Source organism: Myotis yumanensis, unplaced genomic scaffold (genome assembly GCF_028538775.1).
Source record: "Myotis yumanensis isolate MYYU_CA2020_CCGP unplaced genomic scaffold, mMyoYum1.0.hap1 SCAF_10, whole genome shotgun sequence".
In the NCBI taxonomy this organism is placed as follows: Eukaryota; Metazoa; Chordata; class Mammalia; order Chiroptera; family Vespertilionidae; genus Myotis; species Myotis yumanensis.
Window position 1 is genome coordinate 18,200,974 of NW_027223761.1, and position 72,089 is coordinate 18,273,062.

The 72,089-nt window shown below is 38.5% G+C and overlaps 7 protein-coding genes across 7 annotated transcripts in view; 5 read left to right on the forward strand and 2 right to left on the reverse strand.

Moving 5' to 3' along the window:
• LOC139017897 (olfactory receptor 5L2-like) overlaps positions 1-2,084 on the forward strand; it is a 3,307-nt gene extending 1,223 nt beyond the window's left edge. The window contains exon 2 of the mRNA XM_070426510.1: positions 2,060-2,084. Coding sequence (XP_070282611.1) covers positions 2,060-2,084 — 25 coding nt within the window. The remainder of the gene's footprint in view (positions 1-2,059) is intronic.
• A 4,983-nt stretch (positions 2,085-7,067) lies between these two features.
• Positions 7,068-8,027, forward strand: LOC139017695 (olfactory receptor 5L1-like). Its single transcript, XM_070426298.1, has one exon. The coding sequence runs from the start codon at positions 7,068-7,070 to the stop codon at positions 8,025-8,027; it is 960 nt and encodes a 319-aa protein (XP_070282399.1).
• A 6,874-nt stretch (positions 8,028-14,901) lies between these two features.
• LOC139017696 (olfactory receptor 5L1-like) lies at positions 14,902-15,873 on the forward strand. Its single transcript, XM_070426299.1, has one exon. The coding sequence runs from the start codon at positions 14,902-14,904 to the stop codon at positions 15,871-15,873; it is 972 nt and encodes a 323-aa protein (XP_070282400.1).
• Positions 15,874-24,709: 8,836 nt separating this feature from the next.
• LOC139017697 (olfactory receptor 5L2-like) lies at positions 24,710-25,645 on the forward strand. The gene has a single exon (XM_070426300.1). The coding sequence runs from the start codon at positions 24,710-24,712 to the stop codon at positions 25,643-25,645; it is 936 nt and encodes a 311-aa protein (XP_070282401.1).
• Positions 25,646-34,152: 8,507 nt separating this feature from the next.
• LOC139017898 (olfactory receptor 5I1-like) lies at positions 34,153-35,091 on the forward strand. The gene has a single exon (XM_070426511.1). It carries the CDS (start codon positions 34,156-34,158, stop codon positions 35,089-35,091), a length of 936 nt encoding a protein of 311 aa, XP_070282612.1. The 5' UTR covers positions 34,153-34,155.
• A 10,247-nt stretch (positions 35,092-45,338) lies between these two features.
• On the reverse strand, positions 45,339-46,277 carry LOC139017698 (olfactory receptor 5AP2-like). The gene has a single exon (XM_070426301.1). It carries the CDS (start codon positions 46,275-46,277, stop codon positions 45,339-45,341), a length of 939 nt encoding a protein of 312 aa, XP_070282402.1.
• Positions 46,278-55,746: 9,469 nt separating this feature from the next.
• Positions 55,747-56,685, reverse strand: LOC139017699 (olfactory receptor 5J3-like). Its single transcript, XM_070426302.1, has one exon. The coding sequence runs from the start codon at positions 56,683-56,685 to the stop codon at positions 55,747-55,749; it is 939 nt and encodes a 312-aa protein (XP_070282403.1).
• Positions 56,686-72,089: the final 15,404 nt, after the last annotated feature.

The window sequence follows — 72,089 nt, forward strand, 5'->3', positions numbered from 1 at the left end:
ATAAGGTAATTAAGAACTCTTGAATCACACTTTCTGATCCATTATCGAAAGTATTATTCATTTCAAAATTGAATTATTCTAATTTTACAATGAAGAATACACCTTTGCCAGTTTATGCATAGAGTGAGATTTCCATATGTGTATATATTCTGTTTGTTGTTCACTGTTTGCTTCATTTATTATATTTTTGTTGTTGTCATTACAATGTCTAATGTTTTTGGAACTTCAGGGACTAATATTTAAAAAATGGAGATGCTAGTAATAATTATGTCAGAGAAATCTTAGGGAAATTAGGAGACAGGTCATGCGTAAAAAATTTAGGATTATTCATGGCACTTAATTAGTCCTCTGTTTTTGTCTCTGGTGCTCTATCTGTCTCTGTGTGCATGTGTATATGTGTAGAAAATGTGTACGTGCATTTAATAACCATCTTTATGAGGGGCAGCATTTTTGTCTTTGACCTTTTTCATTAGTTTATCTTTTACTTCTTTTTTAAAAATATATTTTATTGATTTCAGAGAGAAAGGGAGAGGGAGAGAGAGATAGAAACATCAATGATGCAAAAAAAATCATTGATTGGCTCTCTCATGCACGCCCCCTACTAGAGATTGAACCAGCAACCTGGGCATGTGCCCTTGACCAGAATCGAACCTGAGACCCTTCAGTTTGCAGGTCGGTGTTCTATCCACTGAGCCAGACCGGCCAGGGGTATCTTCTACTTCTTATCATCATGCTTATTTTACATTTTGTGGATCAAATGTTTACTGTCATTAATAGGTGAAGTTGTAGCATCTGTTTATGTTCTTTGTTGTATTTTTACTTGTGATGAAATGACCTTTGTTTAACCTTCCTATATGTGTCTAAACCACATTTCTTCATTTAATCATGATTTATAAATACCATTGATAATTTATTTGTGCCTTCATTATGTTTATGTCAATTTCTACATTGCACTAAGTGAAATCATATGGTTTTTGTCTTTCTCTGACTGACTCATTTCACTAAGCGTAATACCATCTATATCCATTTATGTTGTAGCAAATGGAAATATTTCATTCTTTTTTATGCCCAAGTAATATTTTATTATATAAACTAGAGGTCTGGTGCACAAATCCATGCACATTGAAAGGAAATTAATTAGAAGAAATATTTTAATATCACTATTGGTACTTTCTCTAGAATAGAAATGTCAACCAAAATCACAGTCAACAATGACAGATGGAAGCACACACATGCAATTGGCGCCAATGAGAGTTTTATATGTAGTGCGAATGCGCGAGTCAATTTAGCCTTTTATAGATATAGAATAAACTTGATTAATGAGACCTGCTTTCTAATTTAGCTAAACTTTTTCCAGCCCAGTGAAGCACCTCAACTTCTCTTTTAGGTAATTGTCAGCAACATAGCAGTAAATATCAATATGAAGCAGATTATTATTGTAGATCATGCAGGGAGAACAAAGGGTAAAATATTTAACTGCAGCAGTGTTTGACTATATTCTGCGCAGTGAGAAAACCTGAAGTCACTTTCAAGGTCCACCATTTCTTATTTCTTTTCAGTTGGGTCAAGTTTCTAAATCTCCGTTTTCCAGCTAATGAAAAGAAAATACGATTCCACCAAGTCTCCTATTTACCTATTCCAGGACTTCTGTGAGGATCAAATGAGATGAGGCATGGGAAAATGCTTTGGTTAAAGTGTGAAATGTTTGCATCTGGCTCTAAAGCAAGTCATGTTCCTGGACAGAAGAAACTCCAAAGTGGCTAGTCGCTAGGGAGAGAAAGCTGGGCATTACTACATGATGTTATTACCTGGTGCCACAGGGACCATTTCCAGGCTGGGCTGGGCTGTGAGCCAAATTTTGCGCCATGGGGTCTTGGCTGTGATTTGGTGGGCTGTTGCTCTGGGGTGGTGGAAGGCCTGTATCCCACTTGGGGGAAGCTGAGTGTTGCTTTGTGGGCGCCAGGTCCGCAGAGCCATTTCTTGACACCGCAGCTCCTCTATTGAGCGTCTGCCCTCTGGTGGTCAGTGCATGTCATAGCGACTGGTCGGATGGTCGGACACTTAGCATATTAGCCTTTTACTAGTATATATATATATATATATATATACTCCTGTTTTTACTCACTTGTCTATTAACGCTCACTGGGGGGGGGGGGGGAGGGACATGTATTACTTTCAACAATAAAGATTTAATTAAAAAGAATATTTTAAGGGCACAACAGTAACTTCAACATATAGGAGGAAAGAATTAGTAATATTAAAGATAAAATGAATAATCTAAAGTTACACAGATAGAAAATAATGAATAAAACTAAACACTTAAGAACTTGGTAACAATATCAAATAATAAAAATAACTATAATTTAAAACTCAGAAGTAAAAGAGAAGGTCCCAGCAGAGGAAATATCTGTAGAGATAATAGCTAAAATTTTTCTGAAATTAACTAAAGACACCAAACCCAGATTCAAAAAGCTCAGATAACACAAAGCAGAAAGAAATTAAACACACACATACACACACACAGAAGAAAGGAAAGTAAAAGAAAATTGAATAGAAAACCATTATACAGTTGAACAATGTGCAATTAAGGGTGCCTACACCCATGCAGTGAAAAATTTGCATATCACTTTTGGCTCCCCCCAAACTTAACTATCCTCAGTATCTGCTGGTTCCAGGTCCCCTGTGGATATCACAATCTGGAGAGGCTCATGTTCTCTGCATAAAATGGCACATATCAATGCATATAGTTGTCTGTCTGTGTCCATAGACCTCCATGTTTTATTGGGGAAAAAATCTGTGCATAAGTGAACCTGCACTTTTGAAGTCCATGGTGTTCAAGGTCAAATGTATAATGAGCAGGTCTGTTCAACCTCAGCGTTGTTGATCTTTTGTACTGGATAGTTTCAGTTGTGAGTTACTATCCTGTGCAGTGCAGGCTGTTCAACAAAATAATAGTACTTAATACAAAAATTACAAAAAATGGTGTTTTTCTTGGTGTAAGGTACATGTATATAGCAATGTAAAACCATAGAAAATTAAAAACTAATCAGATTAATGTTTAATTTATTTTTGACAAAGCTACCAAAGCTATTCCTTTCAATAAACGATGAAGAATAACTGACTATTCCTATGTAAAAAGATGAACTGAAATCTATACTTCATGCCATTTACAAACACTAAAAATACATCATAGACATAAATTTGAGAGCCAAAGGCACAAGTTATTTATATCTGGTGGGAGGTTTATATCCATAATATATAAAGAACACTTACAACTAGAGCATAGGAAGTCAAACAGGCAAAATATTTGCATAGACATTTCACCAAAGAAGAATGGGTTTAAGGTGCCTTGATTGCAGAAAACCCAGAAAATTTGAAGACATCCTTCAAACCAACAACGTCCCCAGTTATTTCTATATTGACCCACACATATATGCCCATGGGGGTAATACATAAAATATGGACTGGTAAGAGATGTTTTCTTTTTTTTTAAATTGTGAAAGATTATGTGGGGATGAAGAACCAGAATGTTCCCTCACCTAGGATGTTGTCTCTGACACGTCAAGTCTAGGAAGATATTGTATGGTATTTTAGAATATAAAATTGATTTACTTGAAATTACCTTTTGACTATATACATTCCTTGAGAAGTTTATGTGCACACTCAGTATACACAGAGACCAGTAGTGGCCTACATTGACAGTAGACAGTGAGAAGAAGCCCACACCCAGAATAGATCACTGAAGGGGTCTCAGTTCATGGCTCCAGCATTGGACATGCATTAAGGAAATGCCAGCCTCAGCCCAGAGTTGCATGGGGCCTTTTCCTGCGATGTATTTAGAGATTATCCAACTTACAAGTCAGTGCTTGTGCCTCCATCATCTCCTTTGTAAGAGAGACCTAGAAACAGGATTGTTCTCTTGATTGGTTATCATGATCATGAAATGAGTCAATGTTATATAATATTTAGAATAGGTTCTAACATATAGCAAGTGCTCAAGAAGTGCAAACTTGGTCTTCTGACCAGTAGGTTATCTTCTTCCTAGCATTTTAAGCCTAGCATTCTGCTGTGGCTTCAGTTACTGTACTTTGTTGGAAATTGGGGGATTTTGTAATAGTATAAAAATGGGAATTAATGAGAAACATTCCTGTGATTTCATTATGGCAATGTGATCTGTGACCACGCATATGACATTGAGATGGAATGTCATACAACACTAGGAAATCTGGAAGGAGACACGTTTGATTTTAAACAACTGTTCATAAAGTAGGACATTTAAAATGTTCTGTATAATATTCCATAGAGATTAATTATGTGTCTTATACCACATGAAGTATTAGTTGAATTTTAATTTATTTTTATAGCATTAAAGGTTAGTAATTGATTGGGAACTTAAGGGGCCCATTCCCCAGGGGTAGCAGTATAAATTGCTGTGTTCAACACTTATTCTAACATCTCCAGCACCACAGAGGTACTGTGTCACTCAGGTTTTGTAGCCAGATCTAGGCTCTGGTTACTTGAAAATGGAAATGAATATATTTCTCCAGCAAACAATTATGTAAGGTAAGTTTAACTCATCTGTCTTCTATTTAGAGAATGATTTCATAGACATATACCTGTGCACTTACTTGCCAGAGACTAATTCCAGCATGACAGCAGGGCTGCATCTGGGAATGGCTGAAGGCATTTCTCCAAACCTGAATAGGAAACTGATTGCTTGCTGCCAGACAGCTAAAAGGCATCTTAATCTACATGTTATTGCCTCCTACTGGCCAAATACCTGAACAGCCATAGGCTACTTCCCCCATTCTGACAATGTTTCTGTATTACCCTTTGAAGTGTATATCTCTGCCTCGCCTCAGGACAAATTGTGTTAATAAAAAGCATGGGGTCCTGGGGACGGAGAGAACCTAAGACCTTAGAGTTAAGATCTTAGAACTTAGCTCCTTTAGCTAAGCTCCTCTGACTCCCAAAATGTCTTTCAAAATTATATCTCGTCTCTGGACTCTTTATTAGTCTCTGGATTCCTATTTAACATCTACGCACGGCCCCTTCTTGATGCTGGGACAAGAACCCCGGCATTTACTGATTCAAATGCTTTTCTCTTTTAGTATTGAGAGATCATTGATGGTGAAATTAGAACAATTTCCTTTGGAACACCAAACGTTGATGTATGTGAAAGAATACAGAGAACATAAATGGTATTCTCTCTCTCTCTCTCTCTCTCTCTCTCTCTCTTCCTCTCCCTCTCTCATTCTCTTTTTTACTTTCTTCACCCTAGTTTATCTCATGGAATTGAGAGATCCCTAATTGTCACCCTTAATATGAGGGTTGAATTTATGTGTTCCTGTGTTGGTCATGGGTAATCAGGAATGTAGACCATCTCTGCTCAGTAAATGAGGTGAATTCTTTTAGTTTTTTGTTTGTTTAGTTTCTTATTATCAGCCTAGAACATTAGGAAGAAGGATTTCCAAGTTGATTTTTCCATTTTTAACTCTGAAGTGGGCTAATAATTCAGATTCATTTTTTTTTTTGGCGGGGGGGGGGGGGGAGGAATGGGTGGGTCAAGTAATGAGAAAACCATGACTTCAGCAAGATTTTTTGTTTACACTTCTTTAAAACTAGATCAAGATATGGAGAAAATACCAGGTTATGTTCTCAGTCCAGAATCTCTTTTTCATTATATTTATGTGTATGAAGTCATGGGTATACTCCTCTAGGAAAGAGGACAGAGAATAAAATTCCTCATCTTTCATATGACTTATTGCTAAAGGACCGATCTGAATGTAAATCGGACCCATAGAACATACATTGCAATTACTTCCCCCAACCAACTGCTAGAGATAATTTAGGAGAGTTTTCACTTAACCTCTTTCTCAATGTGGGTAAAGGACTTATCTTTTATGGTTGTAGCCAAATTAAAGTGATAACATGTTATATCTACCATATGTACTCATATCTCAAAGTATACATTACATTTAAATTTACATATACACATCAAGTATACTAGATTTAAAAAATTAACCATCTCCACAAGATCATTTTAAATAACACAACTTTCTGCCTTAGATATGATATAGCATAGTTTAACAATTGGCACTATTTTGACAATATTTTTTCCCATTCTCAAAATAATAAACGATGCCTCAATAGAACTTTGGATATAGTTTTTAACAATTTTGACATGTAATTAAACATTTCTTATAACAGCTTACTAAGAATTGAATCTCTCATAAATATATCATGTCAGGGTTCTATGCTACCTAATTGCTTTCAAGATATATTTATACAAGTGTTATATCTTTCTGAGTCATTATTGGTATTGATCATTACAGTTATATTCAATTGAGTCACTTTGTTAAATTGACAAGTAAAAATCATGATGAATTTTAGTATATATTTTAAATCTCTTTTTTTTCATTCTCCTTAATTTCAAATTTCAAGAGTACTTATGCGTCACTAATCTCAAAGAGATTTGTCACATGTTTCCATCAAGGAATCCACATAGAACCTCACCTGCTGAAACCTTATGCTACTGATAGGCTCACCTTAAAAATTAGTGTATATTATGTAGGGGCACAATAGCTGCAATCTTACTTAAACAGAACTTATTATATTTTTCAGGACAGGAATTGGTCTCATGTGGCTTCAGAGTCTATCATTGAATCTATGTCCAAGTCCATCAAACACATAAGTAAATTCATCACCTCAATTTCTTGTGGTAGGTAACTGTTCGGAATCATACAGGTTTTTACTGATACTTTAGATTTGATCAGGGAGATCTGCTGTCACACTGAACATATAGAATTATCTGCCAATTATATTTCAAGTAATGCTATGTCTGATATCAATGTGATACTTTTATTCACTGCGTTTGACATCAATGTGATATTTTTCTCAATCTAATATAACAGTGAGGTGAAGGACTGGGGAAGGGGCTGGAGAGGGGCGGAGGGAGTTAATAGAAGAGAAAAAGAAGACATCATTAATATTTTCAACAATAAAGATAATTTAAAAACAAACAAAAACAATAAAAAACTTATCATTTGGTTTTCTAAACCTGACAGATGGTGGAAATCGGGGAGGGGAACTGCACCACTGTGACAGAGTTCATTCTTCTTGGATTGTCTGATGTCCCTGAGCTGAGAGTCTTTCTCTCCCTGCTGTTCCTTCTGATCTATGGAGTCACCGTTTTGGCCAATCTGGGCATGATCGCACTGATTCAGGTCAGCTCTCGCCTTCACAATCCTATGTACTTTTTCCTGAGTCACTTGTCCTTTGTGGACTTTTGCTACTCCACAATCATCGTGCCAAAGATGCTGTTCAACATGCTAACCAAGGATAAAACCATCTCCTTCCTGGGATGCATGGTGCAGTTTTATTTGTTTTGTGCCTATGGAATCACTGAGTTCTTCCTGCTGGCCGTGATGGCCTATGACCGCTTTGTGGCCATCTGCAACCCACTGCTGTACATGGTCACCATGTCCCGGGCTCTCTGTGTGGGGCTGGTGTCTTGCTGTTACCTCATTGGGACTGTGTGTTCTCTGATTCACTTGTGTTTAGCTCTTGAGATCCCATCCTTTAAATCAAATGAGATTAACCACTTCTTTTGTGACCTACCCCCAATCTTTAACCTTGCCTGCTATGATGTCTCTATAAATGAGCTCACGGTGTTCATTGTGGTCACTTTCATTGAGATCATCACCATCATGATCATCCTCACCTCCTACTTGTTTATTCTCATCACCATCCTCAGGATGCACTCTGCACAGGGAAGACGCAAAGCCTTTTCCACCTGTGCCTCCCACCTCACAGCCATCAGTGTCTTTCAGGGAACAATCCTTTTCACTTATTGCTGGCCTAGTTCTAGCAACAGTGTAGATACTGACAAGGTGGCCACAGTGCTCTACACAGTAGTGATTCCCGTGCTGAACCCCCTGATCTATAGTGTGAGGAACAAGGATGTGAAAGAAGCTCTCAGAAAAGTGGTGGGCTCCAAAATATTTTCCTGGAGAATATTTTCTTAGTCGGACCCAGGGTCCCATAATGGAGGCTGGTGTAGGGTGACTTGGTTAGCTGCTGTGTTATAGAGTGGAGGGAACAGCCAGGAAGTAGGTCTTCATGAGTGAATCTTTCACATTCAATTTTCTTTGTCTCTGCAATTGACCCGGGTCTGTCTGAACACATTTCAAAATTTGCAGCTTTGGTCTTTGCTTTTATTCAATCTAAAAAAAGATGGATCTCTTACCCTTTGAGCCAGCCTGGAGGGACCTGGAGAGTATTGTGCTGGAACAGACTGTGGAATCTCAGAGGGAAGGTGGGGGAGGGTGGACAGGAAGAGATCAACCAAAGAAATTGTATGCATATATAAATAACCCAGGGAAACAGACAATAGAGTGGTAAAGACCTAGGGTGAGGGGCTGGAAATGGCTAGAAAAGATCAAGGGGGGTAAAAGAAAAAATATGTAATACTTTCAACAATAAAGCTTTAAAAAAATAAAATGTTTTAAATGTTTTTGGGTATTGGACTGTTAAGACACACACATTTTGTTTGCTGTAAAACCTTCATAAGATTAATGGAAAACTCTTGAGAAACAACAGAGTTGCTGACCTATTATGGAAAGTATGATTCATTTCAAAATGGAATTCCTCCTATTTTACAATGAAGAATCACCTTTGCCAGTTTATGCATAGTGTGAGATTCCCATATGTGTGTATATTCTGTTTGCTGTTCACTGCTTTCTTCCTTTATTATATTTTTGTTGTCATTGCAGTGTCTAATGTCTTTGGAACTTTAGAGACTAATATTTTAAAAAAATAGAAACACTAATAATAATTATTTCTCAGAAATGTTGGGGGAAATTAAGTTACATGTCATGTGTAAAGCACCTAGAAAATTTATGGCAGTTAGTTTCCCGTTTCTGTCTCTATTGCTCTATCTGTCTCAGTGTGCACGTGTGTGTATATATGAATATAATATGTATACATGCATTTAATAACCATGGTCATGAGGGGTAGCATTTCTGACCTTGGCCTTTTTAATCACTTTATTTTTTACTTATCATCATGCTTATTTTACAATTTGTGGATCAAACACTTACTGTGACTTAAAGGTGGATGGATAACAGCCTTTGTTTATATTCTTTGTTTATTTATGCTGTTGATGAAATAAATGACCTTTGCTTACCCTTTTTTATGGGTCTAAACTATATTTCTTCATTCAATCCTAATTTATATGCACTGTTGATAACTTATTTATCCTTTCATTATGTTTATGTCAATTTCTACACTATATTTACTTATTCAATGAAGTATCTCTCCTTATATCTATAATAATGTTAGAAAGCACTAAGCTTAAGTTTAAAAAAATCAAAGTTTTGTGACTAGATTCTGAATTTTAAAATTTGACTAGTAATTTAAACTTTTTCATTCTTCAGTTTTAATCATTGAAAAATAGTGATAATCTCTCAACATTATTCTGACATTATTATTTTTAAATATATTTTTATTGATATCACAGAGGAAGGGAGAGGGAGAGGGAGGGAAACATCAATGATGAGAGACCTAAACCGCCCTCCTGTATGCCCCACACTGGGGATCTAGCCAAATGCCCATCAGCAGATGAGTGGTTAAAAAAAGCTGTGGTAGAGAGAACCAAGATAGCGGCATAGGTAAACAACTATACTTGCTGTCTGTCACAACTACATCAAAATAACAACTAAAAGGCAGAAAACTACCACCCAGAACCACGGGAAAGCTGGCTGAGTGGAAGTTCCACAACTAGAGAGGTGAAGAAGGCCTATTGAGACTGGTAAGAGGTGTGGAAAGTGCTGGCAAGTGGATTTGCTGCCCTTTTAATCAGGAGGGAGATACAAGCACCCGCTTACTCTGAACTCCACTTCCAGGCAAGACTCTGGGGGACCCAGACACACACGGGAGAAACTGGACTGTCTGGCATCAGGATAGGAACGCGAGGGCGGCTTTCTCACAGAGGTGCTCACAGCGATCATTGTTCCTGCACGGGGGGGGGGGGGGGGGGGGGGGGAAGGGGGGGGGGGACGGACGCAGAGACCTGAGGACCTCTCCAGTGCAGGGCTGACTGACAGCCATTGCTGTTTGCTTCACCCTGGTGATTCTCAGAGACCCCACCCCGCCCAATACACAACCTCAACCAAGCTGTGCACATTGGCTTTTGCATATGAATGGCCTGTCCTCTCTCTGCCTAAAACCTGGCAAACTGCAGCTGGGTCAGAGAGCCCCAGAGCATCCAAAAGAAGGCCCAAGGCCAGCAGCAGCAGCCTGCCTTGCTTCACAGCTTGGCCTCTTCTAGGCACTTCCAAACCCCATACAAAGAGGAGGAATCTGCAGATTTCTCTGAAGCTCCTGCTGGGTGACCCCAGACAGTGGCTGACCTTGCACCTCCTTGGAGATCCAAGAGCCAGTGTACCCAGTGGTCAGTGTCAGACCATACCAGATTACAACTCTTTACATCTATAAGAGAAACACTCACGGGGCAGACTCAGTGAGTACCAAAGCCCCACTGAAGCAAGTCCTGCCCCATAAAGGTGTCTCCTGTGCAACAGATCTTCTAGTGTAGACACAGATGGTCACCACAGCCAATTGGCCTGGAGGTCAATTCTTCCCAGTGACAACAACAGCAATCAAGGTTTAACTACAACAAGACTGTGCAAACAGCCCACAAAGGGGTGCACCAAGAGTGTCCATCTCAGGTGACTGGGGAGGCTGAGCCACTGGGCCCTATAGGACACCTACCACACAAGGCCATTCTGTCAACAAAGGAGACTAAACAGATACCCAGTACATAGAAACAAACACAGGGAAGTAGCCAAAGTGAAGAGACAAAGAAACAAGTCACAAATGAAAGAAATGAATGAAAGCAAAATACTGGATATAGAGTTCAAAACTATGGTTATAAGGTAACTCAAGAATCTTCTAGAAACCTCTGAGAAATTTAGTGAAACCCTCTATGATATGAAAAAGGACCAATCAGAAATTAAGCATACACTGACTGAAATAAAGAATAATATACAGAGATCCAACAGCAGACTAGAGGATCCCAAGAATCAAGGCAAAGACTTGAAATACAAAGAAGCAAAAAACACCCAACCAGAAAAGCAAAAAGAAAAAAGAATCCAAAAACATGAAGATAGTGTAAGGAGCCTCTGGGACAATTTCAGGTGTACCAACATCTGAATTATGGGGGTGCCAGAAGAAGAGAGAGAGTAAGATATTGAAAACCTATTTGAAGAAATGACAGAAAACTTTCCCTACCTGGTGAAAGAAATAGACTTACAAGTCCAGGAAGCGCAGAGAACCTCAAACAAGAGGAATCCAAAGAGGACCACACCAAGACACATCATAATTAAAATGCCAGGGGCAAAAGACAAAGAGAGAATCTTAAAAGCAGAAAGAGAAAAACAGTTACTTACAAGGGAGTACACATACGACTGTCAGCTGATATCTCAACAGAAACTATGCAGGCCAGAAGGGAGTGGCAAGAAATATACAAAGTGATGAATAGCAAGAACCTACAACCAAGATTACTCTGTCCACCAAAGCTATCATTTAGAATTGAAGGTCAGATAAAGAGCTTTACAGACAAGAAAAAGCTAAAGGAATTCATCACCACCAAACCAGTATTATATGAAATGCTGAAGGGTATTCTCTAAGAAGAGGAAGAAGAAGAAAAAGGTAAAGATAAAAAATTATGAACAACAAAGTGACAACAAATACATATCTATCAACAAGTGAACCTAACAATCAAATGAATAAAAGACCTGATGAACAGAACAGACTGCTAAATGTAATAGAATCAGAGGCATGGAAAGGGAGCAGAGTCAGGGGCATGGAAAGAGAGCAGACTGACAATTATTACGGGGTGGGGGGTGCAGGCAACGATTGGACAAAGAGCTTACACCTATGAACGAGGTCAGTGTGTGTGTGGGGAGGGTGTTTGAAGGCCATGAGTGGGGTGGGAATTGGGTGGAGGGGAAGTATGGGGGGGGGGAAGAGGAACATTTGTAATTATCTGAACAATAAAGATAAAAAAAAAGAAAATAGACCAAAAAAAAGCTTTGGTACATTTATACAATGGAATACTATGCAGCTGCAAAAAAGAAAGAATTCTTAACATTTGCAACAGCATGGAGGGACCTGAAGAGTATTATGCTAAGTGAAATAAGCCAGTCAAGGAAAGATGTGAGATGATCTCACTCATTGTGGAATCGAATGAACAAAATGAACTGATGAACAAAATAGATCCAGAGACATAGAAGTATGGGTCAGACTGACGTATTTCATAGGGAAGGCGGGGGTAGACGGTCGGTGGGGAGTGATTAACTGGGGAACTTATATGCAATAGATTATAACATATAACAAGAGCCCAAGAAGTGTGAACTATTAATAGTTTTCTGAACTGTAGGTTATCTCCTCCCTAGCATTTCAAGGGAATCTGTGTGGCTTTAGTCACTGTACCTTGCTGGAATTTTGGTGATTCTGTGATATTATAAGAAAGAGGGAATTAATAAGAAACATTCCTGTGATTTCATTATGATAATGTGATCTGTGACCCACACATATGACACTAGGATGGAATATCATACAGCACCATGAAATCTGGAAGGAGACTTGTTTGGTTTCAAACACTTATTTCACAAATCAGGGCATTTAAAAAATTCCTGATGATATTCCATAGAGATTAATTATATGTCTGATACCACATGAAGCGCTAGTTGAATTTTCATTTATTTTTATAGCATAAATGACTAATGATAGAATTGGAACTAAAGGGACCCATTCCCCACGGGTTAAAATTACAGTTGAAGGCTCTAACTGTGTTAAAATTACATATAAGTCTCTATCTGTGTACTACATTTATCCTAACATCTCCAGCAACACGGAAGAACTGTCTGTCATTCAGGTTTGTTAGCTGGAGCTAGGTAGGCTCTGGTTACTTGAAAGTGAAAATGAATATATTTCCCCAGCAAACAATTATGTAAGATAAGTCTAACTCATCGGGCTTCTACGTAGAGAATGATTTTACAGATCATATTCCTGTGCACTTACTGATTCAAATGTCTGTTTTTCTTTTAGTATTGAGAGACCTTTGATAGTGAAATTAGAACAATTTCCTCTGGAACACCAAACATGGATGATGTATGTGAAAGAATACAGAGGAAACAAATGGTATTCTCTCCCTCTCTCTCTCTCTCAGTCTCATTTTCCTTTCTCTACACCAATTGCTGTCATGGAATTGAGAGCTCCCTAATTGTCACCCTAAATCTGAGGGTTGAATTAATGTCTCCCCTGAGTTGGGGAAAAAGGACGTGTAGACTACTTATGCTCAGTAAATGAAATGAATTCCTTTAGATTTGTATTGTGTTTATCATAAACTAGTTTCTTATTATTAGCCTAGTACATTAGGAAGAAGTGTTTGCAAGCTGATTTTCCCATTTTAACTCTGAAGTGGGCTAATAATTCAGGTTTTGGGGAGGTGAAGTAAAGAGAAAACAATGACTTCAGCAAGATGATTTGTTTACATTTCTTTAAAATTAGCCCAAGAGATGGAGAAAATACAAGGTTATGTTTTCAGTCCATATTGTCTTTACTCAGTTGTCATTATATATATGTGTATGAACCCATGGGTATACTCCTCTATGAAGGAGGGCAGAGAATAAAATTTCTCACCTTCCATATGATTTTTCTTTAAGGACAGGTCTAAATGATAAATTGGACTCACAGAACATACAAAGTAACTACTTTCCCCAACCAACTACTAGAGAACTTGGGAAAGTTTTCCCTTTATCTCTTTCTTAATGTGGGTAAAGTGATATTATATGATGTTTCTATCATATGTATTCACACCTCAACATATACATTTTATTTAAATCTATATATATACACCAAGTGTACTAGTTTATTTTTTTTAAAGAATAATCATCTTCACAATGTCATTTTAAATGCTGCATCATAACTTTCTACTTTAGATACAATATAATGTACTTTAAAAATTGCTCTATTTTGACAATTATTTTTTCCACATTGTGAATATAATGCCACAATGTAGTTTTTCACAACTTGTAAATGTAATTAAAGATTTCTTACAACATCATAGTAAAAATAAAATCTCTCATAAATATATCATGTAGCTTTTATTATTGTCAGGGATAAGGATATATGTTGCCTAATTGCTTTCCAGGAAAATATATACAAGAAGTTATACGTTTCTGAGTCATTATTGATATTGATCACTACCATTGTAATTAATTAAGTCACTTTGTTAAATTGACAAGTGAAAATGATGATGGATTTCAGTACATATTTTAAATATGTACTTTTTTCATTTCACGTAACTACAAATTTGGAGTATACATGAGCCACTAATCTCAGAGATTTGTCACATTTCCCAACAAGGAAACTGTACAGGACCTCGCCTGCTAAAACCTATGCTACTGAAAGACTGATCTAAAAAATGTTAGTGTAAATAACTTAGGATCACAGTAGCTGTAATCTTACTGGAACAGAATTTATTACATTTTTCAGGGAACAGGAGTTGGTCTAATGTGTTTTCAAAGTATATAGTTGGATCTATTTCAAAGACCATCAAAACACCTAAGTTAATTCATCAACTCAATTTCTTGTGGTGGATAACACTTGGGAATCACACAGGTGTCTGCTGATGCTTTAAATCTGATCAGTGGGATGTCCTGACCTACACTGAACATTTTGAGTGACTTGACAATTATATTTAAAATACATTGTGTTTGACATCAGTTTTATATTTTTCTTAATTAAATATAAATCTGTGTTTGCTTTATTATTTCCATTTCAGAAGACACACAAAACTATCATTTGGTTTTCTAAACCTGACAGATGGTAGAAATGGGGGAGGGGAACTGCACCACTGTGACAGAGTTCATTCTTCTTGGATTATCTGATGTCCCTGAGCTGAGAGTCTTTCTCTCCCTGCTGTTCCTTCTGATCTATGGAGTCACGGTTTTGGACAACCTGGGCATGATCGCACTGATTCAGGCCAGCTCTCGCCTTCACACTCCCATGTACTTTTTCCTGAGCCAACTGGCCTTTCTAGACTTTTGCTACTCCACGATCATCGTGCCAAAGATGCTGTTCAACATGCTAACCAAGGATAAAACCATCTCCTTCCTGGGGTGCATGGTGCAGTTTTATTTATTTTGTGTTTATGCAATCACTGACGTCTTCCTGCTGGCCGTGATGGCCTATGACCGCTTTGTGGCCATCTGCAACCCACTGCTGTACATGGTCACCATGTCCCGGGCTCTCTGTGTGGAGCTGGTGTCTTGCTGCTACCTCGGTGGGACTGTGTGTTCTCTGATTCACTTGTGTTTAGCTCTTGAGATCCCATCCTTTAGATCAAATGTGATTAACCATTTCTTTTGTGATCTGCCTCCTCTCTTATCTCTGGCATGCTCTGATGTCTCTATGAATGAACTGCTCATATACATTGTAGCCACTTTCAATGAGATAATCACCATTGTGATCATCTTCACCTCCTACTTGTTTATTCTCATCACTATCCTCAGGATGCACTCTGCACAGGGAAGACGCAAAGCCTTTTCCACCTGTGCCTCCCACCTCACAGCCATCAGTGTCTTACAGGGAGCAATCCTTTTCTCTTATTGCCGGCCCAGTTCTGGCAGCAGTGTGGATACTGACAAAGTGGCTTCAGTGTTTTACACTGTAGTGATTCCCATGCTGAACCCCCTGATCTACAGCTTGAGGAACAAGGATGTGAAAGAAGCTCTCAGGAAAGTGGTGAGCTCCAAAATATTTTCCTGGAGAATATTTTCTTTAGTGGGACTGAGGGTCCCATAATGGAGGCTATTGTAGGAGTGAATTGGTTGGCTGCTGTGTTACAGAGTGGGTGGAACAGCCAGGAGGCAGGTTTTTATGAGTGAGGTTTTCACATTCAATTTTCTTTGTCTCCACAATTGACCCGGGTCTGTTTGAACACATTTCAAAATTTGCAGCTTTGGTCTTTGCTTTTATTCAATCTAAAAAAAGATGGATCTCTTACCCTTTGAGCCAGCCTGGAGGGACCTGGAGAGTATTGTGCTGGAACAGACTGTGGAATCTCAGACTGTGGAAGGTTTGGGAGGGTGGACAGGAAGAGATAAACCAAGAAATTGTATGCATATATAAATAACCCAGGGAAACAGACAATAAAGTGGTGAAGACCTGGGTGGGGGGCCGAAACTGGCTAGAAGAGATAAAGGGGGAAAATGGGGACATATATAACACTTTCAACAATAAAGCTTTAAAAAATAAAATATTTTAAATGGTTTTGGGTGTTGAACTGTTAAGACCCACACATTTTGTTTGCTGAAAACCTTCATAAGATTAATGGAAAACTCTTGAGAAACAACAGAATTGCTGACCTATTATGGAAAGTATGATTCATTTCAAAATGGAATTCCTCCTATTTTACAATGAAGAATCACCTTTGCCAGTTTATGCACAGAGTGAGATTCCCATATGTGTGTATATTCTGTTTGCTGTTCACTGCTTTCTTCCTTTATTATATTTTTGTTGTTGTCATTGCAGTGTCTAATGTCTTTGGAACTTCAGAGATTAATATTTAAAATATAGAGACACTAGTATTAATTATTTCTGAGAAATGTTGGGGAAATTAAGTTACATGTCATGTGTAAAGCACTTAGAACAATTTATGGCACTTAATTAGTTCCTTGTTTCTGTCTTTGTTCCTCTGTCTATCTTGATCTATTGTGTGAGGAACAAGGATGTGAAAGAAGCTCTCAGGAAAGTGGTAAGCTCCAAAATATTTTCCTGGAGAATATTTCCTTCGTAGGACCCAGGGTCCCATAATGGAGGCAGGTGTAGGGATGAATTGGTTGGCTGCTGTGTTGCAGAGTGGAGGGAACAGCCAGGGGCAGGTCTTTATGCTTGAGTCTTTTTCATTCAATTTTCTTTGTGCCTCCAAAATTGACCCGGGTTTCCTTGAATACATTTCAAAATTTACAGTCCCCATGTTTGCTTTCATTTAATCTAAATGTTTTAAATGGTTTTGCTACTGGACTAATAACACACACACACACACACACACACACACACACACACACATTTAGTTTGCCATAAAACCTTCCTAAGATGAATGAAGCACACTTGAGAATCACAGTTTCTGATCTATTATGAAAACTATGGTTCATTTCAAAATTGAATTCCTCTTATTTTACAATATAGAACTACTTTTGCCAGTTATGCACAAAATGAGATTCTCATATGTGTATATGTTCTGTTTTGCTGTTCTTTTCTTGTTTTATTATGATTTTGTTGTTGTCATTGCAGTGTCTAAATTTTTTGGAACTTCAGAGACTCATCTCTAAAAACTGGAGACATTAATAATAATTATTTATCATAAATGTTGGGGAAATTAAGCGACATGTCATGTGTAAAGCACTTAGAACAATTTATGGCATATAATTAGTTCTCTGTTTCTGTCTCTGTTGCTCTTTCTCTGTCTCAGTGTGCATGTGTGCACATATATGTGTATAAAATGTATACATACATTTCATAACCATTGTTATGGGTAGCATCATTTTGGACTATGGCCTTTTAATTCACATTATCTCTTACTTATCATCATGCTTATTTTATAAATTGTGGATTAAATTCTTACTGTTACTAGTAGGTGGATTTCAGCCTTTGTTTTGTTCTTTGTTGTATATTTGCTTGTGATGAGATGACCTTTTTTCAAAAGACCAGAATTATGTTAGAAATAATAATTTAAACTGTTCATTTTGAAGCCTCAAGGGAATAAGGAAGCTATTTTTTTCTAAGAGCCTGGTTACATAGAGAGTGGACATAGTTATCAGAGTCTTAGATCTCCCCCAAACCCTTCTCCAGAGGCCCAGGGGGCAGTCTTTTCTACTAGCAGGTTTGTTTGCAGGTCTGAGAAAATATGGATATTCCTTTTTATGAAAGGTATCTAGAAAATGTTGTAGCCATTTTTCATGGGAAAATCATTTTGACAGAATTTTTAGCCACTGAATACATTAAGTATCTGGAACAGAAAGTGTACATTTTCTACAGAGCTTTGCCCAAAGGGTTTGGCTTAGCTAAGGACCTGCATAGTCATGTCCCAACAACTGTTTCCTGGGAGTGGGAGAAAGAAGGACCTGAGACTTTTTTAGGTGTATGTCTCTCTGCTTCTTTGAATTTTTGGAAGAGTTGTGCAAAAGAGAATAGGCAAGTATTTAAATAAAATTGAATTGAAAGGAATAAAATGAGCCTCTGGAGAAATCTAATAAACAGGACCAGCTCTAAATATGATTTTAGAGCATGGAATATTATTTTGGCTCCCAAGAGCAAAAAGAAAAAAATACAAAGAAATTATAAGGAAGAAATTTTAGATACCACATTTCCCAGATTCAAAGATAGTACAGATATTTTAAAATGTTTTTATTGATTTTAGAGAGAGAGGAAGGGAGAAGGATAGACAGAGATAGAAACATCAATGATGAGAATCATTGATCAGCGACCTCCTGCACATCCCATGCTGGGGATCAAGCTGCAACCTGAGCATGTGCCCTAAACAGGAATTGAACTGTGACCTCCTAGAGCATAGGTCGACTCCACCACTGAGCAACAGTGGCTGGGCAATAACACAGATTTTGAAATCCATATAATAACACTATTTGAGAGATAAGCAGCCATAATATTTAATTTGCACACCAGTTTTAAGTCAAAAGCAACATGAAAATCTACCAGAAGCAAGGAAATAAGGCAGCAGTTCTCAACTACTGGCTATTACGCACACTCGAACCACTGCCCCAAGAGTCAGTTGACAATATTTGGGGACATTTCTGATGGTCATAGTGGAAGGACCAGGGGTGAGGGTACCACTGTCATCTCGTGACTAGAGGTCAAAGATGCTGCTATACATGGTTATTTGCACAGGGTAGTTCCCCATAACAAGGAGTAATTCAGCACAAAATATCAATGAAGATGAGGTTGAGAAATTTTGAAAAAGGACATTAAGAAAGAATTTTACAATAATAAGAATTGACTGAAAAAGATGACCTTCTGATTGATTCATAAATCCTTAGATATTTGAACAAATTGGGCTATCAAGATTTCTCAGTGTTATATGGGACCCTTTGGTGTTGGAACTCCTAGAACCACCTGGTTTGAGGTTGCAGAACCAGAGATGATCTTAGCAGAAATGTTAGTCTGAGAAAGAAGACTGCATTATAAGGGAATATGATGGAGGGAATTCCTGGTTTATGTGGCCTATCATACTAAAATGAGGACAGTTCTAGGTGAACTGGGATGTGTTGGTGACCATAACATTCTGAGTGCTAGATATTGGTTGCCAGATTTAGCAGACAAAAAATGCAGATTACTACAGTTAATTTGAACTCCAGATAAACAAGGAGTATATATTTAGTATGGTCATACCCATACAATATTTTGAACACACTTATTGCAAAATTTCACTGTCTCTCTTGGATTAAATTTAAACTTGGATCCTACCTGGACACCAGTTTGAGAAATCACACCATTCTCTCTCTCTTAAGAACTCCCTTATCATAAACATCTTCAACGCATTTACTGGATCAATTTCTGTAGTTTCATTGCATGAAGTTTGTCTTTAAAATGGTAAAAAGAATAAATAAGGAAGTATGAGAAGATGATCATTTCAAAATAAAAATGCTGATGTGACAATTCAGTGTGGGCCAGAGTCTAGCTTAGAGAGATGGGTACATGCTAGGAATTCAGAATTCTGGGTTATTGTTGTAAGTTGATTATCTGATATTTATATGTCATTAGACAAGTCATGACTTCTTCAGGTTTCTGTGTGCTCACCTGTAGAGAAAGGCAGTTCAGTAGATATTTTGTACCAAAAATAAATTATTATTTACTTTGATATTGGCTCTATTTAGTCAAAAAGAGGAATGATGACCTGGTATTTAAAATATAAGTAAGTATACAGACTATTCTTTCTTTGTGTCACAACATATGCACATATTTTTATACAGAAATTAGCTCTAATTATAGAAGTTATTTCATTAGTAATTATAGAACCAATAAAACATTATTTTATTTTCCTAGACTTTTCCTTGCAGAATTCACAAATTCAGTGAGATTAGAATGTCTTACATAAGGATTTGATTATATGTACCACCTAAACAACTCAAATTTACAACTATTACACATGTAAGTCTTTAAAATTACATTTCAGACTAAGAACAGAATTAAGTTTTATAATTTTTGAAAAGGTAATATTAACTAGTAATTATTGTATGAAAGTTTAGATGTTCCTGTCTTGGATACTTAACATGATCAGGATTTAACACAGAGTATTTTGTTTCATCTTATACTCTACACAGGAGAGAAGGAAGCATGCTTCATGTGTCAGTCATTCACCATAATATATATTATTTCCAAGATGAATTTTCAGATCTTACCATTAAGAAACATGTTTCTGGTAGGGATCAACATAGCTGCTGGGGCCATGTTCACCCTATTTGGCTTCTCAGATTACCCAGAAATGAAGTTCCCCTCTTCCTGGTATTTCTGGCTTCAGTGTAGTAGGAAATGTTGGAATAATTATGATAATCAAAATTAACCCCAAACTACATACTCCTATATACTTTATTCCAGCCACCTCTCGTTTTTGGATTTCTGCTATCCTTCTGTCATTGCTCCCAAGACCCTGGTGAACCTACTTGCAAAAGACAGAACCATTTAATTTTCAGGATGTATGGTGCAATTCTTTTTCTTTTGCACCTTTGTAGTGACTGAATTAATTCTATTTGCTGTGATGGCCTTGCCTGCTTTGTGGCCACTTGCAACCCTTTGTTCTACACAAGTGTATAATGAGCAGGTCTACAGGTTTGTTCAACCTCAGCACCACTGAAATTTTATACTGGATAATCTCTGTTGTGATGTACTATCTTGTGCAGTGCAGGCTGTTTAACAAAAGAACAGTACTTAATACCAAAATTACAAAACATGGTGTTTTCCTTGGTGTAAGGTAGACGTATGTATTACTGTAATGCCATTGATAATTAAAAAATAAACAGATTAATGATTTGTTGATTTTGCCAAAGCTAACAATGCTATTTATTTCAATAAATGGTGAGGAATAATTGACTATTCATATGCAAAAAATAAACTGAAATCTATACTTCACACCATATACAAACATTAATTCAAAATGGACCATAGACATAAATTTAAGAGCCAAAGGCACAAGTTATATATCTGATGGGAGATTTATATCCATAATATATAAAGAACACTTACAACTAGAGCATAGAAGTCAAACAGGAAAAATATTTGCATAGACATGTCACCAAAGAAGAATGAGTTTAAGGTACCTCAATTGCAATCCCCCTTGTCCCCACCCTAAAAAAACCTAGAAACTTTAAAGACATCCTTGAAAACAATAACATTCCAATTATTCTTTTAAGCTCATTGGGTAATACATGAAATGGGCTGGTGAGAGGCTTCTTTTTAATTGAGGAAGATGATATGGGAATGGAGAACAAGAATGTTTCCTCAGCCTAGGATGTTGTCACAGACATGTCAAGTTTAGGAAGATATTATATGATATTTTAAAATATAAATGTTGATTTACTTAAAATTATTTTTTTACAATACACTTCTTGTAAGGTTTATGTGTACACTCAGAGACACTCAGTGATACACATAGACCAGTGGTCACTGTGGCCTACGTTGACAGCAGGCAGTGAGAAGAAGCGCACACCCAGAACAGATCACTGAAGGGGTCCCAGTTCATGGCTCCAGCATTGGACATGCATTAAGGAAATGCAGCCTCAGCCCTGGCTCTGAGTCTGTACTTTGCTCCATGCAGTCACAAGGGGGAAAAATCAGAGTTGCATGGGGCCTTCTCCTGTGATGTATTTAGAGTTTATCCAACTTACAAGTCAGTGCTTGTGCCCCCATCATCTCCTCTGTAAGAGAGACCTAGAAACAGGATTGTTCTCTTGATTGGTTATCATGATCATAAAATGAGTCAATATTGTATAATACTTAGAATGGATTCTAATATAGAACAAGAGCCCAAGAAGTATGAACTATTAATAGTTTTCTGACCAATAGGTTATCTCCTTCCTGGTATTTGAAGGGAATCTGTGTGGCTTTAGTCAGTGTACCTTGCTGGAATTTAGGGGAGTTTGTAATATTATAAGAAAGAGGGATTAAAATTAATGAGAAACATTCCTGCGATTTCATGATGGCATGTGATCTGTGACCCACACATATGACACTAGGATGGAATATCATACAGCACCATGAAATCTGGAAGGAGACTTGTTTGCTTTCTAACAATTGTTTCACAAATTAGGGCATCTGCAAAAGTTCCTGACGATATTCCTTAGAGATTAATTATGTATTTTATACCACATGAAGCAATAATTGAATTTTAATTTATTTTTATACCATGAAAGATTAATGATAGATTTGGAACTAGAGGGATCCATTCCGCAGGGATTAAAATTACAATAGAAATCTGTAACTGTGTTAAAATTGCATATAAGTCTCTAACTGTGTATGTACTACACTTGTCCTAACATCTCCAGCAATACGGAGGAACTGTCTGTCACTCAGTTTTGTCAGCTAGACCTAGGCTCTGGTTAATTGAAAATAGAAATTGATATATTTCCCCAGCAAACAATTGTTTAAGAATATATTTAACTCATCTGGCTTCTACTTAGAGAATGATTTCACAGACTATATTCCTGTGCACTTACTATTCAAATGCTTTTGTCTTTTAGTGCTGAAAGACAGTTGATGGTGAAATTAGAACAATTTCCTCTGGAACACCAAACATTGATGTGTATGAAAGAATACAGAGGAAACAAATGGTAGTCTCTCTCTCTCTCTCTCTCCCTTTCCATCTCCCTCTCTCAATCTCTTTCTACCCTTCTCCATACCAATTTCTCTCATGGAATCAAGATTTTATAAAGGAGCTCCCTAATTGTCACCCTAAATATAAGAGTTGAATTTATGTGTTCCTTTGTTGGTCATAGTGAATCAGAACGTGTAGACTATCTCTGCTCAGTAAATGAGGTGAATTCTTTTATATTTGTTTTGTGTTTACCACAAACTAGTTTCTTACTAACAGCCTAGAACATTAGGAAGAAGTGTTTACAAGTTGATTTTCCTGTTTTAACTCTGAAGTGGGCTAATAATTCAGGTTGGTTTTTTTTTAGGGTGTTTTTTTTTTTTAGGGTGTGTGTGTCACGTAATGAGAAAACCCTGACTTCAGCAAGGTGATTTGCTTTCACTTCTTTAAAATTAGTTCAAGATATGGAGAAAGTATGAAACAGGTTATGTTTTCAGTCCATATTGTCTTTACTCAGTTTTCATTATATATATGTGTATGACGTCAAGGGTATACTCCTCTAGGAAGGAGGGCAGAGAATAAAATTTCTCACCTTCCATATGACTTTTCTTTAAGGACAAGTATGACTGGTAAATTGAAATTATAGAATATACAATGTAATGATTTTCCCCCAAATTAGAGAGAACTTAGGAAAGTTTTCACTTACCTCTGTCTGTATGTGGGTAAAATATTTATCTTTTAAGGTTGCTACCAAATAAAAGTGATAATATGATAATTCTACCATAGGTATTCATACTTCAACATATATATTTTATTTAAATCTATATATATATACACTACATGAATTAGGCTGTTATTTTTAAATAACCATCTTCACAAGGTCATTTCAAATAACTTGATAACTATTTGCCTGAGATACAATATACTGTAGATTAACAATTGCTCTATTTTGACAATAATTTTCCCATAGTGAATATAATAAACAATGCTGCAATGTAGCTATGGATATAGTTTTTAATAATTGTTAATGTAATGAAATATTTCTTATAATCCCATATTAACAATAAAATCTCTCATAAATATATCCCGTAGCTTTTATTATTGTCAGGGTTAAGGATATATGTTGCCTAATTATTTCCAGAAAAATTTCTACGATAGTTATACTTTTCTGAGTCATTATTGATATTGACCACTACCATTATATGTAACTAAGCCACTTTGTTAAATTGACAAGTAAAAAAGATGATGGCTTTCAGTATATATTTTAAATCTCTTTTTTTCATTCTGCATAATTTCCAATTTCAAGAGTACTCATGAGCCACTAATCTCAAAGAGATTTGTCACATTTCCCAACAAGAAAATGGTACAGAACTTCACCAGCTGAAACCTTATGCTACTGATAAATTGACCTAAAAATATTAGTGTATATTATATAAAATCACAATAGCTGTTATCTACCTTGAACAGAATTTACAATATTTTTTTTTCAGGGAATGGGAGTTGATCTCATGTGGCTTCAAAGTATATCCCTGGATCTATGTAGTCTATCAAACACCTAAGTTAATTATTTAACTCAATTTCTTATGGTAGATAAAAGTTGGGAATCATAAAGGTTTCTGCTAATACCTTAAATTTGGTCAGTGAGATCTGACACACTGAACGTTTATAATTATTTGACAATTGCATTTCAAATATACTGTTTGAAATCAATGTGACATTTTTCTTAATTAAATATAGATCTGTGTTTGCTTTATTATTTCCATTTCAGAAGACACACAAAACCTACCATTTGGTTTTCTAAACCTGACAGATGTGGAAATGGGGGAGGGGAACTGCACCACTGTGACAGAGTTCATTCTTCTTGGATTATCTGATGTCCCTGAGCTGAGAGTCTTTCTGTCCCTGCTGTTCCTTCTGATCTATGGAGTCACGGTTCTGGGCAACCTGGGCATGATCGCACTGATTCAGGTCAGCTCTGGACTTCACACTCCCATGTACTTTTTCCTGAGCCACCTGTCCTTCGTGGACTTTTGCTACTCCACAATCATCGTGCCAAAGATGCTGTTCAACATGCTAACCAAGGATAAAACCATCTCCTTCCTGGGATGCATGGTGCAGTTTTATTTGTTTTGTGTTTATGGAATCACTGAGGTCTTCCTGCTGGCCGTGATGGCCTATGACCGCTTTGTGGCCATCTGCAACCCACTGCTGTACATGGTCACCATGTCCCGGACTCTCTGTGTGGAGCTGGTGTCTTGCTGCTACCTCGGTGGGACTGTGTGTTCTCTGATTCACTTGTGTTTAGCTCTTGAGATCCCATCCTTTAGATCAAATGTGATTAACCATTTTTTTTGTGATCTGCCCCCTCTCTTATCTCTTGCTTGCTCTGATGTCTTTATGAATGAACTGCTCCTATACATTGTAGCCACTTTCAATGAGATAATCACCATTGTGATCATCCTCACCTCCTACTTGTTTATTCTCATCACCATCCTGAGGATGCACTCTGCAGAGGGAAGACGCAAAGCCTTTTCCACCTGTGCCTCCCACCTCACAGCCATCGTTGTCTTACAGGGAGCAATCCTTTTCTCTTATTGCCGGCCCAGTTCTGGCAACAGTGTGGATACTGACAAAGTGGCTTCAGTGTTTTACACTGTAGTGATTCCCATGCTGAACCCTCTGATCTACAGCTTGAGGAACAAGGATGTGAAAGAAGCTCTAAAGAAAGTTTTGAGGAGCTCTTTTCTCAGCTAATTCAGGGTTTCATCAGAGACCCTTAAAGCGAACTTATTGGGGTGGATATTACAGAAAAGCAAAAGAAGGAGGGATTTTACATGCTAGAGATCTACGTATGCTTTCTTGTTTTCCATGCATCTGTCTTATTAAAGCCCTATTTTAGCAATATTTTTTTACTGTAATTATTTTTTTGATCAATTAATTTATTGAAATTCATTGGCGTGACATCCTATATAATAAGGAGCATATATGCTAATTAGACCGAACAGCGGAACGACCGTCTGGATGACCTTCTGGACAAAGCTGGGGCTGTGAGGGGCTGCAAGTGCTGAGCCCCTTGCACGAATTGGGCCTCTAGTTGGTTAATAAAATTATGTAGGTTTCACCCTAGTTGGTTTGGCTCAGTGGATAGAGCCTTGGCCTGTGGACTGAAGGGTCCAGGTTTGATTCTAGTCAAGGGCACATGCCTTGGTTGCTGGCTCAGTCTACAGTAGGAGGCGTGCAGGATGCAGGCAATCAGTGATTCTCTCTCAACATTGATGTTTCTCTCTCTCTCTCCCTCTGTCTCCCTCTTTCTCCCTCTCCCTCTCCCCTTCTCTTTGAAATCAATAAAAATATATTTTTAAAAAATCATATAGGTTTCAAGTGTACAATTCTGACACATTATCCTTTTGCCCACCACCCAAAGTCAAATCTTGTTCCATCACCATATATTTGACCCCCCTTTTACCCTTTAATACACCCCACACCTCTCCCTTTGATAACCACCATGCCGTCTGGATGTTTATGAGTTTTTGTTAGTTCTTCTTGTTTGTTCATTTGTTGCTTTCAGTTTAAAGCTATATCTTATTATTTTTATTGGCTAATTCAGCTATATCTGTTACTTTTGCTGCTATTTTCCAATCTCTAATTGCTTTGAATGGGTTTTGGGTGTGGTATTGTTAGCATGAATTTTTTGTCTTTATCATCCTTAATGAATACAAGTATTTCTATTAAACTGACTTCAATTTTTACTTATGGCATGAGTATACATTTGTCTCATATTATGTGATTTCTCATGAAAATTTGTAGTGAATTTCCTATATGTTTATGTGTATTTAAGATTACTTTTCAGTCATATATAATTATTATCTTTTTAGTACCCTTTTATTGCAAGATTATAATTTTAGAACTTTTAAAACCTCTTTTTTTTTTGCAAAATAGAGATAATAACACTCCAATATAATAACATTTTCATAAAAATTAAATGCTGTATCTTAGTTCTTAGCATAATAGATGGTATAACTGATTAATACATTATCAGCTGTTATTGCTAGTTTTTACTTTTACCTTTTGTTCTCTCTTTTACTTTAATACAGGATTAACCAAGTAGATCATGCATCTGATTCCATACCCTTTTAACTTTTCTATGTCTTTGTTAATTTTTTAAATTCACTCTGGCTGAAATTATTTTCAGTGTTCACTATATTTTCTAAATCTATTATATTCTAAACCTATTGTATTAGTTTCCTATGGCTTATGAACAAAATTACTGCAAATTTGGTGGATTAAATAATATATCTTAGTTCTTTTATACTTCTGGAGTTCATAAATTTAAAATCAATATCATTGGGCCAAAATCAAGGTGTCAGGAAGACTACACCACTCTCTCTGGGGTTAAGGAACAATCCTTTATCACTTTCAGCTTCTGGTGGCTGCAGACATCCTTGACTTGTGGCCATATCTTTTCTTTTTTTTGGTGGGGGGTATAGCAAAGGTGGAAATTTAATGAGGAACAAGTACAGATTCCCACGTGGGGAAAGGGAAAGATTCTCACAGCACAGACTCCCACGTGGGAAGGGGGGAAGAGTCCCCCGTGACCATATCATTTTAATCTTTATGGCTAGCATCTTCAAACCATTCTATGTCCCAGTTTTAGTACATCTTCTCATGCATGTGTGTGTGTGTGTGTGTGTGTGTGTGTGTGTGAAACAATCTTTTGCCTCTCTATTCTAAGGACATCTGTGATAGCATCTAGACAGCACCCAGATAATGCAGAATAACCTCCTCATCTCAGTGCCATTAACCTAATCACATCTCTAAACAACCTTTTTTTCAAATAAGGAGTCACTTTCAGGTTCCAGGGATTAGAACCTGAAATATATGAGGGTACATTTTAAAGCTTCACATACCCATCTGTTTAAGGCTAAATCATAATTTACCTTTCCTATGTTTCTACAATGTTAACGTTTTGTTTGTTTTATTACTTCTTAACATATCCTTTGGTATTTGTTATTGTCCGTGTATTTATTAAGGCCCCTTATTCAATGCAATATAATAAAGAAGAGCACTTGAACTGAGATTAAACACCTGGCGGCCAATTCAGATCTTGATGAGTGATTTTGAGGAAGATGCTCAAATTTACTTAATCTTGAGTCTCTCAAATATAAACTGGGGATAACCTGCCAGCCTCAAAGAGTTATTATTGAACTTAATATAACATACTGCAAGGACCTGGCCCATAAAATACACTCTTATGAATATTTCTTAATAAGAACATTTTGAGAACAAGGGTAATTTAAAATATTCCAGTATTACTGGCAGAGACAACTACTCAGTGTTTTTTTAATAAGTAAATAAGTATGGACTAAAAGAATGGAGATATGTTCCACTTATGATAAAAAAAAATGGCATGGTTCTGCATTGGTTTTCTTTTTTTTTTTTTTTTGCCTTTATTATTATTATTTTTTTATTTAATTTTGTTTTATTTCTTAAAGTATTACAAAGAGTATTACACATGTCTCCTTTTTCCCACCCTTGAGATTCCCCTGGCCTCCCCCACCCCCCAGAGTCTTGTGTCCATTGGTTATTCTTATATGCATGCATACAAGTCCTTCGGTTGATATCCTACCCCCCCTCCCCCAATCCTCCCCAGGCTTCCCATTGTAGTTTGACAGTCTGCTCAATGCTGCTCTGCCTCTGTATCCATTTTTGTTCATCAGTCTATAATGGTCCTTATTATCCATAAATGAGTGAGATCATGTGGTTTTTTTCTCGGCTTCCCAGGGGCCATTCCAGCCTCACAGGGGCTGTCCCAGCCACACAGGGGCCGTCTCAACCTCACAGGGGCCGACTCAACCCCACCGGGGCCGTCGCAACCTCACTGGGGCCATCTCAGCTTCACCGGGGCCGTCTCAGCCTCACAGGGGCCGTCTCAGCCTCACGAGGGCTGTCTCAGCAACACGAAGTTTGGCATTCTGTCTTTTGTTGGGCGGCTCCTTGCTGGACAAAATCTCCAGGCGTTCTTGGTGGCTGAATATCTGGTATGCTTGCTTGGATTTCGCTTTCTACTAAGTGCACAGACTGCTTGTCTGCTGTCTCCCAGCGTCCCATGTGAGACTGGATCTGGTGGATCTGTTTGTGCATTCCACGTCGCTGGCCCAGCCAGGTCCAGCTCTGGCTTCCTCCGAACCTGATTCTGCTTCTTGAGTATGTCCCTTATGTATGTGAGGAGTGAGTTGAAATCTGCAGTCTGCTGGGTTGGGCTGCAAAAGTGCAGGTGGTTCCTTTTGTGGCACTGGCACAGCTTGGGTCGGGATGTAAATTGAGTAGGGCGGGGTCTCCAGGAATCACCAGGGCGGAGAAAGGGGCAATGGCGTCTCCGCAACTCCTTGCCTCTCCGCAACTCCACGTCTCCATGTCCCTGAGTGCCAGCGAGCAGCTCCACGAGACAGCCACCCTCGCTCTCTGGCCCATTGCAAGGCCATCCCGCCTCTCCCTGTAGGGGTCTGGGACCTCAGAATCCTGCTCCAAACAAGCTCAGTGGACTCGAGAGTCTGCAGCCCCTTCCGATTGAAAAAAACCGCGCATCCAGTTGTAGCCCGCCTGGTGCGCGACTCCGTACCTCCGTTCTTGGAGCCTCTGCACAACCTACTCAGTCTCAATGCTCTTCTTTCTTTCCTTCCAGTTGTAGAGCTTCCACTGGGCCAGCTTTCCCATGGTTCTAAACGATAGCTGTTTGTCTTATAGTTGGTAGTCTCGATGTTGTTGTGGGAGGCAGCGCACACAGGTCTGTACCCTACACCGCCATCTTGGTTATCCTGTATTGGTTTTCAATTACTTTTTGTTTTATGTTAATCCTCACTAAAGGATTTTTTTTCAATTGATTTTTTTTAGAGAGAGTGAAAAGGAGGAGGGGAGGGAGGGAGAGGAGAGAGAGAAACATTGATGTGAGAGGGCCACATATGGTTGTCTCCCACACATGCCCCAAGTAGGGCAGGGAACTTGCAACCCAGATTAATGCCCTTTACTGGAATCAAACCCATGACCCTTCGGTTGGCAGGCCAACACTCTAACCACTGAGAAACACCATTCAGTGCTCAAATACTTTCAATGGAGTAAGATTTCCCAAATTACCTATGAGAATTTGCATTTTAAGATGAAAGGAGAAAATAGTTTACCTTTGTTCTTCTAATTAGAACAGTGCTTTTCAATCTTATTACTTGTGACAGTTAGGGCGAGACAATTCTGTTCTATAGGGTTTTTCTTGTGCATTAGGGGTATTAACAGCATCCTTGGCCCCTACCCATTAGATGCTAGAGCCACCTTCGTCTCATTTGTGACAAGCGAAAATGTCTCTAGACATCGTCAAATCTCCCCTAGAGAGCAAATCCTGATCTGGAGTCACTAACCTAGAATGTGTCAATATGCTTGAGTTCTAGTCTCTCAGAGGAACCTTCAGTATTGAACTTCTCTGTATTTAAGAACTCTTTATAGCTACCCAGGCCCTCAAATTTTACCCAGTTATTAATTTGATCTCTCTCCAGAATCTATTATGTCTCTTTCATAGATCTTTGATTTTAGGGCTTTAGGGACACAGAGTTACTCTTACTTTAGCATGGATAATTATTGGTCTCCATATCTTACGAAGATGTAGGCATACTTTTGGTATCTAAAAGCAGGTTGTTTTATTTTATTAGCAAAAAAGAAGTCACATTATATTCAGCTTCACAAAACTTTGGAATGTCAGGTTTTATTTTCTTCCCAAAGTTTCTTCATGGGTAACACTCCCAGTTGTCTGGGAATAACCGAGGAACACCGAGTGCTCCTCAGACACGTTTGAATAGCAAGCACATAAAAGTTTCCCATTTCTTTTAGTGATTTTTACTTTACATATATAATCTGGCTACTCCCTTATTTGCAAACTATAGGAATTGATATAGTATTTATCATCCCCTTACTAACGGCATTTCAATTTCCTGGTGGACACCCAGCCTCTCCTGGTCTTGGTCTTTGTTTTTGCACCAGTGGGATTTGGTGAAGTGTTCATGGCTAACCATTGAAGATCCAGTGATTGTTTTCTGAGTGGACACTAGGGAACTAGTGATTTAAGTGTGGGATATTCCTGGAATTTTGGGGAAAGAAGAGTTTCTTTCTTCTGAAATTAATCCTTTGGGAAGATAGAAGCTTAAATTTTTCTCCTCATTGGGTGGTTGTCAAAACCCTTAATGTTCCATTGAAATTATCCTTCTTTTCTCTGTAGAACACTGCCTGACACAACATATTCACAGAAGACTCCGGGGTCTATTCTGGCTTTGGGTAGGCAGAATTCCGTTTCAACATGACGCACGTATAACACATACCAGAGTCATTAACTTTGTTTATAATTGGTTTTTCATCTACATGTTGACTTTCAAGCTCTCTAATTCTTAACGACCTGATAGGTAAATTTTTTGTTTCTTTCCCAGAAAAAATGGGATTTGGTGAAGTGTTCATGGCTAGCTATCGAATTTTTCCACCATCTTATCATATAGCATATTCTGTTGTTTCATAAATTGCTCTGAGCTGGTTAAATCAAATTAGATAGCAAATATCATAATCCAATTTTATGTATAACAATTTACTATTTTGAGAGCCAATATTTTTGGAGACACTCTCAAGGTATAGAAAAACACATTACATCGTTTCATTTTTGTTTAATCAGCTCCTCAGTAGAACTGTCTAATTGCTCACATAAATTTTTCCACTGGGATTTGGATATCACAGTGTGTGTTCCTGGGATTTGATGTGAGCTCAGAAAGCTAATTTCAAAGCCTCAAAACAAAACATAAAAGGTCTTGCATTATCTAAGAGAACCACAGCCTTCCTAAGGGAGGCACAACTTTCTTCTTCTATGAGCACAGAAGACCTACCCAAATGGATTATAACAAATTTGGCAACGGTAAATTTTTAATCTTTAAATCACACAATAAATTTTTCCAGTAAAAATTGAACCGATACTGACAACAGTGTAGTAAGAAGGTGAGTGAAAAAGATAATGATCTGGTAAGCGTTTTTACCTTAATCCTAGGATATAAGAGCTTGATGAGATTTTAGGTGCTTATCTTCTTATAGTCACTTACTTTACACATAGGAAACTGATGTTTTGAGGAAAAATTCCTGGGATAACACAGCTTTTAAACCATCAAGGTATTTTCAACAAAAACAATAGAGTAACAACAACAAATATATGCATGTTTAACATGTGATATTCCTAAAACAATGCTCCGGATTATTGGAGGGGATTTAAAGAAGAAAGGAGACATCAAAGCTATCACAGGGAATAGAGAAATAAATTTTATCACACATTGAAAAATATTAGATTTAACATGTAGGATGTAGTTTGGGATGTGGACCAAAAAGAATTTACCATTGTTCAGACCAAAATCCTACCTCACTTAGTAAGCTGAAGTGAGAAAGTGGAAACCAGTGCAGATGCCTGTAGGAAACATTGAAATGAATGAATAAAAGTAGGTACAGGGAAACATTTTTGAGGATGAAATTGACTTAAATGTTGCTATGTGCTGACAGTTTATGAGAGAAATATTATTAATAATAGTAAAGATTAATAGCAATAATTAATAAGTATCTTAATTGATATAAATAATCAGAATTCAGTGGTGCAAAGTTGAAGAGATTAACTCAGAGAGGAGGGACACAATTTTCCCAGAAAAGGAAAGGAGAGAGGGAATTACTGATGAATTCAAATTCTATACAATGATAAGATGAGAAAGTTGAGGATAAACTTATTTGCTATTCTATATTTTCTCCACAAAATAGAAATAATTTTCTGGTAGTGAGAAAAAGGTCATAGAATGAGACCTAAAAAGAAATATGAAGGTTTGCAATAGTTATTAAATGCGGGAAACAAATGTGTATAATATGAAATGTTAAAGAACAGTTATATATAAGTATACGTAATATAAATCATATACATACACACACATACATGTGACTTAATGTGGTGAATTTTATATAATTATAAAATGAACATGTGTCAAAGATTTTACTTAATTCATTGGTTTAAAAGATAATTCAAAGAATTATAGATCAGGCATTCTACTAATAAATACAAAATTGGCTTTTTGCACAGTGGGGGAGGGAAATCAATTGTCTACACTGGAAAAACTGTGCATGTCTATAGTCAAGTATCACTTGAATTGCTATCAATTATCTACAACTTACAGATTTGTAAACTAGAGCAAAGACAGAGAAAGGCAGAGATAACTCAGAGAGGTAGATAGAAAAGACTTTTCACCATCTTTCACAATTTTTCACTATAAACAACATAGAAACATTCCTGGATATCATTATCATATTGCCTGGATTGAATTTAATGGATTTGTAAGCATGGGGGTTTCTCTAGCTATATTCCATAGCTCAGATTCCAGATAAAATAAAATGTCTAAATTGACAGAATTGCTGTGTTGCCAACTTAGAACAGAGAAATCACAAGATGCTTAGGATATGGAAGCTGGAGAAGAGAATTTAACTCATAATTGATAAGAAAGGAACTGTTGTTCTCCTATTATAGATCATGAAACTTAAACTCAGTGATTAATTGACCTGTCTAAGGTTTCACAACATTAGGTGACAGAGCTAGGAATCAGCCACTTTTATAACTAATTCAGAATCTTCTTTCTGTTAACAGTGGATTTCAAACAACTCTAAGGAGTTCCTTTGTTCCTTAGAGGTGAAGCCAGGTCTCAAGGTGAGAAATATATTTACCTATAAAAGGCTTCACCTTAAACAATAATGCTTTATCTGTTGTGGAAATAAAAACAACACAACGAGGAACAGAGGCTATTTATTCAGAGTTTGCTATGTAATAAAGTGGTTTACTACTATTACTTGACATTGATGGAAGATGAGGGAGTTGAAGAAAGTAAAAGAGGGGAAGCCCAGATTTAGAGTTCAACAACTGGTTTGATGGTGGTGCCATTTAATGTGGAAAATAGTAGCTTTAATTCTATTAACCGATGTCACACCAATAAACTTAACGGCAAAAAAAGTGAAATGTATCAAATTTAATAAAAAAGGAAAATCTATGCATTACACTACATTAACTGTAGAAATGCCTAGGAGTTATCAGGATGCCCAAGTAGATTTAAAATTACTCTTTTATTTATTTTGACCATTTTCTTTTTTATTTTTCATCAGCGTTGAACTTATTATTACTATTGCCATCGTTACTCTGCCTCAAGTTCAGGAGTTCAGGAGCACTGCAGAGAATGGAGTTGGAGAATGGCACTGTGCTGTCTGAGTTCTTTCTCTTGGGATTTAGTGACCATCCGGAACTTCAGAATGTTCTTTTCGCCGTGTTTTTTTCCATCTACTCTGTTACCCTGATAGGGAACCTTGGGATGGTTTTGTTAATCACAACCAGTTCCCACTTGCACACCCCTATGTACTTTTTCCTCTGCATGCTGTCCTTCATAGATGCATGCTACTCTTCTGTCATTGCCCCCAAATTACTTGTGGACTTGGTTTCCAACAAGAAGACCATTTCTTACCATGGCTGTGTTGCACAGTTATATTTTTTCTGCTCTTTGGTTGACACAGAATCTTTCCTCTTGGCTGCCATGGCTTATGACCGGTACATAGCAATCTGCAACCCACTGCTGTATACTGTTATTATGTCTAAGAGGATTTGCTGTCAGCTTGCTATTGGAGCATTTTTGGGGGGCACCATGAGCTCAGTTATTCACACCACTAATACTTTCCATCTGTCTTTCTGCTCCGAAGAAATTAACCACTTTTTTTGTGATATCTCCCCACTCTTTTCTTTGTCCTGCACTGACACTTACAAGCATGACATTGTCCTGGTAGTCTTTGCTAGTTTGGTGGAAGCTATCTGTCTTCTAACAGTTCTTCTCTCTTATGTCTGCATCATAGCAGCTATTCTTAAAACAGGTTCTGCCGAGGGAAGAAGAAAAGGGTTTTCCACTTGTGCTTCCCATCTGACTGTGGTCACTATTTACCATGGGACCCTCATTTTCATTTATTTGCGTCCCAGCACTGATCATTCACTGGATATTGACAAAGTGACCTCTGTGTTCTATACATTGATTATACCCATGTTGAACCCCTTAATCTATAGTTTAAGGAACAAAGATGTAAAAAATGCCTGTAGGAAAATGATTAGCTCAAAATTTCTTTCTCTTTAAGAAAGGATGAAAATGGGCCTGACAAGCTTTCGACAAAGTCTATATTTTACATTTGGTTCTGAACTATTAGAAGTTAGTTTAATATGGATGTTCCCCAAATCTGTGGGTAATAAAGCCTCAACCACAGAATAGAGCATGATGGCATGGACAATAGCATTCTTTCTTTCAGTGCCAGGAGTTGAGTGACAGATAGGAAGTTAATTGGCTAAGGTCATAGAGCTAACAAACAAATGATATAATACTTGAACTCAGATATGAACTCATGTCAGTTTTACTTAAAAGTCTAGTTGTTATCTTATACCTTCTCCCATCATTATCATTTTCTTGCAATCCTATATAATAAAGAGATAATATGCAAATTGACCATCACACTCTTACATAAGATGGCTGCCCCATGTGGGCACAAGATGGCTGCCACAAGATGGCTGGCAGGGGAGGGCAGTTGTGGGTGATCAGGCTGGCAGGGGAGAGCAGTTGGGGGCAACCAAGCCTGCAGGCGAGGGAGGGCAGTTAGGGGCAATCAGGGCTAAAGGGTGTTGGGGGCCAGATGTAAGCTGGCAAGGTCCTTGCACCTGTAGGGGATAGCAAGGCTGGGATCCTTACCCACACAGTTTTCCCAGACTTGTTTGGATGGCGTTTATCAGTAGAATAAGAGCAACATTTGTAGAATGAGATCAGCCTTTCATAGCTTACCAAGAAGTCTGTAACCATTTACTGAGATATGCTGTACTGAGAACTTGCCCTTCTGCTGTGTCCCTCCCTTAGAGATTAAGAGGAACAAAGAATACATTCCTCTTGATAGACCTCCTATTCAGTGTGTTATGTATAAATAGTATTGTGTGGCTAATAAACTTGCTTCAGTTCATCAAGAGAACTGGGGTCCTCCCGATCCCACTTTCCTGTCTTTCTTTCTTTTCTCAATTCCCACCTCCCTGCCTCAGCCCTGCTCAACCCTGTCAGGCTGGTCCTGACAGATCTGGCGCCTGAACAGGGACTGAGGAACTGGGAAAAAGACGGTGAGGAACTCCGTCGGGCTTGGAGAGACGACGGTGAGGAACTCCTCCGGATAAAGAGTGCACTCATTAAGGTAAGGGAGGAGCAATTTTTTGGTAATCGGGAGTAAAGCATGGGGCAGTTAGAATCTAGAGAAAATGCTCTTTATGGGCAAATGTTAAAGTTTATGCTCAATAGTAAAGGAACTAAGGTTAATGACAAGCAAGTAGAAAATTTTTTAAAATTCATTCAGGAGGTCTGCATTTCCTTATCGAATTTAATACGGGATTATTTAGATCCCAGGCATGACCATAATCAACCGTCTCTTAAGCCAGAAAAAAAGGAGAAACAGCGTGATAGCACAAAACAGGGGTCTAAAAAGGACAGTACATTAAAAAGAAATAATGTAACTTTTAAAGGCAATTTAAGTCCTCAAGATGAGGGGGATTTTGAGGAAGCTGCTGCTCTTTGTCATAATGATAATACAGGCATTGTTCAGGCAAAAGAGGAGGAACAATATTTTTCTGCTGGAACTGAAGAGGGCAGTGATATAGAGGATGTGTTGGAATGCTTTTTAGAAAAATTAAAGCTTCTTGGCAAGAAAAAGAGAAGCCGCGGGGGCCGTTCCCGCAGCTCTCCGCTGCCTTGTGCAGCACCAGTTCCACTTTCCCCTCTCCAGATGGCTTTGCAGGAAGCACGAAAGTGTGGTGAGGAATTGGGCATTCACGCCTTCCCTGTTATGGAACAGGTGAACCCTCACACGGGACAGCGTGAGCGTGCTTATGACCTGCTTCCTTTTAAAACCTTAAAAGAGTTAAAAACAGCCTGTGCTCAGTATGGGCCCACTTCCCCTTATACTTTAACCATCTTGGAAACTATGGCCTCAGAGGCTCTCCCACCTAATGATTGGAAAGCTATTGCCAAGGCTTGTTTATCAGGAGGGGATTATCTCTTGTGGAAATCAGAATATGATGAAAAGGCTAAGGAACAAGCTTCTCGTAATCGAGCTGCCCAGATTAATATTTCTTATGAAATGCTGGTAGGTGAAGGAGTTTATGCTGATACCCATAATCAAATTCAATACCCCCAGGAAGCTTATGGACAGATTAATGGAGCTGGGATTAGAGCCTGGAAAAAGTTACCCACCTCTGGTCAGAAAACAGAGGAGCTCTCAAAAATTATTCAAGGGCCAGATGAAAAGTATCAGGATTTTGTTTCTCGGCTATTACAGGCTGTTGGCCGAGTAGTGGTGGATGGAGAGGCTGGCATGTTAATAGTTAAACAGTTGGCATATGAAAACGCCAACACTGCCTGCCAAGCTGCACTGCGGCTCTATCAAAGACAGGGGACTCTCTCAGATTATATCCGAATTTGTGCAGATATTGGTCCCTCATATATACAAGGAGTTGCCATTGCAGCTGCATTAAAGGGAACCACCATTGAAGGAATTCTTCAGCAACAATTTAGCACAGGGAAAAGTCCAACATACAAGTGTTACACTTGTGGAGGAACAGGACACATGGCAAAACAGTGTCCTTCTAATAAAGGGATTAATAAAGGAAATGGCAGAGGTCCCGAACAACCTGGACTATGCCCTAAATGTAAAAGAGGAAAACATTGGGCAAATGAGTGTAAATCTAAGACAGATATCCAGGGAAATTCTTTGCCTCAACACCAGTCGGGAAACTACGAAAAGGGGCCAGCCCAGCCACGACAAATAACAGGGGCATTGTCTATTTACCCTCCTGTCCCTGTTCCGTCTCAAGGCCAGCAGGCTGCGCAGCATCCAGCCTGCCACAGAAAACAAAATATATACAAGAGCTATTCCGAGCAACCCCCGGAAGTACCGGGCTGGACCTTGGATCCAGAGGAATAAGACATTCTGTCTGCCCTGGGTGCTGCCATTGCTTATTAAAATAAACAAAATATCATTAGATTTAAAACCTCCCACATAGAGAAGAAATGACGATTTCCTTGCATTTCTGATACAGCTACAGCAAATGCCACCGGATCTGAAATTTAAAAATACGTCTGGGATTTCTGTGCACGTGTAAAGAGAAAAACTGGCTTGGAACTAAGACGCGCATTGTCCGATTTTGGACATTTAGATAGAGTTCTAAGCTGAAATCTCTTTACAAATGTACAAAATAAAACCCAAGACTGATTATTTCCTAACAAAAATAGCAAAATTTGACCCAAAGGAAAAAAAATGCTGGCTAGATTCTAGCAGCAGGATTGGCATTTCCATAATAAAGAACAGTTTTTAAATACTAATAAAGGGTGTTAAAAGGTTAACTTCAAGGCCAAAAAGGAACTTCAGTAAAATTGTCTGTTACAAAAATTTGCTAAAGAATATGCCTTAAAATAATTAATTAGATTTAAATCTCAAGAATTATTGAAATATATTAATTATAAAAATCTAAGTAGCCCAGGTAAAAGATGGCTACACCCTTTAATTAAGGCTCGCTTCCCTAAGCAATTTCTAATAGAGGAAGGGCTAGCCTCCCTTCCCCCAACAGAGCAGGTAGGCCAAAAATTTCCTTCCAGTGACAACTTTTAAAAAGAGGCTTGCTTCTCAGTTTCCCATCCTTGGTAGAAAGAATGTAACTAATTTGCATTTTAATGGTTACCTGTTTTCAGTCAATGGCACCCCAGGCTTAGGAGTTAGCTAAATTGAATTAGATATTCTGAAATAACTAAATACTAAAATATTAATCTAAATTTCCCTCACGAAAAATCTAAAGGACAGAATTAAATCTATTGATTATGTCATGTATTTTTAAAGTTTATTCTTAAAAATGTTACTGATTGAGAAATGCTAAATATTTAACTTGCCAGCTAAGAGTTTAAAGTTCTGGTTAAATAAATTGGGAGAAATCATATAATTATAGTAAAATTTCAAAATTTGTCTAATTGAAAAAAGAGGATAACTTCTGTTATCCCAACCAAAAATTTTAAATACAAAGATCAGTTTTAATTTAATCGATATCTCTAATTTAATTTAATTGATAATTATTAAGTATAAAAGGTATATAATCTTTAAATTATATATACACATATGTATTTAATAGTCTTTTAAGTTGGATTTCAAAACTATAATCAAGGAATGACTTTAGGACATTTCATGGGCCCTGAAATGTTTTCAAAAGTTTATTCTCTCTTCTTAAAGGATTTTTTAATAAAAGCAATTTAATATACTTGAAATCACATAGAAAGCTTTATCAAATAAAAGTTAATAAATATATATTTTAAGTTTTTGCCTCTAAACAAGGGCAAAACAAGTTATTTTATTTAATATTTCTTAAAATACAACAGTAGAATTTTAAGATATAATTTAAAATAACAAAAACTCGTTAATAATTTTTAATATTTTACAACAGCATATTATACATTTATTCCAAACAAACAAACTAATTGTTTGGCAGCAATTTAATAAGAACATGAAAGGATTTTATCCCTTCCACTGTGTGGAAGGCCTACTGGGAAGGCACTTAAGCATTCTATATTGAACTTTCTTGCCCTTTTTGCCAAGGGGGTCCCTCTTCCAATTACCTATAGCTGTTACCTGAGCTCTCTGTTCATACTGAGGTTGAAGCCTCATGGTGGCTGGTACCATGGATCTGTCTCTTGCCCAATAGCGTAAGCTGGGCCCTCTCTGGAGATCAAACCTGGGTTCCCCATGATCAATGCCGGGGCCCCGCCAGCAGGCGAGGGGATCCAAAGGCAGTTACTGGGCATGGAGGCCACAGGGGCATACGCTACCAAGGAGACAGAACTAAACCTCACATCACCCTGCTTGGCCCCAGAAGATGGCCGGTTAGTCAATGACGGGTAAGACCCCTCTGGGAGGGGCGACCTAAGACAGGCACAGTCGCAGGGGGCCTCAGGGGAGAACTTGGGGGTCAACAGAGGTGGGGCAGAGATCCTCACCCCCCCAACTATGCAGGGGCTTGAACATTCGCCCCTTCTGAGGGAGGTCTCCTGCCCCCATGGCTGCTGTGCTTCCCATGCCCAGCTCAAATCGGGACCTAGATAACAGAAAGAGACTTGATCCAGCCGAAATTGGTACCCAGATAACAGAGCCTTGGCTAACAGCAACTACCCTATATCTAAATCCAGCTTAACACCAGGAATGCTCAGGGCCTTCTCAAGGATATAAAATAATCCTTTCCATTAATATTTACAGTATAAACTAAGATTGTTATTAAAGTATTAAATTTGACAGTAAAATAATAGTCAAGTTTTCAGATTAATTAAAACTAGCTCAAGAAGTATTAACCAAAATTTTCATTTCATGGATAAATTGCTTAACATACAATAAACCTAAAGCAGTCATATTTTTGTATAAAAAATTAAAATTTAAAGTTATCTAGACTTCATTATATAATTTCCAAAAGCCTCCTAATAATTAAATTTTAAAAAAAGGGGGGAGGATAGTGGAAATATAGTGGAAGAATACCATATAAGGAAAAATATCCTGTAACTAATTTACATCTAGAAAAATTTTTTCATTTATAATGCTAATAACAAGACACCCATGAAAACACATATGGTGTCAAATAAGCCAAAGGAAAATCGTTTGGACAAAAATTAAAAGAATCCCAAGTCTAAATTATAGATATGATTCCTTTATTAACCTTTGGTCGAGAATACGTTTGTATATTTTCAGAAAACAACTCCAAGACCATATGGATTCCTGCAACAGAAGAGAATTATCAGGACTGCTCCAGCCACAGAACAGCAGTGGCCCCGTGAGACAACAAGAAGAGAAGCAGTCCAGAAATAAAGATGATGAAGACGCTTTATCATGCTAGCAGTCAGCAGCTGTGCATCCCTGCAGGTTGCCCAGGACCAAACCAGAGGGTCGGACCTACATTGCCACCATTTGTCCACCATCCAGAACTAAAATATTACTGCTGACATGTACACATAAAAAACTGTCGGACACTGAAACATGAACTTCGCCTAAAAAACAAAGAAGGGAGATCTGTTGGGGGCCAGATGTAAGCTGGCAAGGTCCTTGCACCTGTAGGGGATAGCAAGGCTGGGATCCTTACCCACACAGTTTTCCCAGACTTGTTTGGATGGCGTTTATCACTAGAATAAGAGCAACATTTGTAGAATGAGATCAGCCTTTCATAGCTTACCAAGAAGTCTGTAATTATTTACTGAGATATGCTGTACTGAGAACTTGCCCTTCTGCTGTGTCCCACCCTTAGAGATTAAGAGGAACAAAGAATACATTCCTCTTGATAGACCTCCTATTCAGTGTGTTATGTATAAATAGTATTGTGTGGCTAATAAACTTGCTTCAGTTCATCAAGAGAACTGGGGTCCTCCCGATCCCGCTTTCCTGTCTTTCTTTCTTTTCTCAATTCCCACCTCCCTGCCTCAGCCCTGCTCAACCCTGTCAGGCTGGCCCTGACAAAAGGGGAGGGCAGTTAGGGGCGACCAGGCCAGCAGAGGAGGGCAGTTGGGGGGGGGACCAGGCTTGTAGGGGAGGGCAGTTAGGGGTAACCAGGTCTGCAGGGGAGGACAGTTAGGGGGGACCAGGCCGGTAGGAGAGGGCAGTTAAGGGGGACCAGGTTGGCAGGGGAGGGCAGTTAGGGGTGACTAGGCTGGCAGGGGAGGGCAGTTGGGGGGACCAGGCCTGCAGGGGAGGCAGTTGGGGGTGACTGGGCCAGCAGGGGAGGGCAGTTGGGAGCGATTGGGCTGGCAGGGGAGCAGTTAGGCATCAATCAGGCTGGCCAAGGAGTGGTTAGGGGCAATCAGGCAGGCAGGCAAGTGGGTGGGAGCCAGCAGTCCCGGATTGTGAGAAGGATGTCCGACTGCCAGATTAGGCCTGATCCTTGTCCGGCAGTCGGACATCCCCCAAGGGGTCTCAGATTGGAGAAGGTGAAGGCTGGGCTGAGGGACACCCCCCCCCCACACACACACAAATTTTGTGCACAAGGCCTCTAGTTAATATAATTAAAAAAACAAACCCTAAAAACCTGGTATCCTAACAATCTGTAAAGGCTATTAGAATCTTTAGAAAATATTGAAAAGACATATTTAAAATATTTTTATCTTAAATCTCTGTTCAAACAGTAATGCAAGACTAGTAACTTGCTGAAAACTGCATATTTTTAATGTGTTGTTTTATTCTCACGATGTTTTGAAGTACATAATAGCTCATGTTACACAATACAGGAATATATAAAATTACTAGAGGCCTGGTGCACAAAAATTTGTGTACTGGGGGGGGTGTCCCTCAGCCCGGCCTGTGCCCACTCGCAGTCTGGGACCCCTCGGGAGATAACCACCTGCTGGCTTAGGCCTGCTCCCGAGTGGCAGAGGGCAGGCCCAATCCCTAGGTGCAGCCCCTGGTCGGGCTCAGAGTAGGGCCAATTGGGGAGTTGGGGCGCCGCCCCCTGTCATGCACAGAGCAGGGCGGATCGGGAGGTTGTGATGCCACCCCTAGTCACGCTCAGGGTAGGGCCGATTGGGGGGTCGGGGCACCGCCCTCTGTCACACTCAAGGCAGGGTCGATGGGGAGGTTGCGGTGCCACCCCCTGTCACGCACAGAGCAGGGCCCATCAGGGGGTTGGGGAGCTCTCCCCTGTCATGCACAGAGCAGGGCCGATAGGGGAGTTGGGGCACCGCCCTCTATCACCCACAGAGCAGGGCCGATCAGGGGGTTGGGGCGCCGCAACTGTCACACTCAGGGCAGGGCCGATGGGGAGGTTATGGCTCTACCCCATCACACACAGAGCAAGGCCTGTGGGGGGGGGAGGGGTTGGGACGCCACACCCTGTCACACACAGAGCAAGGCAGATCAGGGGGTTAGGGCGCTGCACTCTGTCACACACTGAGCCGCAGGGCGATCAGGGGGTTGGGGAGCTCCCCCCTATCAGGCACAGAGCAGGGCTGGCCAGGGGGTTGGGACGCCTTTCCCTGTCACTAACAGAGCAGGGCGGATAGGGAGGTTGTGGCCCCACCCCCTGTCACACACAGAGCCGCAGGGCGATCAGGGGGTTTGGTCGCTGCCCCCTGTCACGCTGATCCCAATGCTGGGAGGCCTCGTGGCTCCGCTGATCCCAGTGTTGGAAGGCCTCGCTGCTCCGCTGATTCCGGTGCTGGGAGGCATATTACCCTTTTACTATATAGGATAGAGGCCTGGTGCACGGGTGGGGGCCGGCTGGTTTGCCCTGAAGGGTGTCCTAGATCAGGGTGGGGGTCCCCACTGGGGTGCCTGGCCAGCCTGGATGAGGGGATGATGGCTGTTTGCAGCTGGTCACATACCCTTCAGGGTGGGGGTCCCCACTGGGGTGCCTGGCCAGTCTCGCTGAGGGGCTAAGGGCCGTTTTCAGGCTGGCAGGTGACTGAAGCTCCCAACCTGTCCTTTTTTTCTTTTTTTTTTTTATTCTGGGCCAGCTTTAGCTCTGAGGCTTGGCTCCAGCTCTGAGGCCTTGGCTGCTGAAAGCAGGTATCTGGTTTGTTTGGGTTCTATAATCGAAACACTGTTTCAACTCCAGCTCTGAGATCCCGGCTGGCTGAAAGCAGGTTTCTGGGGTTTTGTTTAGCTTCTATATTTGTAACAATGTTTCAAACTGCAAGCTCAGAGGCCGGCAGCTGCAGGCAGGGAACGTTGGCTACCTCTGTCACTGAAGCAAGCAAGCCTCCTGTTAGCTTCAAGCTGCCTGGCTGCCGGCCGCCATCTTGGTTGGCAGTTAATTTGCATATCGCCCTGATTAGCCAATGGGAAGGGTAGTGGAGGTATGGCTAATTACCATGTTTCTCTATTATTAGATAGGATGGGAGAGGATTTAAATCAAACACCTGTGTAACCCATTATTTCATGTTTTTTTTTTTGACAGCCACCTAAATTAAAATGAATACTCTTGAGAATCTGAAATTGTGTTGTTTTTCATAACTGGATACATTCTTAATTGATCACAGTGCAAACAATATATGCAATGAACTTAGTTTTTAGGATAGATTATAGGATTACTTAATATTTATCTACTCATCAATACTTTGTTTAAAATATAGTTACTGTTTATTTCACAGATACACAGAGAGTAAATATAATTAAGTACAAATGGAATATCAATCCAAATATCATCTTGTTATTTGTTTTTATTTCACTGAACCATTATTAAGTTAATAAATCTATCTTTTAATTTAAACTCTATCAGTTGGGCATTTTAGCTTTCTATATTTATTTTAACTAGTGTAATGCTATGAACACAAGGGAAATGAAGTCCTCTTTTCCATTGGCCTTTGGAAAGGCTCAGTCCTTTATCCTCCAACTTCCATTTATGCAGTTTCTGTCCAGTTGTCAATAGCATCATGTCTGTTCTCTAGAGTGAGGCAAGAAGGGAAATCCACAGGCTGACGTGAAGACTGTGAGGTATAATAAAAACCTAGAGCTGCTGATTTGGGGTTTGTCTATTGATATAACCGGGCCAGAATGATGAGAAATAGAAGATCCAAGAATATTTTTACATCAAATAATTTTCCCTTGATTCTTATCACAGCCAACACCAAAAGACAAGTTCAGATAGATTTCATCTAAGATGAAGATAATAGAATAACATTGAACAAGAGAATTCTTTTTTGCATCATATTTCAGCCAACACATTAATATTTACCAAGCATTTTGAAAGTTGTCCTGGAACTGGGCATTACTAATAGCAAAGGAGAAATGATGGTGAACAAAGTAGGCAAGGGTTGTGCCTTTATGGAACTTTGAATATAGGAGATTTCTGATTTATTTATATTTATTTACTTACTATTTTTATCCCGTTAAGTGTTAGGATAGAATATTTATAGGGTGATGTACCTAGTACATAGGAAGGAGACAAACCTTCCTATGTACTAAACCTAATTTAACCCATTTAACCTCCCTTCTGACTGAGCAAGTTTATTAACCTCATATATATAAATAATCTTAAGGAGGATATGTTGACTTAAAAGAGAGAAGTGGTTGCTATTTTCATGGTGTCTCACTTGGACATACTCATGAACAGAGAATGTAAGTATGAAAAGAATCTCTTTGCAAAAGAGTGAAGTGAACCTATTATTACTTGCCCTGAGTTGGGAGAAAAAGCTAAAACCAATAATTAATGCACCTTACTTGCATTTCAGGCACAAAGGTAAGAAATGGGAAACATCCAGAAGTTTGTATTGGAGGCTACAGGAACCTATGCCACAGTACTTAAGCTTAGTACTCAGAATCTTTCAATAAATCGTTTTGGGTAAACATACTTTCACCCAGGACATAACTTAGTGCCAACTGCTTTTTTCAGGGCACCTTTCACATCCTTATTCCTTAAACTGTAGATCAGTGGGTTTAACATGGGGATGACAACTGTGTAGAAAACAGAAGCCATTTTGTCCGTGTCCATGGAGTAACTCGTGCTGGGTCGGAAATACATGAACAAGAGCGTACCAAAAAATATCGCCACAGCAATTAGGTGGGATGCACAGGTAGAGAAGGCTTTGTGTCTGCCCTCTGCTGAGTTCATTCTAAGGATGGTGGTTATGATGTAGCTGTAGGAGAGGAGGACAGTGATGATGCTGGACCCCACAACACAGCCAATGAAAGTGAACATCACTATCTCATTGAGGGTTGTATCTGAGGAGGACAGAGCTAGTAAGGGTGGGATATCACAGAAAAAGTGATTGATGATGTTGGAATTGCAGAATGATAATCGAAATGTCAAACAGGTGTGGATGGCTGAATCCACGAAGCCTGTAATGTAGGCAATAGTCACAAGCTGGGTGCAGATGCTTCTGGACATGGCAGTTGTATAAAGAAGTGGATTACAGATGGCTACGTAACGGTCATATGCCATGACAGCCAACATGAGACATTCCACATCTGCAAAAGCACCAAAAAAATACATCTGAATAGCACATAAATTATATGTAATATTTTTTTGCTCAGATAAAAAATCAACTAACATCTTGGGAGAGATAGTGGAGGAGTAGCAGACATCACAGAAAGACAGGTTGCTCAGGAAATAATACATGGGCGTGTGGAGGCTGGGGTCCATGTTGATCAGCAGGATCATCCCTAGATTGGTGATCACGGTGATGCCATAAACCAGCAGGAAGAGCACAAAGAGCCCCTGCTGCACATCCTGTCTGCCAGAAAGTCCTAGGAGTATGAAGTCAGTAAACACAGTGCAGTTCTCAGCAGCCATCACTCAGGTCTGGAAACCTCTGGTGTTAAAGAAGGAAGTGGAAGTGGGGTTGACATCACATTACTATTTTTTCAGTAACTAGAAGAAGAGATAAACATTTTGCTAAGTATGCTTTGGGTAAAATGACTCTCCTTGATATATATTCAAGTAAGTATAAATTGATAAAGTGCTTATGCCAATAATGTTGCCTACATTTGTATAGCACTGTCTAGAGTTTGCAGTGCACTTTCATTCAAAATCAATCATGTTATTTTCACACCAACCTATGCAGAACTTATGATAATTTTTACTATTTCTATCTTATCTTAAGAAATTGATGTCCTCAGTGTTCTGTATAGGCAATAGTTCTAAAAATTATTTGGTCCAGATAACCCACATATTCTGACAAGATTATTTTTCTTTTTAGTGTTGTATCCTGTAATAGAGAACTGTAGTTAGTGAGAGGTTCAGATAATGAATATATTTCTTTGTTATTTCTTCATTAATCCAATTGTGAAATAAGCAGAGTGATTATAGGTTCCTAGATATAACGTTCACCTAATATCCCATCAACTCCTTAGGTCCTATCCAGCCTTAACAAATAAGAGATAGAAATGGTCTGTGATCCAGGACCCAATGTAGCAGTGAGGGTGGTGCTTGCTGGAGTTGTTTTGGAGGGTCCCTGAGAAGGTTATGTTAGGGTTCACAGTCAGGAATATGCCAGCGCTAACCATGCTTCTTCTGACAGCAGCTGTTGCTCAGGGGAAATGATGGAAAGTTTTTGCGATACTATTCACATATATGACTGAGAGGAAACAAAGAGAGTACTGACTACTGTGTAAGCCCTTCAACTCTAAACTGCTAGAATCCACATGATCTATTCACCAACAGGTCAGATCTGTAAGACATATTTAAAAATACTCACTGGTGCACAGTCCCATTACCCCTGAAAGATTTATGTCTAAACTATACCTCCAACCCACATCCCTCAAAATTGTAATATTGTTTTATTGATTTCATTGATCTCTATTTAACATGAACATCTCCAAATTCTCCTTCTCTTCAGTGGTGCTGGTGGTCTTTGGGAGGACAACGGAATTCTATGTCCCACTGTTATATTTTACCCAATCAATTGCTGTATATAATATCATGTGTGACCTTCTCGGTTCTGTGGGAATGTAAAGAAAGTAGAGTTGAGAATAGATGAAAGACAAAAAGAGAATATATGCATAATAATCTAATGACTAATGTTCAGCCTTCCAAAACCTTAGCCTAAACTTCTCTAGACAGATCAGCAAAAAATATTTTATGCCCAGCCGAAGTGGCTCAGGGGTTGAGCATCAGCCCACCTACCAGGAATTCAGGGATTGATACCTGGTCAGGACACATGCCCGGGTTGCAGGCTCCATCCCTGGTGGGGGCATGCAGGAGGCAGACGATCAATGAATGTCTCTCATCATTGATGTTTCTATCTCCTTCTCTCTGAAATCAATAAAAAATATATTAAAAATGTTTCCCATGTAAAAATGAATATATTTTATAAAATATACAAAAGGAAAGGTTACAACTTAAAAATAATAAAAATGACCTACCACCTCCCCAACCCATGCTTACATTTTATTGTATTTATAGCTAAGTACATGTATTTAAATGAAATAAATTAAAAAAGTCTGTATGGACATGGCTTTTCTGGTATCACAGGTGCCCCTTAACATAATACTAAGTGAACAATTGTCTAGTTATAAAGTCTTTCTTCCAGAAAATGGTTGTCTGATACTGAGAGATGGCCATTGTCGTATAAGTGCATGACAATGCTACCAAGGAAAACAGGTTTAGTCAAGGCTGCCTGTTGCAGGAAAGGAAGACACTGCATGTTGTTATAAATATATCTATACTATAAGCAAAGTAGTGTTTTAGAAAAATAAAAAATAATTATTTAATTAAAATATTCTCTGAATGTAGTATGCCTTACCAATTTCACAAGCCTCTCGAAACTCTAAAATAAGCTTTAAAATTAAACTAAAGTTTAAACTAATTATAAACTAAAGTTTTAAAATTAATACTGAAATCCTGCTGTACTTTACCATCTGATAGTCCATAATCCTTATTTTTATAAAATCTTATAAAGTTATATATACAGGATACCCCCCAAAATGTATACACACTTTAACAGCTGATAGCTGGATTGATGTTTCTTTCTTTTCAGATTTAACCCATTGAAATTAACAATGATTCAAAGTGTGTGTGTGTATACATTTTTTTGAGACACTGAATATGTGACTATATACATATTTTAAGTTTTATAAGTATTTAAATATTTTTTTAAAAGCAAGTGAATTTTCAGGATGGAAACGTCCTTGCACTAACACTGAACTAAAATTTTCAGAGATAGTCTTTGAGCTTTAACAAAAATGATATCCAATATGATAGAAAGTTTTATATATTTTCACTAAAGAAAAAAAACTTGATTTTATCACTGACAATGCTTCTGTGTGTTAGTAAATGAAAAAAAATTATTTTTATTTTATAATTATATTTTAGTTTATGTTTATTGTTGACACTGTTACAGATGTCTCCATACCCCAACGTTTTGCCCACCTAAACGAAACTTTTTATGCTACTGTTTTGGTGTATGGCATCTTAGTGTTTACTGAAACCTGAAACACATTTTGCAGATCTAGTCTATCACTCACCTTCACTGGTTGTATGACTGATCTTTGCCAAAAGGACAAATAACTTTTCAAGACAAAGAAATGTGATAAAAAGAAGTGAAAACAAAATAAAGTGCTGAAATTGACATATCTTTTTATTTTAAGCTGCCTTTCCCATTTAAATGAAAATAGGCACAGAAACCTACCTGAAATGAGCAAGTCTTTCGGTCCTTATCTCTGGTACTTCAACAGTAGGAAGATTGCATTTTATTTCTACCTCGTGACTGTTGGGACAAATCTCTAAAGCCTCTGCCTCCACTCCTCTGTGTTGTGAGAATATGATTAATTAGATTCCGCTTCTGTGTTTTCCCCTGTGAATGCTGCAACAACTTTAGCAAAGGCTCAAAGTTTTAATCCTTCACTCCTTTGAGTAAATTGGTGAGTGTCAGACATTTGCCAGACTTTATTTGAATGCTGTGCTTCATGGCTACCATGGGGTCTACATTCTCCTCCAGTGAAACCAGATGTCTGATGAACTTAGATTTTCATCTGCTTTTCATTGTTTATCCTGTTTCCTCCACTTCTGAAACACCTCTTTTACTTCTCACTTAGAAATATGGTTGTCTCACATATTGCTATTTTTATTAGTTATTGTCTGATTCCTTCCCACAAGTACACATCAACTGCCCTCATTGCAAGGATTTTTTGACTGTGTAAGGGTAGGAAACTTTTTCCTTCTTCTCTTCTGTTTTCTTTGACTGGCCTAATAGGAAATTGGCATCACACAAATTAACAGGAGAAAGACAAATTGAATTTTGCATGGAGAGGAGACCCATACCAAATGTGAGACTTAAAGAGGTGAACAAAGGACGCAGTTTATATACCTTTTAGACAGAAAAACAACAAATGTGTGAAAAATTGAGACTGACAAGACAAAGGGGTTTAGGGTTGGTATAGTGAAGAAGTTACAAGTTTTGTTTATATAACCTTCTCAGCTCTAAATTCCCTATCTCTGGTGATAAGAAAGCAAATAGAAATTGTTGCAAATTGAATACTAATGTGAATACTACTTTGCTTTTTTAAATTTTAAATATTTACTTTTAGTAATAAATTTCCCTTACAACTTAAACTTTATAAATATTTTATTGATTTTTTACAGAGAGGAAGGGAGAGGGATAGAGAGTTAGAAACATCGATGAGAGAGAAACATCGATCAGCTGCCTCCTGCACAATCCCCACTGGGGATGTGTCTGCAACCAAGGTACATACCCTTGATCAGACTCGAACCTGGGACCTTTCAGTACGCAGGCCGATGCTCTATCCACTGAGCCAAACTGGCCAGGGCTATAATTTTAACTAATATAATGCTATGGACACTTCAAGGGAGATGGAGTCCTTTCCTTCAGTGACAATAGAGAATGTCCTGTTCCTTTTACCCCCAACCTTTATTTATGCAGCTTCTGTAGAGTTGTCAGTAGGACCATATCTGTTCATCAGAATGCGGGAAAGAGGGGAAATCCACAGGCTGATGTGAAAACTGACATATTTCTTTATGTTGTACGACCTGCCAGCCGTGGGGGGTTATTTTTGCATTGTCCATTTATTGAGTAATACTTTATTTTGAGTTTGAATCATTTATAAAATGTGTAATAATCATTACATTAGCTATACATCTTGAATATTACTAGAGTTAATTTAATTGCCAGAGATCTGTAAAGGCAAAATTGGTTTAAACAATAAGAAAGATAAGATGTGTAAGGCATATAGAGTTTGTACACTCCAATAGTTCAGGAAATTTTATGTTTCTTCTTGTTTTTCTTGTGTGTTGCTATGTAGTTAGTTATTCCTAGCTTCTAAAGGTTGAATAATCTCAAGCAAAATTCAGTGAAATTAATATATTTTCAATTTTGTAAAATTGCTCTTATTGACTAGTTTTAATGTCTTTTCACAGTGTATTGCTCTTGCGTGTGTGATGATCCCAATACCAAAACACCAAATGTACTCCTGTGGGAGATGCTACGGCAAATCTCAAACCACCTAAGTAATTGCTAGCAATGTACCAGCAGATAAACGTAAGAAAATGCTATCTTCATAGTACTTGAGAGCTTTACTAGCATTCTCTGCCTCCCTGGTATGTATTTGGAGGAGGCAGGGTCATTCTTGGTCACCTTCTTTTGATTCCCTTCCATACTTATTTCCCCCGAAGGTACTCCCTCTCCAGGGATGTCAGTTTCCTCAGGCTGCACTCCACTGAGGCAGGATCCAAACTTTACCTTTGGAAACATGGAAGCCCCTCCAGACAGGTAGTCTAACTCCCAGTCCCCATTAAGTGCATAACGCAGGTAGCAATATATTGCTGAAAATTGGGTAATGTAAATTTATTCTCAAAGGATGTATGTTCTAATAGGACAGCTTTCTTTAACTATGGGGTGAGGGTGAAGATTTACAAAATAATTTAAGATATCAGACACAAACAATTGTGAAAAATATTTCTTTGTTACATGGCTTTCTTTATATCACTGTTGCCTCCAAACATAATAATGCATAGATAACTGTCTACTTATAATCTCCTTCTTCCAGAAAATGGTTGTCTGTTCTTGAGGCAATGACCATCATCATATAAGTTCAGTACATGACAATACTACCAAGGAAAATGAGGTTTAATGAGGCTTCCTGATGCAGCAAATAGGAAAAGTAGGGGCTGCTGGTTGCTAAATACGACTCTGTCCTATAAGCAAGTCAGTATTTTAGTAAATATAGGCTAATCACTTAATAAAATGTTCTATGAAAGTTATATGCTTTATTAATTTCACAATTAGCCTATGTCTTGAAAGTGTATTGTGTACAAGAAACTTCTTGATTTAAAAATTAATAATGAAATCCTGCAGTTGTCAATAATCTGATAGTAAGTGGTATCTGTTATTCTGAAACCTTTTAAAGTTTTTTATTTATATATCTACATGTATATATTAGATAAACTTTTGATATCATCTATATATGTAAAGGCCTTAGCGACCATTATGACTAGATGGCCGGACAACTGGCTGGTAGCTATGACGTGCACTGACCACCAGGGGGCAGATGCTCAATGCAGGAGCTGCCCCTTGTGTTCAGTGCACTTCCACAGCCAACTTCCTGTGGTCCCTTACCCCAGGCCAACAGGCCCTGATCAGTCTCCAATCCTCAGCCAGGCCGAGAGACCCCACCCATGCACAAATTCGTGCACTGGGCCTCTAGTATACATATATTTATCTATTAAGTAAAGTAAGTGAAAACAGAAATGAAAACATCCCTGCCACAAAAACCTTAGAAAACATTTAACAATTTTCAGAGACAGCCTGTGAGCCTAACACAAATAGATGTCCAATAGGATGGGTAGTTTTGTATGTTTTCCCTAAGAAAACAGAATTGATTTCATCACTGACAATAATTTTTCATAGAAACTAATAAATGAAAATTATAATGATACAGTTTGGGTGTACATCATGTTTAGTGTTTTCTGCCACGTGAAATACTCCTTATAGAACTATTCTATCTCTCTTCCTCATTGGCTTGCCACAGCAGTTATAATCCATTTGTGTGACTGAACTCTGCATAGGACACATTTCTTGAAAGCAAACAAGACATGATAAAAAAAAGAAAGTGTAAACAACAGACTTTGTGCAAATTGGCACATTATTGTAATTTAAGTTTTTTACATTAAAATAAAAGGTAAAATAAATGTTCCTGAGATACATGTAATTCTGTCTTTTTGAAAATATACATCTTTATTGATTTCAAAGAGGAAGAGAGAGGGAGAGAGAGATAAAAACATCAATGATGAGAGAAAATCATTGATCAGCTGTTTCCTGCATGCCCCCTACTGGGGATTGAGCCTGCAACTTAGGTACATGCCCTGACTGGGAATCAAACAGTGACCTCCTGGTTTATGTGTGTATCTGTTGATAGATGAAAATTTGATTGTGAATGGTGTTCACATTTTTTTCTAGATGTATATTTCAGTATGTGACCCATATGGACTTGGATTTATACATAATGGTATTTATAGTGTATCTCTTATTATTTGAAAAAACAGGAGCAAATATTAATGTATACAATGATATTTCTTGCACAGAGATAAAAACATTTACTTATGAAATTTGATTATAATGTAAATAAGTGAAATATTTAATTTCCTTATACTAATGACAAAGGAGTTCTGACAAATTCACACAGGTCTAACAGGAAATATTATTGTCCATTATATTAAATAGGTTATTTGTCTCAGTCAGCAGATATCAAATGATTCCTTTACAAATTACTCAATACTTAATTACTCATTTTTGTTAACAAAGCATGGAACAGATGGACAGATATCAGGAGGAAAGGGGGGTTAGGCTGGGAGATTAACCAAAGAACTTATATGCATATTTGCATAGCCCATGGACACAGATAATGTGGTGAAGGCCAGGGGTGGGGCGGGAGCCAGGTGGAGGGGGTCAAAGAGGGAAAATGGGGGACATCTGTAATACTGTCAACAATAATAATAACAAAGAATGAAATTGAGCCTTCTGCTACAACATAGTTGGACCTTAAGGGTTTTATGTTAATTGAAATAAGTTAGAGAAAGACTACTACCATATAATATTATATATATTTGGAATTGAAAAACAAAATAAATGAACCAAAAATATGAACTCTAGATATAGAAAACAGATTGGAGGATTGAACATTACCTCAGATGGGAATGGGAGTGGGAAAAGTGAGTGATCCAGGTCAAAAGTACAAATTTCTAGTTATAAAATAAACTAGTGGCCTGGTGCACAAAATTCATGTATGGCTGGGGTCTCTCAGCTTGGCCTGCACCCTCTCCAATCTGGGACCCCCGGGGGATGTCCTACACAGGGATCATGCCTAAACCGGCAGTTGGACATCCCTCCCACAATCCAGGACCACTGGCTCCTAACCGCTTGCCTGCCTGCCTGCCTGATTGCCCCTAACTGCTTCTGCCTGCCAGCCTGATTGCCCCCAACTGCCCTCCCCTGCTGCAACCCGCCTTCTCCACCAGGACCAGCCTCCTCCACACTGCACGGAGCTGCAGGACCCCCAGGCCTCACTGCACAGAGCGGCCAGAATGATCAGAATTAATGGATACAAAAAGTTCTCTACATCAAATGATCCCTGTATCTGATACTTACTCAGCTTAGGCCAAAAAAAGAAGTATAGTTGGATTTTATGAAGATGAACATACTGGAATAAAATTAACAAGGAAAGTTTATATTTGTGTTGTTGTTTTTTTCATTGAAAAAGGCTCCTTTTTATTTTTTTGTTCACTCTCACCTGAGGATATTTTTCCACTGATTTTTAGAGAGAGTGGAAGGGAGGGGGAGAGACACAGAGAGAGAAACATTGATGTGAGAGAGACACATCAATTGGTTGCCTCCCGCACACACACCCCAGTGACAAGGATTGAGCCTGCAACTTAGGTACGTGCCTTTGACTGGAATCAAACCCAGGACTCTTCAGTCTGAGGGCCTATGCTCTATCCACTGAGCCAAACCAGCTAGGGCCAAAGGCTCCTTTTTATATCAGTCTTGGAGGGGACACACATCAATTCATTCAGTAATTTTTATTGAATTTATTGGGTTGATGTTGATAATAAAATACAGGTTCCAGATACACAATTCTACAATACATCATCTGTATATTGTATTGTGTGTTGACCACCCCAAGTCAAGTCTCCTTCCATCCCATTTATCCTCCCTTTACCTTCTCTACCCACTCCATACCTTCCCTCTGGTAATCACCATATTGTTGTCTGTGTCCAGCATTCTTTCTTTTGTTTCTTTGCTTAATCTCTCACCTTTCTCATCCAGCCCCTAACTCCCTCCCCTCTGACAGCTGTCAGTCCGTTCTCTGTGTCCATAAGTATGTCTCCACTTTGTTAATTTATTTTGTTCACTAGATTCCACATATTAGTGAAATCATATGGTACTTGCCCTTCCCTGACTGGCTAATTTCACTTCAGCATAATAATCTCCAGGTCCAACTATACTGTTGCAAAAGGTAAGATTGCCTTCTTTATGTGTGGCTGAGTAGTATTCCATTGTGTAAAAGCCCCATAGCTGTTTTTATCCAGTCATCTACTGATAGGATCTTGGGCCGATTCCAAATCTTGTAAATATTGTAAATATTGCTGCAATGGATGATTTTGAATGGCATCCTGAAAATGAGCGTTTAAATAGCAAAGTAGAAATAATGCTGAATAAGATAGTCAAGGGTCTTGCATTTATAAAACATCGACTTAGGGCAGGAGAATTTAAATTTAGTTTTATTAATTTATTTACTACTTATTACTTCTAAGTGTTATGATGAAAAATGTATAGTAAGATGCCAGCACATAGGAAGAAGACAAAAAACAAAACAAAACAAAATAAAACAACAACAAAAAACAACCCCACAAAACAGTAATACCTAATTTAAACCACTACAACTCTTTTCTCATTGAGCAATTTTATTAAACCCATTGTTTTGAAAAAATTGAGCTTTAGGTAGAATAGAAGTAATTGACATGGAGGCAGATGCTACTATGCCCATATCTCTCTGGGACATACCCATGAATAGAGAAAGTGTATAAAAAGACCCTCTTTGCAAAACACTAGAACAAACATATTACTACTCTTCCTTAGTTTGAAGAGAATAAGATTAATAATCACTGTATCCTACACTCAATTTAGGTAAAAAGATAGGTAAAGAAATATCCACAATTGTACTGGCAAGACTACACAGAACACTTGTCAAAGTATCAGAATGTGAGCTCTCAACATCTCTAAATAAAAACTTTTTGGGTGAATACGCTTTCACCCAAGATATAACTTACTGCCAACTGCTTTCCTCAGGGCACCTTTCACATCCTTATTCCTTAAACTATAGATCAGTGGGTTTAACATGGGGATGAAAACTGTGTAGAAAACAGAAGCCACTTTGTTCATGTCCATGGTGTTACTCAAGCTGGGTTGGAAATACACTAAAAAGAGTGTGCCAAAAAATATCCCCACAGTGGTTAGGTGGGAGGCACAGGTAGAGAAGGCTTTGTGTCTGCCCTCTGCTGAGTTCATTCTAAGGATGGTGGTTATGATGTAGCTGTAGGAGAGGAGGACAGTGATGATGCTGGACCCCACAACACAGCTACAGGAAAGGGTCAATGCTATTTCAATGATGGTTGTATCTGAGGAGGAGAGGGCGAGTAAGGGTGGGAAGTCACAGAAGAAGTGATTGATGACATTGGAATTGCAGAATGAAAATAGAGTTGTGCAATAGGTGAAGATGGTCATATCCACCAAACCTGCAATGTAGGCAATGGCCACGAGCTGGACGCAAACACTCCTGGACATGGTAGTTGTATAAAGAAGTGGACTACAGATGGCTACGTAACGGTCATATGCCATGACAGACAGCATGACACATTCTACAGCTGCAAAGAACCCGAAAATAAACATCTGAACAACACATACATTATATGGAATCCTCTTTAGCTCAGATAAGAAATCAGCTAGCATCTTGGGAGCGACAGTGGAGGAGTAGCAGACATCACAGAAAGACAGGTTGCTCAGGAAATAATACATGGGCATGTGGAGTCTGGGGTCCATGTTGATCAGCAGGATCATCCCTAGATTGGTGATTACAGTGACGCCATAAACCAGCAGGAAGAGCACAAAGAGCCCCTGCTGCACATCCTGTCTGTCAGAAAGTCCTAGGAGTATGAAGTCAGTAAACACAGTGCAGTTCTCAGCAGCCATCATTCAGGTCTGGAAACCCTTGGTGTTAAAGAAGGAAGTGGAAGTGGGGTTGACATCATATTACTATTTTTCAGTAATTAGAAAAAGACATAAACATTGCTAAGTATGCTTTAGCTAAAATGACTCTCCTTGAAATATATCCAATTTATTATAAATTGTTGAAGTGATTATGCTAATATTATTGCCTACATTTGGATAGCGCTGTATAGGGTTTTCAGCGCATCTTTATTCAAAATCACTCATGTCATTTTCACACCAACCTATGTAATACTTATGATAATTTTTACTACTTCTATCTCATATTAAGCAATTGATGTCCACAGTGTTCTGTATAGGCAATAGTTCTTAAAATTACTTGGTTCAGTTAACCCACATATTTTGACAAGATTTTTGGTTTTTTTAGTGTTGTAGAACTATTCTATCCTGTAATAGAGAACTGTAGTTAGTGAGAGGTTCAGGTAATGAATATATTTCTTTGTTATTTCTTCATCAATCCATTTGTGAAACAGGCAGAGTGATTACGGGTTCCTACATATAACATTCCCCCAATACCCCATCAGCCCCTCAGGTCCTATCCAGCCTTAACAAACAAGGGATAGAAATGGTCTGTGATCCAGGACCCAGTGGAGCAGTGAGGGTGGTGCTTGCTGGAGTAGTTTTGGAGGGTCCCTGAGAACGTTATGTTAGGGTTCACTGCCGGAAGCCAATTCCAGCATGTCATAATTGCAAGAGTTTGATGGAACTTGGGGACTCAACAAGGGCTGAGTCACATATGTTATCACAGGTTGGGAATGGCTAAAGGCATTTTCCCAAACCTGAAAAGGGATGAATTGCTTGGGGCATCTTAATCTACATATTATTACCTCTACTGGCTAAACACCTGAACAGCTGTAGGCTAATTCTCCCCATTCTGACAATGGACTGTGTATAGGAAACCTTACCCTTTGAAGTGTATATTTCCACCTCGCCTAAGGACAGTTTATGTTAATAAAAATCATGGGGTCCTGAGATGAGAAAATCTTAGCTCCTTTTAGCTAGGCTCCTCTGACCCCCATATGCCTTTCAAAATTATATTTCGTCTCTGGACTCTTTAAGTTACACACAGCCTTTCTCCAGATTACTGAACCCTTCTAGATGCTGGAACATGAACCCCGGCAGTTCACAGTCAGGAATATGCAAGCGCTAGCCATGCCTCTTTTGACAGCAGCTGTTGTTCAGCGGAAATGATGGAAAGCTTTTGGAATACTATTAACACAGGTAAAAAAGCAAATGAATTTTCAGAATGAAAACATCCCTGCACTAAACTCTGAACTAATAAAAGAAAATTAGCATTTCAGAGACTGTCTAAAGCTTTAATATGTGTCCAATATGATAGATAGTTTTGTGTTTTCACTAAAGAAAAAGACTGATTTTATCACTGACAATGGTACTGCATACATCAGTAAATGACAAAAATTATTTTTCTTTTATTTTATTACTTTATATTTATTATTGACAATACTGCAGATATCTCCATTCCCTCTCCCTCCTCCCTTTTTGCCCCCTTAAATGAAACTTTTTATGCTACTGTTTTGGTGTGTGGCATCTTAGTGTTTAACGAAACCTGAAACATATTTAGCAGAATTATTCTATCACTCATATTCCCTGGTTTGTGGGAGCACTTAGAACCCATTTGATGACTGACCTTTGCCAAAAGGACAAAACCATTTTCAAGCCAAAGAGATGTGATAAAAAGAAGTGAAAACAAAATAAAATGCGGAAGTTTACCTATCCTTTTATTTTAAGCTACCTTTCCCATTTAAATGAAAATAAGCAAAGGAAAAATAAATGTTCTTGAGATATATAAGATTCTGTCTTTTTTTTCTATGAAAATCACTATGCTTATGTGTGTTTGCAGATATATGAAAATTTATCAGTGGACAGTCGTCTAATTTTTATTTTTTCTAGACTTAAAAACTATAATATGGATTAACATATTGATATTTTTTAATGTATTATCTCTATTATTATTTGCAAAACAAAGAGCAAACCTTAAACTCACATGTACAGTGCTATATCTTGTAGAGTGAGAAAAAGTAATGGTTTACTTATCAACATTTATTAAAATATAAATCAGATATTTAACTTTCTTATACTAATGACAAATGAGGTCAGACAAATTCACACAGGTCTAACAAAAAGATATCATTATTTGGCCATTAAAATGAAAACTTTATTCAACTGAGAAAGCAGATAAAAAATGAATCATTAACCAAATTCCCAAACCTGGATTCTTCATTTTTCCAAAAGTAAGGTTTTCTTTGCCCTACATTTTTTAAATTAAGCCATTTAGAAACCTACCTGAAATGAGCAAGTCTTTCTGTCCTTATCTCTGGTACTTCAACAGTAGGCAGATTGCATTTTATTTCTACCTCGTGACTGTTGGGACAAATCTCTAAAGCCTCTGCCTCCACTCCTCTGTGTTGTGAGAATATGATTAATTAGATTCTGCCTCTGTGTTTTCCCCTGTGAATGCTGCAACAACTTTAGCAAAGGCTCAACTTTAATTCTTCACTCCTTTGACTAAATTGGTCAGTGTCAGACACTTACCAGACTTTATTTGAATGCTGTGCTTCATGGCTACCATGGATCTACATTCTCCTCCAGTGAAACCAGATGTCTGATGAACTTAGATTTTCATCTGCTTTTCATTGTTTATCCTGTTTCCTCCACTTCTGAAACACCTTCACTTCTCACTTAGAAATATGGTCGTCTCACATATTGCTATCTTTATTAGTTATTGTTGGATTCCTTCCCACAAGTACACATCAACTGCCCTCATTGCAATGATTTTTTCGCTGTGTAGGGGTAGCAAACTTTTTCCTTCTTCTCTTCTGTTTTCTTTGACTGGCCTAATAGGAAATTGGCATCACACAAATTAACAAGAGAAAGACAAATTGAATTTTGCATGTAGAGGGGACCCATACCAAATGTGAGACTCAAAGAGGTGAACAAAGGATGCAGTTTATATACCTTTTAGACAGGAATACAACAAATGTCTGAAAAATTGAGGAATTAACAAGACAAAGTTGTTTAGGGTGGGGATAGTGAAGAGTAACAAGTTTTATTTATACAACCTTCTGGGTTTGAAATTCCCATCTCTGGTGATAAGAAAGCAAATAGAAATAGTTGCAAATTGAATACTAATGTGAATACTACGTTGTTCTTTTTTATTTTAAACTAGAGACCTGGTGCATGAAATTCGTGCACTGGAGGGGGGTGTCCTACAGCCCAGCCTGCATCCTTTCCAATTTGGGACCCCTTGGGGGATGTCTAACTGCTGAAACAAGCAGTTGGAAAACCCTCTCGCAATCCGGGATCACTGGCTCCTAACCACTCGCCTGCCTGCCTGCCTGATTGCCCCTAATTTTCTGCCTCTCAGTGGTTCTCAACCTTCTGGCCCTTTAAATACAGTTCTTCATGTTGTGACCCAACCATAAAATTATTTTCGTTGCTATTTTATAACTGTAATGTTGCTACTGTTATGAATCGTATTGTAAATATCTGATATGCAGGATGGTCTTAGGCAACCCCTGTGAAAGGGTCGTTTGACTGCCAAAGGGGTCGTGACCCACAGGTTGAGAACTGCTGCAAATGCTCCCCTGCCAGCCTGATTGACACCTAACTGCTCCCCTGCTGGCCTGATTGCCCCACTGCCCTCCCCTGTAGGCCTGGTTGCCCCCAACTGCCCTTCCCTGTCAGCCATCTTGTGACAACATGTGGGTGGCCATCTTGTGATGACATGGGAGCAGCCACCTTGTGATGCGAGGGTGTGAGGGTCAATTTGCATATCACCTCTTTATTATATAGGATGCATACTTTTATTAATAAATTTCCTTTACAACTTAAACTTTATAAATTGTGCATTTTAGTTTTTTTCTATAATATTAACTAAATGCTATGAACACCTCAAGGAAGATGAAGTCCTTTCTTCCAGTGACATTGGAGAATGTCCTGCTCCTTTACCCCCAATCTTCATTTACCCAGCTTCTTAGAGTTGTCAATAGGACCATATCTGTTCATCAGAATGCGGGAAAGAAGGGAAATCCACAGGCTGATGGGAAGACTCTGAAGTGCAATGTAAATTTAGACCTGCTGATCCTGGGGATGTCTGCTGATATAATTGGGGCAGAGTGAGGAGAAATAGAGGATCTGAGAAGTTCTCTACATCAAATGATCCCTGCTCCTGATACTTACTCAGCTGAGGTCAAATGAAGCAGTACAGATGAATCTCTGTAAGATGACATACTAGAATCAAATAAAACATATGAGGTTTTTTAAAAAAATTACAAAAGCCCTAAAATAAAATAAAATAAAAAGGAATTTTTTTGGGGGGGTGGGGGGGATAAATGTACCAAGGCTCAAATGCATCAATTTTGTAGGGAACAGTCATTCATTACTCAACATATGTTTTAAAATGTCATGCAGGAGCTGATCATTATAAATAGCAAAGTAGAGATATTGTGAATCAGGCAGAAAAGGGACTTGCATTTATGGATTATGAGTTGGAACAGTTTTTAATTTTTTTCTTATACACTCTTTTAGTACCTATATATTTCTGAACTATGTCCCATCTCAATTTGCTAGCTTTAAAATGTGTTTTATATATTTATTTTGGATCCATATTTTCCTTGAGTATCTCTGAAATTTGCTTCTCTTTGCTTTAAAAATGTTGCTCTTTCCCAGACCAATTAACTTTTATGTCCCTCTGTTTTATTTTACCCAAACCTATTATCTTTCACAAAATATAAAACACATCCTCTTCTGTTCTGTGAGTGTATATAAAAGTGGAATTGAAGGTAGATAAAGAAAAGCTAAGGAAAATCTGAATAATGGTCTAATAATCAATGTGTAGGTGTCTAAACTCTTGGTATAAACTCATTTATATATTGCTTCTAGGAGCACATCTTTGTAAACAATTAGATCACTTAAAAATGAAGATTTTCTCTTTCTCCCACTGGCTTATTTCGCTTAGCATAATGCCGGGGAGAGGTCAATGGGGGGAAAAAGGAGACTTATGTAATACTTTATATAATAAAGAATTTAAATAAAAAATAAAGATTTTAAAGAGTATTTAAAAGTATATGTAAAAGATTTAAAACAAACAAGCAGAAAATATTTGGCCTCCTCCACTATCCATGCTTGCTGTCTCCTGTATTCCCCTTTATCTATGTATATATGCATTTAAAATATATAGATGCAAGAAATTAAAAGTTTGTATAGTATTTCATATATGCCTTTGATTTTATAACATTTTTTCCAGTAGATAAAGGACAAAACAAAAACAAATCTAAAGTGGAAATGATAAAAACATTAGTCTCTGCCTCAGTACCAAATTAGTTGCATCCAGCTCTGTGTGTAGGAGGGCCCAGTGCTGTCTCCTCACTGAGCTTGATTATTGCAACATCTCTGTCTGCTCCAGGGTGCTGAACACTTGGACTTGCAAGAATAAACGACAGATATAATAATGTGTTTTATTGTCCAATATTTCATACACAAAAGTTGACTGGAAAAGAAATATGGACCTTTTAGGAATTGTTTAGTTTTGTCCTCTCTACTGTCCACCCAATATTATATTTATTTGACATAGTAAACTGAGTTCAATCAATAAGTATTCCTGCCCTGGTTGATGTGGCTCAGTTGATTGGACATCCTCCCATGCACCTAAAGGTTGTCAGTTCAGTTCCTGGTCAGGGCACATGCCCTGGTTGTGGGCTGGATCCCTATAGGGGGCCTGAAGGAGGCTGGTCAATGTTTCACTCTCACATTGATGTTTCTCTCTCTTTCTCTCTCCCCGTCCCTTCCACTCAAAATAAACGAGGAAAAAAAAATGCCTTCAGAATCTACCTGTGCTTTAAATAAAACTAATAAAGTAAGTATTCCTTATTTCCAGTTCTCCAATCCCTGTACAGGCATTTTGTTTTAATTGCATGTTGCAAAGCTATTACACACCTACTCACACACCCTCACAGACACACATTATTGATGTTCTTGGTGAACGGAGGCGCAGAGATGAGTTGGACGACAGGATATGGAGAAGCAGAGGGCTACCGCTCGCTCAGGCGAATAGCAAAGATCCTCTGATCCCTTCTGGCTTTTATTGGGGGTGAGCACAGCAAATAACAATGGAGTACAGCAAGTGACAATGATTAACAAACATGCTTTATGAAATCATCAAAGCTAAGTTATACATGACACTATTAATTTCCTATATTATATAAAGATTCTTTCCACCTGCAGCAGGGCACCCTCCCCTGAACTTTCTATGCCCTCATGGACTATTCATCACGTCAAGGAAAGTTCTGCCTCGGAACAATAAGTCTCGCGTGCAAGACTTTGTTCTGATGCGGCCTGCTTGCAGGCTCACGCCTTCTCCCGGTAGAGCGTCCTCTTCTAGTTAACTTCTTTCCGCTTGACCGTTACACACATACACAAAATATTATTACATTAAATACACTCACAGAGTAAATATTTTTGGAAAATACTGATCAAAATCACACTACCTATGTTGTCTATGTTATTAGACTTTTAACTTTTAAACCAAATGAGATCAGAATAAATATACCTTATATGTATAAGCAAGTATTATGAATACAGATAGTGCATTTCTTTCTATTCTTGTCCATTAATTTATTCAATGTACTCTCTGCTGATAGACACTTGGTTATATATAATTGTTCACAGCATGAACAACTCTGATATGAGTAAATTTATATTTACATAAATTTTCATATCCGTGTGTTTTAAAAACATAAATTATGAAAATCATGCTTAGAAGCAAAGAGATTGACCTTAAATAAAGAAAAATTTGGAGCTGGTGAGACGGTTTGCAGCCGGGAAGGGCAGACCTCCCCTGGAAAGGTTAAAAACCAGGGATCTGGGCAGGAAAGTTTGCCAGACCTGAGCCCAGAGGGCCGGAGGGAGACCGCATGGCAGACAGCCGCGTCTCTTGGGACAGACACAGACCCTGACCAGGGTAAGGAGTTCCGCGGGTTTGCTGGCGCCAGGAGATTTGAGATTTGGATTTTGTGATTGCGGAGAACTGAGACTAAAGGGGGCATCCTGAGGAACTGATCAGACCATGCAGTGCCCATAAGAGAGGAGCGTTTCCCAGACCATGCAGTGCTGGTAAGAGAGGAGCGTTTCCCAGACTGGTAAGAGAGGAGCGTTTCCGTGGCCGGCCGGCGTTTGTTTGTTTCTTTGTTTTCACTGAACCCTGCTCATAGGACAGTTCGGATACAGACACTCACCTGTGCTGAAGAGAGGGTGAAGGTGCAGACGAGGGGAATCTGGGGAGAGGCTGAGGAAAGAGGGGGAGCCGGAGGAGGTGGCAGCGAATTGAGTGCTGAGACCCCCCTGGGCCCAGGACTGGGGCAGCCATTCCTCCAGAGGGTGGAATTCCTCCCCCCAGCCCCCCAGGCAAGGAGCACAGCCACACCCAGATTCCACCCTGTATGAGATAAAGGATTAAAACAAGCTGATTAGTCCCTGGGAGTTACCAGGGTCTGGCCTATAGAGGGATTTTCAGTCCCACCAACAACACAGAGCAGGGTAAGGATTAAAAAAGGATAGAGAAGCTGTATAGCCTCAGAGGCCAACCCAAAAACACTGCCACCCAGAGGCTGAGCCACAAACTGACTCTTAGGGGAATACAAATTAAGGCAGACTGGATCACAAATACGGCCTGCTTTAAAATCAGGACTGTGATTTACAACACGGAGGAACAGTGTAATGCAGGCAAATTCAACACTCTCCTAAATACCTGGCAGGACTAAGGCGAACCAGGCTGAAGAGTAGAAGAACCAAAAGACCATCACTACTGCAAATTTTTTCTTTTTCTTTTTCTTTTTAATTTTTTCACCTTTTTACTAAGAAACCAATTTTTTTTTCTCTTTTTCTTCTTTTTCCATCACCTGACTTTACCCTTTCAATTACCACATTTTTATTTTTAACCAGTATTATTACTGCTACCATTTTACCATTTTTTAAAGTGCCATTTTATTTTCTCTTTATTTTTTTTTTGGGATTAGTGTTCTCCATTCTATTTTCATCATTACTTTAGCATTAATTTTCCCTATCTCAATTTCACCTCTTTGCTAAAACCCTCTTCCTTACTTTTCCCCTTTTGGTGTCCTGTTTCTCTTACCCTATTCCTGCTCCAGACTTTCCCAATTCCCTCTTTTTACCCCCTGTCTAATTCCATCCTTCTTATATATCCTATTTCCAATCTACTGCTCTAAATCCTTATGCACCTATTCTTTATCCTTCTTCACTTTCCAAACATTTTTTTCTCTCTTATCTTTCTATTGTTTTTTTGATTGTTGAATATATTGGGCTTTTTTTTTTTTTTTTATTTGTTTGTTTGTTTTGTTTTGTGTTTTTTCTTCTTTTTTAGGACTGGTTGTGAGGTTGTTTTTCTTTTTCTTTTTCTTTTTCTTTTTTTTTTTTTTTTTCTGCTGGTTTTTCCCTTCCCTCCCCCACCCCACCCCGGTTATTTTTGTGCTTCTGTTTTCCCTTACCCCTCTGGATATTATTGGTGGTTTGTAGTTTGCATTCATCTCCAGGGATCTGTTGCTGGAATTTGTTGAGATTAGTGGCAGTTCTATTGGAGTTTGCTCCTCATACCAATAGTCTCTTCCCTGCTTCTACTTCATTCTCTTTTTTCACTCTCTTTTTTTCCCCCCTCTTTTTTCCCAATTCTATTTTTGCACTCCTTTTTTGTTTGTTTTTTTCTTATTTTTCTTTTCTGTTCTCTCTTTTATCTTCTTCTCTTCTTTCTCCCTTATCCCCTAATTCTCTTAATTCGGGTGGTCACCTTTATTTGGGGTTATTAATATTGTGAATATACTTGTGTTCAGTGCCTGGTACGTTGTGCCTTGCTCTGTTGTATTTTGTGCCTTTAAATCAACGCAGCAGATCCAAGCAACAGCAGCCCCCTGATCACCGCAGCCTCCTGATCACCACAGCCTCCTGATCACCACACCCTCTGTCTGTGGAACAGCAGCTGTACGTGAAGCCTCCCCCCACCAGCCAGAAGAGCCAACACAGCTGTGAACAACACCCACCAGAGGAGCTGCTGCCAACTGGAAAGCAGCTGCTACCGCAACCGTCTGAGCAGCAACCACAACCCAAGGAGCCCCTGCCACCCAGGGAGCAGCCACTGAACATCTCAACATCTACATATGTCAGCGAGATCAAACATGGGTAGGCAAAGAAACCCCCAAAGGAAAGAAAAGGAGGACTCGCCAGAAAAGCAACTAAGTGAGACAGAGATATGCAACATGATGGAAAAAGAATTCAGAATAAGGTTCCTAGAGTACATGCACCAGATGTTCAAGAAGCAAGAAGAAACAGATGAAAAACTCAACTACTTATGCAAGAAGCTAGAAGAAACAGATGAAAAAATCAACAACTTAAGTAAGTCCCAAGAAGAAATGAAGAGCGACATAGCTTCAATAAAAAACTCCATTGAAAGTATCAACAGTAGACTGGGAGAAGCGGAGGACCGAATTAGTGAATTAGAAGACAAGGGAGCAAAACACACTCAAACTGTACGGCAAATGGAGAAAAAAATTAAAAGACAGGAGGAGAGCCTAAGGGAGCTTTGGGACAACATGAAACGAAACAACATACGAATAATAGGGGTGCCAGAACAACAGAAAGATGAACATGGATTAGAAAACCTATTCGAAGAAATAATATCAGAAAACTTCCCTGAGGTGGGGAAGAAAAAAGTCACACAAGCCTAGAGAGTCCCAAACAAGGTGAACCCGAAAAGACCCACACCAAGACACATCATAATTACCATGGCAAATGTTCAGGATAAAAAGAGAATCTTACAGGCTGCAAGAGAGAGACGGAAAGTAACATACAAGGGATCTCCCATTAGATTATCAAATGATTTCTCAACAGAAACACATCAGGCCAGAAAAGAATGGACGGAAATCTACAAAGTGATGCAAAGCAAAGGACTGAATCCAAGAATACTCTATCCAGCAAGGCTATCATTCAAAATTGAAGGGGAAATAAGAAGCTTCACAGACAAAAAAGGGCTAAGGGAGTTTATCACCACCAAGCCAGCCATGCAAGAAATGCTAAAGGGACTGGTGTAAAAAGAAGAAATATCAAGCTCAGAAAGAAAACAGCCACACACACACACACAAAAAGAAATGGCTACAAACAAATACCTTTCAATAATAACTTTAAATGTAAATGGACTAAATGCTCCAACCAAAAGACATCGAGTGGCTGAATGGATAAAAAAACATGACCCATACATCTGCTGTCTACAAGAGACCCACCTCATTAGAAGGGACTCACACAGACTGAAAGTGAAGGGATGGAAAAATATCTTTCACGCAAATGGAAAGGAAAAGAAAGCTGGGGTAGCAATACTTATATCTGACAAAATACATCTCAAAGTGAAGGCCATAACCAGAGATAAGGAAGGCCACTTCATAATACTAAAGGGATCAATACAACAAGAAGATATAACCCTGGTAAACATATATGCACCCAATGCAGGAGCACCCACATACATAAGAAAACTTCTGGAAGATATCAGGGGAGAGATCGACAACAATACAATCATAGTAGGGGACTTTAATACACCACTGACATCACTGGATAAATCCGCTAGACAAAAACTCAGCAAAGAAACAGCAATCCTAAATGACTCACTAGATCAGATGGACTTAATTGACATCTTCAGAACACTTCACCCCACAGCTGCGGAATATACATTCCTCTCAGGTGCTCATGGGACATATTCAAAAATAGACCACATATTGGGTCACAAGCAAAGTCTCCACAAATTCAAGAAGATTGAAATCATAAAAAGCTTCTTCGCAGACCACGATGGTATAATGTTAGAAATAAACTACAATAAAAACAACCCAAAATACTCAAACACTTGGAAGCTGAATAGCATGTTATTAAATATTGATTGGGTTACCGATGACATCAAAGAAGAAATTAAAAACATCCTGGACACTAATGACAATGAAAACACAACAATCCAAAACCTCTGGGACACAATGAAAGCAGTCCTGAGAGGAAAGTTTATAGCTCTACAGGCCTATCTCAAAAAACAAGAAAAAATGGTAGTCAATCATCTAACTCTACAACTCAAAGAATTAGAAAGAGAGCAACAAGAAAACCCCAGAGTGAGCAGAAGGAAGGAGATAATAAAGATTAGAGCAGAAATCAATGAAATAGAGACCAAAAAAACAATACAGAAAATCAATGAAACCAAGAGCTGGTTCTTTGAAAGGATAAACAAGATTGACAAACCCCTAGCCAGGCTCACCAAGAAGCAAAGAGAGAGGTCCCAAATAAACCAAATCAGAAATGATAGAGGCGAAATAACAACAGACCCCACAGAAATACAAATGATTGTTAAACAATACTACGGGCAACTCTACTCCAACAAACTAGACAACCTGGAGGAAATGGACAAATTCCTAGAAAAATACAACATTCCAAAACTCAATCAGGAAGAATCTAAAAACCTCAATAGGCCAATAACTATGGAAGAAATTGAAGCAGTCATCAGAAAGCTTCCAGCAAACAAAAGCCCAGGGCCAGACGGCTTCACAGGGGAGTTCTACCAAACATTCAAGGAAGAACTAAAACCTACCCTCCTCAGACTACTACAAAAAATTCAAGAGGAAGGAACGCTTCCAAGCTCATTCTATGAAGCCAGCATCACCCTAATACCAAAACCAGGTAAAGACATCACAATGAAAGAGAATTACAGGCCAATATCCCTCATGAACATAGATGCCAAAATCCTCAACAAAATCTTAGCAAATCGGATCCAGCAGTACATCAGAAGGATCATACACCATGACCAAGTAGGATTTATCCCAGAGATGCAAGGATGGTACAACATCCGTAAATCAATAAATGTGATACATCACATAAACAAATTGAAAGAAAAAAACCACATGGTCATATCAATTGATGCAGAAAAAGCATTCGACAAAATCCAACACCCATTTTTGATAAAAACTCTCAGAAAGGTGGGAATAGAAGGATCATACCTCAACATAATAAAAGCCATATATGACAGGCCCACAGCCAACATCATACTCAATGGACAAAAACTAACACCATTTCCCCTAAGAACAGGAACAAGACAGGGATGCCCACTCTCACCACTCCTGTTCAACATAGTACTGGAAGTATTAGCCATTGCAATTAGGCAAGAAGAAGAAATAAAAGGCATCCAAATTGGAAAAGAAGAAGTAAAACTGTCCTTATTTGCAGATGACATGATATTATACATACAAAACCCTAGAGACTCCATCAAAAAGCTACTAGACTTAATACATGAATTTGGCAATGTAGCAGGATACAAAATTAATGCCAAGAAATCTGAGGCATTTCTATACACCAATAGTGAACTTTCAGAAAGGGAGATCAGAAAAACAATCCCATTTACCATCGCACCAAAAAAATTAAGATACCTAGGAATAAACTTAACTAAAGAGGTTAAAGACCTCTACTCAGAAAACTACAGGACGTTGAAAAAAGAGATAGAGGAAGACATAAACAGATGGAAGAACATACCATGTTCTTGGATTGGTAGAATCAACATCATTAAAATGTCCATACTACCCAAAGCAATCTATACATTCAACGCACTTCCCATTAAAATACCAATGGCCTTCTTCAAAGATCTAGAACGAACTCTCCAAAAATTCATCTGGAATAAAAAAAGACCCCGAATAGCTGCAACGATCCTGAGAAAGAACAAAGTAGGTGGGATCTCAATGCCAGATATCAAGCTGTATTACAAAGCCACTGTTCTCAAAACTGCCTGGTACTGGCACAAGAACAGACATATAGATCAGTGGAATAGAATAGAGAGTCCAGAAATTAGCCCGAACCAATATGCTCAATTAATTTTTGACAAAGGAGGCATGAACATACAATGGAGCCAAGATAGTCTCTTCAATAAATGGTGTTGGGAAAATTGGACAGACATATGCAAGAAAATGAAACTAGACCACCAACTTACACCATACACAAGAATAAACTCAAAATGGATAAAGGACTTAAATGTACGACAGGAAACCATAAAAATTCTAGAAGAATACAAAGGCAACAAAATCTCAGACATATGCCAAAACAATTTCTTCACTGATACAGCTCCTAGGGCAGTTGAAACTAAAGAGAAAATGAACAAATGGGACTACATCAAAATAAAAAGCTTCTGCACAGCAAAAGAAACCATCAACAAAACAACAAGAAAACCCACCTCGTGGGAAAACATATTTGCCAACGTCATATCTGATAAGGGCTTAATCTCCAAAATTTATAGGGAACTCATACAACTTAACAAAAAGAAGATAAACAATCCAATCAAAAAATGGGCAAAGGATCTAAATAGACACCTTTCAAAAGAGGACATTCAGAAAGCCAAGAGACATATGAAAACATGCTCAAAGTCACTAATCATCCGAGAGATGCAAATCAAAACAACAATGAGGTACCATCTCACACCTGTCAGAATGGCCATCATCAACAAATCAACAAACGACAAGTGCTGGAGAGGATGTGGAGAAAAAGGAACACTTGTGCACTGCTGGTGGGAATGCAGACTGGTGCAGCCACTATGGAAGGCAGTATGGAGGTTCCTCAAAAAATTGGAAATGGAACTCCCATTTGACCCTGTGATCCCACTTCTAGGAATATATCCCAAGAAACCAGAAACACCAATCAGAAAGGATATATGCACCCAGATGTTCATAGCAGCACAATTCACCATAGCTAAGATCTGGAAACAGCCTAAGTGCCCATCAGTAGATGAATGGATTAGAAAACTGTGGTACATCTACACGATGGAATACTATGCTGCTGTTAAAAAGAAGGAACTCCTACCATTTGCAACATCATGGATGGAACTGGAGAGCATTATGCTAAGTGAAACAAGCCAGTCAATGAAGGAAAAATACCACATGATCTCACTCATTCATGGATAATAAAGACCATTACAAACTTTTGAACAATAATAGATACAGAGGCAGAGCTGCCTCAAACTGATTGTCAAACTGCAGTGGGAAGGCCAGAGAGAGTTGGGGGGCAGGAGGGAGGGGAGTAAGAGATCAACCGAAGGACTTGTATGCATGCATATAAGCATAACTAATGGACATAAGACACTGGGGGGTAAGGGAGGGTAGGGGTTTGTCAAGGGTGGGAGGGAAAAAGGGACACTCATGTAATACCCTTTGTAATACTTTAAGCGAAAAAAAAAATAATAAAAAAAAAAAAGAAAAAAAAAAAAAGAAAAATTTGGCCATTTTGTCCGAGTCAGATGTTTGAATTATCTAATGATTAACACATATTATGATGTATTTCATATGTTTCAAGGTTGACTTGTCTCTAACAACCTCATATATGAAACAGAACTTGAAAGCTAGAGGTAATAAGTTAACGCCTACGGTCTCTTTGACATTATTTCATTGAATTAATAGATGTTGTTCCATAGATACCTGAATACAGTGCAATGAACCAAATTTGTCTTAAAATATAATTCTTAAATACTCTCTAGAATATTATTGTGTGTATTTGTTAAAGTGACATCTAAAAATTCACAAAATTAATGGCCCATAGACTCCTAGAATCTGGGAGAAGTGAGAGACCATTTAGGTCCCACTTCTAAACAAAGGTAGGATCCTAACACTGATAGAAGACAGAAGGGAGCAAATAGGAAGGGCCACCACATTGGGAATGTTTTATGTATGTCAGCTGGGCAATGGAATAGAGTCAATGTTGGTGTGAAGACAGTGATGTAGAGGGCAGCTGCATTGCACCAGTCCCAGGAAGCATTAGAAAACGAGGACATTGGTCCCTCGATGTTGTGCGACCTGGCAGCTTTGCATTGTCCCTTTATTGAGTAATAGTTTATGTTGAGTTTGAGTCATTTATAAAATGTATAATAATCGTGTACATTAGTTATACATCTTGAATATTATCAGAGTTAATTTAATTGCCAGAGACCTGTAAAGGCAAAATTTATTTAAACAAGAAGAAAGATAAGATGTGTATGGCATGTAGATTTGTGCAGTCCAGTAGTTCAGGAAATTTCATGTTTCTAAATTGAAACCCACCTGGAGTAAAAAGGAATATAGGACTGCTGTTACTTTAGCTCACTTGTTTTTGTTTTTCTTGTGTGTTGTTATGGAGTTACCCTTAGCTCCTAATGGTAGAATAATCTCAGGAAAAATTCAGTGAAATTAATATATTTTCAATTTTTGGAAAATTGCTCTTAGTGACCAGTTTTAATGTCTTTTCATAATGTATTGCCCTTGTGTGTGTGATGATCCCAATACCAAAGCACCAAATGTACTCCTGTGGGA

What these genes read in the sequence shown, in the direction of transcription:
- LOC139017695 (XM_070426298.1), top strand. Translation starts at nt 7,068, where the DNA reads ATGGTGGAAATCGGGGAGGGGAACTGCACCACTGTGACAGAGTTCATT.
- LOC139017696 (XM_070426299.1), top strand. Translation starts at nt 14,902, where the DNA reads ATGGGGGAGGGGAACTGCACCACTGTGACAGAGTTCATTCTTCTTGGA.
- LOC139017697 (XM_070426300.1), top strand. Translation starts at nt 24,710, where the DNA reads ATGGGGGAGGGGAACTGCACCACTGTGACAGAGTTCATTCTTCTTGGA.
- LOC139017898 (XM_070426511.1), top strand. Translation starts at nt 34,156, where the DNA reads ATGGAGTTGGAGAATGGCACTGTGCTGTCTGAGTTCTTTCTCTTGGGA.
- LOC139017698 (XM_070426301.1), bottom strand. Translation starts at nt 46,277, where the DNA reads ATGGCTGCTGAGAACTGCACTGTGTTTACTGACTTCATACTCCTAGGA.
- LOC139017699 (XM_070426302.1), bottom strand. Translation starts at nt 56,685, where the DNA reads ATGGCTGCTGAGAACTGCACTGTGTTTACTGACTTCATACTCCTAGGA.